Genomic DNA, 67952 nt, shown 5'->3' on the forward strand with positions numbered 1-67952 from the left:
ATCCCACCTCCCTTCTGCTTGGAGAGGAGCCGCTGCCCTCGTGGCTGCGGCTACAGGAAAAAGAGCAGGGCTGGGCGGGGCGGGTTGGGGGGACGCTGGGCCCAGAGGGCATCCTGCTGCCCCCGAGGCTACTCCCCCCACCCCCTCCCCATGCTGCCCTGAGAGAGCCTGGGAGGCTGGGTCCTTCCCCCTGGCCACCATGGGAAGTCCCATCTCCCGTGGCCGGCTGGGAAGGTCCCCCAAGGTAGGGGATGTGGAGCCCTTTGGAAGGTGGGGCGGGGGAGGGAAAGCTCAGTGGGGACTGGGTCCCGCAGTCAAGGAGGCTGCAGTGGCCTCTCCCAGCCCCAGCCTCGCCCCGCCCATCAGACCGACGTGGGGAGCACAGCCCCCTGGGAACACTGCGGCGGGGTCTGCCTGGCTCCGTGGGTTTCGTTCCTCTCTGAACCCAGAGTCGAGGCGTGAGATATCGTAGCCTTGAGCAGGCGGCTGTCAGCCTGTGGGGAGCCACTGACAGCACAGGCCCTTCCACCTTCCGTGTGGCCTCTGTTCTGTGTGGCGTGTGTGAGCCACCTGCCCTGTGTCACAGCATCGCCACAAGCGAGTGGCCTGAAACAACACTCTTACGACCCCCGCCTCTGGGCCAGGAGCCCCAGCGCAGCGCAGTCAGCGAGGCCGCCATCAAGGCACTGGCCAGGCTGCCTCGTCTCCAGACTCAGCGGGGGAAGGAGCCACCTCCCACCCTCACAAGGCTGCTGGGTGCAAGTTGGGTGGCTGAGGGCCCTGTTTCTTGCTGGCTGGAGGCTGGAGGCTGCTCCTGGGGCCTTTCCACAGGACGGCTCACGGGCGTCTCCTTCATCACAGCAAGGGTCAGCCCCCGGCAAGATGCTGTTACCACCTCATGTCACATAACCACCTCTGCGCGTTCTACCTGTCGCAGGCGAGGCAGCCAGTGCCCTCCCTCGAGGGAGGGGTCACACAAGGGCCTGGGTTCCAGGGTCCCAGGAGGCAGGGTCTGTCTCCCACACCCCAGAAGGGGTCCCAGGGCCTCTCGCGCCTCATCCCCGGGCCTCCTGTGACGGGGGTCTGCCTTGGAGGCCTCTGAGGCTGCCGCTGAGGTGTGGCCACCAGACCCACCGTGTGTGAAGGGGGCTTGCGCTGGCTGTGGCCTTTCACCCTGTTGCCCCGCCACAGCCTGGCGCACAGAGCCCTCCTGGACCACGGCCCATCAGCCTAGAGAGCAGCGGGCCTGGGGTCTGCTGCTCCTGGGGCGCTGGCCTGCAGCACGCTTGCGGTGGGAGTGGCGTGCCGCCAGGGGAGCTCACGCACAGACCAGCACCCAGGGGCCCTGGGCGCGTCTCGGGCTGCGCGGAGCCATGGCGCTCTCTCCAGATCCCCGCGGGTCTGGGCAGGGAGACGGGCTGGGTTTGGGGATCTTCCTTGCAGACGAGGACCCAGTCAGGTCTCCCTGGGGCCGAGATGACGCGGGAACTGGGGAGCAGCGGCCCGGGGTGGGCCTGGGGTCCGCTCGCTCAGCTCCCTCAGCGGCCAGGGTCTCCTGGACATTGAGCCAGCCCCCAGCTCTAGCCTCGGGTGCCCTGGGGGCCTCTGCGAGGGCAGGTGGGCTCTGAAGCCGAGGTCAGAAACCAGAAGGTGGCGAGGCCAGGGCCGAGACAGGCTTCTGACCCAGCATTCCTAGCAGAAGGGCCAGAACCGAGTTGTCAGACCAGGATTCAGCTCCTGCCTCTGCAGGGCAGGTGCTGGGCGAGGCCCAAGAGAGGGTGAGCTCCAATGGGGCTGCACCCAAACCCCATCCTGGCTGGCGTCACCCTCCCCCCAGCTCAAACCCAGGTCCTCTCCACTCTACAACTCTACCGCCCGGTTCCTGGCCCCTTATACACCAGAACTGGGCGCCACGAGCAGCTTGGCCTCTACAGGCCTGGGCCCACCACCCCAGGCGCCAGCCCCACCCCCATCAGGCCTGGGCCCGCCTCAGGCGCCAGCCCCGCCCCCATCAGGCCTGGGCCCGCCCCAGGTGCCAGCCCCGCCCCCATCAGGCCTGGGCCCGCCCCAGGCGCCAGCCCCGCCCCCATCAGGCCTGGGCCCGCCCCAGGCGCCAGCCCCGCCCCCTGCTCTGTCCCTGTGGGGTTCCTGTGGGCGGGAGGCTGGACGCTGGGGAGAGTCAGGGGCTAGCACGGCGGAAGCCCAGCCCCGCCTCAATGTGGCCTCGTGGACACAGGCGCCTCCCAGGTGGGTAGAGGCTGAACTCCAGCCTGGGGCTGAGAAGGTGGGACGCAGCCTGACCCAGGACTCACAGAAGAAACAGGGAGGCACACAGTGTTGTAAAGGCTCCGTGTGTGGGCAGGAATTGCGGCTCTGTGGGAGCCAGGGAGGGCATCCTGGAGGGCTCCGTGGAGGAGGTGGGGGTTTAAGAGGGGCTAGATTTGGAGAGCAAACAGTTTGCGCCTGCCCTGCATTGGGCAGTCCTGCCCCTGACCAGGGCTTGTGCGGATGGAGCTGCTCGGGGTCCAGACTGGGGGCCAGGCAGGGAGGCCTGGTCGGGAACAGTGGGGCTCCGCAGCCAGGAAGAACTGGACGTCAGCCCTGCCAAACACAGTCCTGGCCCTGGGCCTGTCCGTCCAGGCCCACAGCGTAGCGGGAGCTCCAGTCTCGCTCAAACAGTTGCCGCATCTGCCCTTGCACGGTGGCCGCCCCTGGCTGGGCGCTGGAGGCCCTCTGGCTGACCACCAGGCCCACACCCGAGGTGCTGCTGAAGTAATCTTCGGACCAGTTGGAAGTGCCTGTGGGCGGAGACGCTGGGTTACTGGGCCGCACGGGGGGTCCTCTGCTGTCTGGCCCAGCCCGATGGCCCCAGCGGCCACCCTGCCGTGGTCCGACTCCAGCCCCGCAGCCTCTCAGTGCTCGGGGGGCTCGGTGCCAGGAGTCCCCACCTGCCTCCATGGGGGAGGGCCTGAGCCCTTTAGCACGTCCCCGCCCGGGGTCCACGCTGGACAGAAGAACAGCGCCCTCTTCAGCACCCGGCCTGGCCACCGCAGGCCTGTGTGCCCTCTGCTGGTGTCCGCTCGCTCGGCAGCCCACGAGGACTCAGGGGTCCTGAGCTGCTGCCCGCAGCCCTCCCCCCTGCTCACCTATGTAGGCCGCCTTCTCTGTGACCATGAACTTGCTGTGGTTCACCCTGCTGAAGGGGATGTTGGAGTGGTTCCTCACGGGCACAATGAAGACTTTCTTGGGGGAACAGAGAGGGTGTGTCAGCCAACAGGGAGGCTACTTCCCGGCCCGGCCAGGGGGTGGGTCCTCACCACGTCCACGAACACGTTGGCTGCGGGGTTGCTGAGGGCCTGCAGGGACCGCAGGTAGGGGAACATGCTGGGGTCCGTGTTGAGCCAGCAGCTGACCAGCAGGCGTACGCGCACACCCCTGCTGACGGCCGCCACCCGCAGCGCCGTGTCCAGCACCGGCCAGTACCTGGGGAGGGGTGAGGGGGAGGGTCAGGGTCCTCAGGTCAACCGGGCCCTGCGCACACACCCCGAGTGGGCAGGGGTCCTGGTGGGCGAGGAGACAGGCCAGGAGCTGCCCACGGGCAGAGGGGCCTCCCCTGTCCGGGGCCACCCGGCTCCCTCCTGGCCTACCTGGCAGGGTGGCTGAAGCGTGTCGTGGGGAAATACTCCATCACCGAGGCATAGATGAACTCCCGGGCGCCCCCTATCACCGCCAGCAGCGCGTCCAGGTCCCAGGTGCGGCCGCTGGGGCAGAGTGCGGGCGGCGATGCCTGTGTGGGCAGAGAGGTCCCTGAGGGCACTGCCCACCCGGTTCTGAGCCACTGGGTCCCTGGACCCGTGACGCCGCGGTGCACCCACCCTCCAGCACTGGGAACCAGGAGGAAGACAAGACGTCGGGTCTAAACAGGGGCCCCGGGCTGGCCTGACTCCGGAGGAAGCCCCCTGCGCGGCTCAGCCTGGGTCCCCACATCTGGGGAAGCGTCCCTGCCTCCGAGGCAGGGTCTCCACTGTAGCCCAGCGCTGGGGTAGCTGCCATGTACCCTGAGGGGGGCCGTGGCTGGTGGGCATGACCGCCCGCCCCTCAGTCCCCCTCTCCTCCCCCCAGAGTGACAATTGCCTGATGCACGGGTCCTCCCCCACCCTCCCTGGTCCTGAGTCAGACCCCATCCAACAGTGTGCTCTGAGGCCCCCAGGGCCACAGGACGACCCCCACAAGCACTCAGGTTGCCTGTCTCCCGTGGATGACGATGACCGCGTCCTCTCCTGGGGCCGGGCCTGCCCCTCCGCCATCCATGGCGCCAGGTCCTGGAGCCGTGGCCCCGAGGACCTAGCAGACTCTGGGCTGTCTGCAGGGCAGGCCCAGGGTGGGCGGGGCTCCCTGTGCCTCTGGCCAGCCAGGAGAGCAGGGGCTCCAGTCGGCCCCCCGACCACTCTTACCGAGAAGTAGGCAGTGGTGGGCACCCCGTCAAAGTAGTCCCGGAGGGGCTGGAAGCGGTTGATGTGGGAGGAGAAGTTCCGCGGCCAGGGTCTGGGGAGGACAGCCTTCGGCACCCCCAGCACCCAGTAGGTCCGGAAGGTCTTCTCCAGGTCCTGGGCCAGGCAGCTGCAGTTGTAGATGATGGCCCCGAGCTCCTTCACCTGCAGGCACCGGGGCAGCGCTGCGAGAGGGCCCTGGGGCCGTGTGGACCCCCTGGGCCGGGGGTGCCAGGCAGGTGCAGCCATCACCCGTGAGAACCCGTAGTAGGTGGTGCGCAGGAGGGGGCCGTGGGGTGGGGTGCGCGGGGGGGGCCATGGGGTGGGGTGCGCTGGGGGGGGCCATGGGGTGGGGTGCCCTGGGGGAGCCATGGGGTGGGGTGCGCGGGGGGGGGCCATGGGGTGGGGTGCGCTGGGGGAGCCGTGGGGTGGGGTGCGCGGGGGGGGCCGTGGGGTGGGGTGCGCTGGGGGGCCATGGGGTGGGGTGCCCTGCGGGTCCCTGTTCTCCTCAACATTGTATTCCAAGGGCAATACGTGTTTATTACCAACAGACAATAGAAAACGCATAAATGCACAAAGAAAGAAAAAAAAATCCCTCTCCACTGCTAAGCGGCAGCTGCTGTCCCCGTTTGGACTCACGGCCAGAGCACTGCTTTTCCTAGAAGGGGTCGCGCTTTGTCTGCATGGGTTCCCGGATAAGGTGCCGCGAGCATCTTTCCGGGCGGTTAAATGACCTCCCGCAGCAGGAGCTCAGTGCCGTTAGAATCCCGTAACCCGTCTGCGGGTGCTTCTACCACAGCGATGTCACAGACATGGCCACTTCCCCCAGGGGGGCTGCCCACATGGGAACATGGGGTCTCCCCTCTCGGGGCTCAGGGACTCACCTGTGTCAGCGACCGCCAGTCCATGTTGGCGCTGCCCACATAGACGTGCCGCCCATCCACGACCCAGAACTTGGAGTGCAAAACGCCACCGGTGAGCCTTCCCATGGGCACGTGTCGCACCTGGGCACCTGACGAGGGTGCAGGACGGTGCGGTGAACCCACTTCGTGCTGAGCCAGATTCTCAGCTCTTTCTTTGCAGTTGGGTGGATTCCTTTCTCCTCACAGCAGTCCTACTCAGTTGATGCTGTTATTCCCATTTTACATATGGGAAAACTGAGGCATTGACCAGCCTCGGTCCCTCCAGGCAGCCCGGCTCTGTGAGGATTGTCCCTGCTGCCTCTGGCTCCCGGCCAAGCCACCACCCACAGGTTGAAGCGGCTGGGCTCAGCAAGGCCCGGAGACCACCCTGTGCTCTGCCCCCTGGGAAATGACACGTCCGGCTCCCTGGAACCAGCCCCCGGGGAAGCCCACTTGAAGGCGCTTGCGGCGCTGGGCTCCCGGCCTCCCCCTACCGGGCGGCCCCACTGCTCTCGCCCGTCCCCAGGCCCAGGACGGCAGGAACCTACCTCGGGCCACCAGGACCTGCAGGTCGGTGGAGTTCTGGACCAGTGTCGGGGTGCTGGTGGCCACAGCCAGGGAAACGTTTCTGTCCAGCAGTTGCTGCAGCTTCTGCAGAAGGGCCTCTCCCTGAGAGAGCAGGCCAGCGGTGAGAGGCCACCCCCATCCCACCAGAAAGGGCCCAGACTTCCCCAGGAGGCCGCCTCTGACCGCCCACAGATGTGCTGCCCGCCGGGCTTGCTGTGTGCCTGGCCCCTGGACGGCCCGCAGCCTCCGAGTCAGGGGAGGGGTGGCGCACCAGCTGGGAAGAAGAGTCATTGACCCCAGTGTCGGGCCCCGTGAGGGACCAGTAGAAGGAGGCCACGTGGACACGCTCCCGGGCGGCGTCCAGCAGCTGCAGCCAGGCCTGGGCCAGGGGCTGGGCAGACGGGCTGCCTGGTGCAGGCGGCAGGTCCTGGGGGATGCTTTCCACGAGGACAAGCCTGCGGAGGGAGGTGGCAGGTGTGAGCGCAGGAGCCACCAGCCAGCCTCACATCACCTGTTCCGTCCTGTCCAGCCAAGCAGGAGGGCTGAGCCCAGGCTGAGGGTGCAGGGAGGGCGCTGCAGGCCAGACTGGGCAGGGCAGGCCTGACACCCAGGAGCACCCCAGGGAGGGGCCTGAGTGGGGGGCCTGAGAGCAGGGAAGTTGGGGCCCAGGCCCACCCCAAGCCCAGGTGCTGTCTGCTCAGGGCTGTCGCTTGCGGAGCCCGGCAGAGGTGTTGGGTCTGGGCTCCTGCAGCTGTGGAGGCCTTGGAGACGCCCGGGCTGACCCAGAAGGGAGGGCTGGGCCAGTGGGGGTATGCTGGGGGTGTGCTGGGATTCCAGGGCCCCCCAGGGGGCGGGAGGGGCGGGGGCTGCGACTCCACCCCAGGTAGGACCGGGGCTAGCGGCCTTGTCGGAGTCTCTGGGTGGCAGCCTGCGTTTGCTGCAAAGAGCGCCCCAAGTCGTCCCCGCCCCCGCCCCCACTCCAGCCCATACAGTTCGGGGCTTCTCCCCCTCCCCCGACCACTCCCCCTGCCTCACAGCCCACCCTCCCCGGAACCTGCCTCTTCCAACAGGAGGTGGCAGAGGGCGATGCTCGTCCCGCTGGGGAGCCCCAGGGGGAAGGCAGGCGGTGGCCACCCTGCAGACCTCACAGGCTCACTCACCGGCAGGAGTCGTTCTGCTGATGCCGCCGGGCCTCCCCTCCCAGGGGCGCCCAGGCCAGGCTGGAGCCAAGGCCCTGAGACGTGGTGGGCCCTTCCTCGGGGTGCACGTGGCCCCAGGTGGAGGGAGAGAGCGCTTGCCACAGCACGTAGGTGAGGGTCACCGCGCTCAGACACAGCAGGGCCAGAGCCCCCCGCACCTGCAACCGGAGGAGGGCGTCACCACGGGGTCCCTGGGGCGTGGCCGTGCTCTTCCGGGTGGGCCTGATGGCCTCTCCAGCGCTGAGACAGACCGTCTCTGCTGCCGCTGGGCGGGGCTGGCGAGGACGGGGCCACGCAGGCCCGAGCCCACCGCCGGGGCGCAGCCCGGGGCCGCATGGTCACTGGCCATCTTCCCAGGTCCCCCGAGACAGGGCACGTGGCAGGTGCCGGGCAGCCCTCCAGTCAGGGTGCCCGCTTCCCCCGTGGCTAGTTCTGTCCTTGCCACTCTGGCCCAGGGGTCCTGTGAGGCTGCTGAGCCCCCTCCCTCAGGCCCCCAAGTCCCACTGGGCGTGCCCCCCTGTCCCGTGGGCTGCGGGCTGGCGTGGATCGGGGCCACGCGGGGGCCACCAATGTGGTCTGCATAGGCATCCGCACCTGCTTGGGGCGACCTGGCATCACCCACAGCTCCAGGCCCGGCTGCAGTGGCTCCACAGGGTCTGGGCAGCTGGGCACAGGGGCCACCACCTCGTGGGGACCCTACAGCCACCCACTCCTGCCCACGGTCACGCCCTCAGCACAGCCTGGCCTGAAGCTGGCGAGTGCCGTGCCCATCACTAGTGCGTGTGCATGTCTGCGTGCGTGTGTGTGTGTGCGCCCCGGTCTGTTCCCGGGACGCACGTGACCCGCTGCTCTCCCTCTCGGACCCCCTCTCAGCGGGCATGTGTGTGTCTGAATCTCAGTTCCTTGTTTCAGTTACAACCTCAACGAGTCTGATGCCACTTCTGCTTTCCAGCTCGGCCCTCTCAAGGCTGGCCTGTAAACAGCTGCTTCCCTTCCCGGGCTGGGCGCCCCCGTCCTGGCCCCTTGCAGCCCCTCCTGGGCGCCAGGCAGCAGCCCTTGTCCTGGCTGGGGAGACCCGGCACAGAGAGAGTGTTGCTGTTCACGGGGCTGGGGGCTGAGTCGGGACGCCTTGATGCTGCCAGCAGGGCTCTCCCGGTGCAGCAGGACTCTGCAGCCCGCGGGGGACGGAGGACGCGTCTTGTCCCCTCAGAGTGGTCACTCCCACGAGGAGCTGGAAGCCAGGCCGGCTGGGCCCCGGCTGGGGTTGGGCCGCTCCCCAAAGCAGCCTCAAACGCCACCACGAGTGGGACGCTCCCGAGGTCAGCGCGGCCCCCCCGAAGGGCAGGGAGGGGCCCATGCGCAGCGACAGGGACCCCCCGCCCAGCCAAGCTCCGAGGCATCCGTGCGGGGTGGGTGCGGGGTGGGTGCAGCCCTCCCTCCTGGCCTTGGTGGGGAAGTGGTCCCTGCGGCCTGGGGCCTGGGCTGCGCTGTCTGCATGAGTGCAGCTTGGCCATGCGCTGGGGACCAGGGAGCAGGTGTCCTTCCACAGGACACGCTGGCCCGCCTCCATGTGGGGAAGGGGCGGCCATAGGAGCTGGGCCTGGGGGCTGCATCTGCCCTGAGCCAGGACCGTTACTGGGAGGCGGGGGCCCCAGAAAGCAGAGTGAGAGAGGGGGACTCAGGCAGAGTGCCCAAGGCCCGGCGCCCCTCCCTGCCAGGAGCCCCCATAGAGGGGAGTCAGGGTGCTTCCCCACCCGCACGCCGCAGAGGAGCGCTCGGGGGCCTGCCCCTCCCCTGCCTGCCTGGGGAGGGCTGGGGGCCGCATCAGGCCTTCACAGTGAACAGGCCCCAGGCCCCTTCACTGACCCTCAGGAGAGGCAATCGGGGTGTGGTCCTGGGCGGGGCCCCAGGGCCATCCTTGGACAGATGCTGCGTCTGCCGCACCGCCCGGGGCCCCAGGCGGACAGGAAGGTTGGGGCGCGGCAGCCCTGCCCCCACGGCCCCCGTCTGGGACTCGGAGCACGGCCGAGGCACCTGCCGGGCCACCCATCCCCTTGGGAACTACCGGGGCCTGGGGAGGTCAGCCGTCCAAGGAGGCTCTGGGCAGCTGCAGCCCTGGGGACCCTGCGTGTCCAGGGGTGGGGCTGGCTGTTGGGAGAGGATGACCCACTAGCGCTGGCATCTCAGGGCCGTGACGGGCTGGGAGACTCCCATGGGACAGCTCTGAGCTCCCCCCAGCCCTGTGCTGGGCAGCTGTGGGACCCTGCAGGCACGGGTGAAGGGGTGGGACTTCCTGCCGCGCAGGGCATGTGGCACAGCTGCCCAGCTCAGGCTGGGGCGGAGGGAGGGCCTGCTCTGAGCTCTCTAGGAGACGCCGAGGCCCTGGCGGTCCTGGCTGCACAGACTGGCAGAGGAATGGGTGCTCTGCAGGCCTAGCTGGACTTGATGACCCTTTGGGCCCAGGGCTGCTGGCAGCACGGGGCCAGGGGGCAGTGGACCAAAGTCCCCGTCTCAGGACCTTTGGCCTGACTCTCCCCTCTGGCCTCACCGGCACTTACCTCCAGGGGTCCTGCCTTGGCGTTCATCTTGGCTTTGCCACAGACGCAGGCCCTCAGCTAGCCAGCGAGTGCCCGATCAGGTCCCACCTGCCTCCTCTCTGCAGCCTGCTGCTTCCCCTTCTGGCCACTTGCTTTTCTTCCTGAGTACCTCCCTCCACGCCCTTGACAGACATCTGGAAGTGGGTGGGCCAGCCAGGGGGTGGGGCTGAAAACTTTCACATCCAGAGAAAATCCCTCCCCACCCCCAACCCCAAGTCACAGGCTTATGCATCTGAGTTAGTTTTGGTGCCGAGACACTTGACTTGAGGAGCCAGGGCTTGAACCTTGTTTTTCTCCATCACACTGAGCAGATTCTGGGGCTGGCAGCCTAGGGATGGTGTTGGCTCCACAGCCATCAGGAGCCAGCTCCCTCCAGCTCTCAGCTCCCAATCCCTAGGGTTGACTGGCAGCCTCATGGCCCCATAATTGCTGCTGGAGCTCAGCCATCACCTCATGTTCCTAGCAGAGCATAAGGGATATCCCAGAGGAACCATCCTGGAGGTCCCACAGGGCACTTCCATTTATGTCTCATGATTCAGAACTTAGTCACATGGCTGCATCTAGCTGCAAGGGAGGTTGGGAAATGGAGGCAGCTAGGACCCCCATCCGGGAGAACGCAGGTCGGTGGCTTACTGGGCTGCCTGCAAAGGCAGGCCTGGCTATAGTTCGCTGGTGCTCAGCCTGGGTCCCCAGCAAGGATTTCTGCCTCCGCCTGCCCCATCCCGCCACCACCCCGCCGACCAGGACTCTCTGAATACAGGACCCTTTCACCCCCCGCCCACCCCATGCCCCCTGCCCCCCCCCCCCGCCCCCGCAGACAGCGGCCTTTAGAATAGCCCTTCTCTTTGCTTTTTGTTTTTGGATTTGGTTTTCTTTTCCTCCCTTCGGCTGCTCTCTTCATTCCTTCCTTTTTTTTTTTTTTAAATAAATTTATTTATTTTTAAATTTCCGGCTGCGTTGTGCCTTTGTTGCTACACACGGGCTTTCCCTAGTTGTGGCAAGCAGGGGCCTACTCTTCATTGCGGAGCACAGCCTCTCGGCACACGGGCTTCAGTAGTTGTGGCGCGTGGGCTCAGCAGCTGTGGCTCGCGGACTCTAGAGCGCAGGCTCAGTAGTTGTGGCGCACGGGCTTAGTTGCTCCGCGGCATGTGGGATCTTCCTGGACCAGGGCTCGAACCCGTGTCCCCTGCATCGGCAGGCGGACTCTCAACCACTGCGCCTCCAGGGAAGCCCTCTGGATTGTTCTTCTTATTCCATTTTCTCCTATTCCCTTCATTCTAGGCTTTGGGGGGTGATGCTTTGTGATGGAAACACACAGAGGCAGGGGAGGATTCTTTGCCCTGGCCACCCTGTGGTCCGGCAGGTCACCAAACAGGTCCTGACCAGTGCATTGTGAGTGAAAGGGCGTTATGTCAGTTCTCTTCTGAAGCCTTTAATCCCGGGTGTAGGAAGTACCGCTCTTCCCTCCTGTCTGTTCGGGGCTCTGACCGTGCAGCCCCGATGGGAGAGCTCCTCGGGCTCGATCGGCAGCAGACTTCGCATCAGCAGTAACTGTGCTTTGGTTGTGCGGATCCACCGGTGTTAGGAGATGGTGTGTTTCCACACGACTCAGCTTAGCTTTACAATTTTGCCCCACAGACATGAGAAGATACATACATAAGAAACATCTTTCCCTCTTCCTGAACTATGTGAGGACGTCTGAATACTTCAGCTCCAGTGATCTCCTCCTTATATTCTGCTGTTGTCATTTTTTTTCTAAATTCCAGCTTGTAATACTATTATTATTATTATTTTAAAACCCCAAAGGGAGTTCCCTGGTGGCCTACTGGTTAGGATTCCGGGCCTTCACTGCCATGGCCCGGGTTCCATCCATGGTCAGGGAACTGAGATCCCACAAGCCGTGCGGCACAGCCAAAAAAAACAAAACAAAACAAAAAGAAACCCCCCCAGCAAATTTTGCACCTTATAATTATTTTATCCACTCAGGGTGTGTTTAAGAATTACTCACTTTTATGGGTTTATCTACTCATCATTCCTTCTTTTATTTCAGAGCTTCCCTCTGCGATCACCGTCCTTCTTCCTGAAATAATCTTTTAGAATGGACTTTATATAAAATTTATATTTTAAGGCAGGACAAGAAAAAATTAAACGTAAAGTTCTCTCTCTGTGCTTGTTTGGGCCTCCTCCCTCCCTAGTGTGCCAGGTGCGTCTGCGTCACACCGTAGCCAGAGGTCCTCAAAGGCGGGCCTGCCTGCCCCCCTGTAGAGATTGATTCTTCCTTTCTTCTGACGCTGGCAGTGCAACTTCGTAAGGAATAGCGTTCCTTCCCAGCTCTGTAGGGGTCACGGTGAACCGCTGCCCACTTTGTACGTGCTTCCCTGGGCTGTGCCTCCTTGGGGACCTTTATGTAAAATGCCGCATGTCATTCTGACGTACGATCCTTTGTCTCGAACATGTGCGTGGCTGTGCCTTCCACTCCGAGCGAGCAGGGCCGTCCTCAGAGCGTCTGAGGATCTGCTTCCCCAGTGAGAAGCCTCAGTTGGCTTGAATGGAGTTCGCTTTTTGCTTCTTAACTTGATAGTTCCTTGAATTTTCGTCAACAGACTTGACTAACCGTTCAGCTGGGGATAAAATTCTCAGTTGCCCATTATTTTCCATGAACTGGGAGCGTGCTGACAGATGCTCAGTTTTCAGTAACATGAAAATGTCTCTAATTCTCCTTCATTACCGACAGGACTTTTCTAGGTACAGAATTCTTAACTGACAGTCATTTTGTCTGGAACCCCAAAGTCTTTCGGGTTCCATCATCGTTGGGAGACCTGCTGTCACTCCTTTGCAGGGACTCCTTTGCTCTGCTTGTGTTTAGCGGATTCTCGTTGTCGATGTCTGTTACCATGATGTAACTACGTGTAGTTTCCTTTTCTTCCTTTTGTCCTGGCATACATTATGCTTCCTGTAGCCGTGGATACATGTTGTATTAGTTTGCTAGGGCTGTTGTAGCAAAGTATCACAGACTGGGCAGCTTAAACAGCAGAAATTCACTGTCTCCCAGTTCTGAAGTCTAGGAGACCCAAATCAATGTGTCGGCAGGGTTGGTTCCTTCTGAGGCCAGGAGGGAGAGTCTGGTCCAGGCTCTCCCCTAATTTCTGGTGGCCCCTGGGGTTCCCTGGCCTGTCTATGGCGTTCGCCCTGTGTCTTCACGTCGTCTTCCCTCTGTGCACATCTCTCTCTGTGTCCACATTTCCCTTTTTCTAAGGACACTGGTCATGTTGGCTTAGGGTCCCTCACAGTGACCTCATCTTAATTTGGTCATCTGTAAAGACCCCATTTCCAAATAAGGTCACATTCGCAGGTCCTGGGTGTTAGGACTTTAACATCGTTTTGGTGGACACAATTCAACCCACAGCACATGTCTTTCCCAGTTCTGGAAAATTCCTCTCTGTTCTCTCTGTGAATACGTCCTCTCCCCTGCTCTTCCCTTTCCCTTGTCAGGAACACCAAGTAGATATGTTCCACTTTGTCACTCAGTCCTCTCTGCCATCAACCCACCTCATAGCTTCTACTTCCACATTCCTGTGCATTGCATTTGGATAACTTCCTCTCGTCTTTCTCATCACTGACTTATTCTTTTCTTTTCTTATAAGTTTATTTATTTATATTTGGCTGTGTTGGGTCTTCGTTGATGCAGGCGGGCTTTTCTCTAGTTGCGGTGAGTGGGGGCTACCCTTCGTTGCGGTGCGCGGGCTTCTCATTGCGGTGGTTTCTCTTGTTGCGGAGCACGGGCTCTAGGCACACGGGCTTCAGTAGTTGTGGCACGTGAGCTCAGTAATTGTGGTGCACAGGCTTAGCTGTTCCGTGGCATGTGGGATCTTCCTGGACCAGGACTTGAACCCGTGTCCTCTGCATTGGCAGGTGGATTCTTAACCCCTGCGCCACCAGGGAAGTCCCCGCTGACTTATTCTTATTTTAGCTGCGTCTAACCCGTTATTGAATTCTCTTATTGAGCTTTTTGCAAAGCTTTCTTCTGAGTCATTATCTTTCTCAGTGTGATGCCTTTCCAGCTCTGGCTACAGTTTATATTCTTTTGCTCTTTTCTAATCTTTTTTTGGGTTTTTTTTGGCCAATCTGCACGGCATGTGGGATCTTAGTTCCCCTACCAGGGATCAGACCCATGACCCCTGCATTGGAAGCACGGAGTCTTAACCACTGGACTGCCAGGGAAGTTCCAATACAATTTTATTTGTTATTTCATTCTAGTGTCGCTCATGGTGTGTTTTATGACCTTTGACCAGGAATTCATCCTGGGCTAGCCGTACTGTGGGGCAGTGGAGGGTCCTGGGCTGAAGAGGCCTTTCTCCAGACATGATTTGCATTTGCTTTTGTGGGAACCCGGGATGGCGACCAACCCAGAACCACTCTGTGTACATCACTCATCCTGGAGGTTCTTTACCCATCTGGGGCTGTATACATAAATTTGAGCCCCAGGCCCACGTGACACAAAGGAAACTGAGAAGAGACACACGTGGGTGGCGTTCACGGCTCTTCTTTCTTCCTGTAGGTTTGGAAGATGCTGGCGCAACGGTTCCAAGTTGGATTAATGAAAGAACAAGCTGACATCGAGTCCTGGACCCAGAAACTCTTAATACGAGTCTTTACCCAGCCAGGAGGCCTTGCGGTGGGAGCTCCCAGATGGCATCTGCTCCGTCTCCCACTGACGGCATAGAGATCTTCAGGGATCTGGTCTGTCTCCCTGGGTTTTTTTTCCGCTGAGGTGTAGCTGACTTACAATGTTATATTAATTTTAGGTGTACAACACAGTGATTCCACATCTGTAGAGATTACACTCCATATAAAGTTATTATAATATAATTCCCTGTGCTGTACATCACATTTCTGTAACTTACTCACTTTATACCTGGTAGTTTGCACCTATGCTCCAGCTCCACGGGGAGAGGACAGCTGGCCCCACAGGGCACCCAGGGCAGTGCCGGGCCGGTCGCAAAGCAGGGGGCGAACCGGGAGGAAGCGCCTTCGTTGCGGTTTCTGCGGGAAGGGGGGTGAGGCAGGGCAGGCAGGCTGAGGATGGGCCGCTTATGTCTGAAGGGCATCCCACCCCAGAAGCTGCTGGGAGTGTGACGGGCGCATAGCTTGAGGCTGTGAGGACTCCAGGTACCCCAGGCGAGTCTTCATGTGCTTAGCGATGGCTAACAGGCCCTCAGGTGGGTGATAAAGCATCAACTTACAGATAGTAAAGTGTGGCTAACACCCTCCCTGACGCCTTTTCCTAGCGCAGCCGGCCCATCAGTACCCGCCGAGCTTGCCTCTGTGCAAGTCTGTGGGGCCCTACAGACGGGGTGCTGCGTTTCTCCTTCACTTACGTGTGTCTAACCCATGTCCCACTATCTTCCACGTATACCAGGCAGGGCCTAAGGCTTTCTGTTCGGTATCCTTTACACAAGAGAGTTTTGGGGGGTTTTTGTTGGGTTTTTTTTTTTTCATCCGAAGCTGGGGCAGAGACAGACAGGTTTCTTCAAGTTTGAAGGCAGGGACTTACTTCCCTGGTGGCGCAGTGGTTAAGAACCCGCCTGCCAATGCAGGGGACACAGGTTCGAGCCCTGGTCTGGGAAGATCCCATATGCTGCGGGGCAACTAAGCCCGTGCACCACAACTACTGAAGCCCGCGCTCCTAGAGCCCACAAGCCACAACTACTGAGCCCGCGTGCTGCAACTACTGAAGCCCACGTGCCTAGAGCCCGTGCTCTGCAACAAGAGAAGCCACCACAGTGAGAAGCCCGCGTGCCGCAATGGAGAGTAGCCCCCGCTCTCCGCAACTAGAAAAAGCCCATGCACGGCAACGAACACCCAATGCAGCCCAAAATAATAAATAAATTAAATCAATAATTTTTTTAAAAAAGTTCGAAGACAGGTGGATTTTTGCCTTTCTATCCTGACACAGAGAGTGTAGCCCCTACAGAGGTCCCAGATTTGCGTAGCACTCCCCGCTTCGGTGGGCCTGTGGCTGGGGCCAGAGGTCATCAAACTATAGCCCTGGGCCAAATCCAGCTGAGTATGATCCTTGGCGTTCATCTCATCACAGCAAACCTCCACTAAAAACAAACTCAGTGGAGGTCTTTCGGAAAATGATCAAGGAAGGAAACATGGAAATCCAGGAGGCAAAGTAGAATACCAAAGGTACATGCAGGGAAAGGCAAATGGACTTTAAAACTGACAGCCGAGGGCCTCCCTGGTGGCGCAGTGGTCGGGAGTCCGCCTGCCGGTGTAGGGGACGCGGGTTCGTGCCCTGGTCTGAGAAGATCCCACATGCCGCGGAGCGGCTGGGCCCGTGAGCCGTGGCCGCTAAGCCTGCGCGTCCGGAGCCTGTGCTCCGCAACGGGAGAGGCCACAGCAGTGAGAGGCCTGCGTACCGCAAAAAAAAAAAACAACAAGAACTGACAGCTGACTCTGGGGTTTACGATGTGTGCAAGGACAGGGCAGGCGAGGGGACAGAGCAGGTCCGGGTACAGAGCAGGTGTGGGACAGAGCAGGCGAGGGGACAGAGCAGGTCCGGGTACAGAGCAGGTGTGGGACAGAGCAGGCGTGGGGAGCTGCTTGGGTACAAGTGACCTGCGAGCGGCTCTGGGGTGGGCCGCTTGCTCCTGCCGCCTGTCCCTCTTGCTTCTGGGTCCTCCCTGTAGCAGGAGGTGGGGGACGTATCGCCCCTGGGCTGGAGGCACTGGGTGATGTGATGTCACCCCAGAGCGGGCGAGGCCTCAGACCCCTCTGAAGCCATAAAGAGGGAGAAGGAATTGGGAGCAGCTGGGCCCCGGCACACAGCGCCAGCGCCCCTCCTGCGCTACGCGCACACGAGATGGCCTATCTTATAGGGCGCTCTTGGACCCTGCATCACTGAACGGCTTGAATAAAATAACTTTTCTCTCTTTGAGGAGCAAACCTCCGGAAAGTTCCCTGCTTTGCTTTCTTGCCTAGGTCTCCCCCTGGTGGCAGCATGTCTGCATCGCACCGTGCCGGTCTTGGGGGTCAAATGGGATTTTCCAGCCCAGGAAGGGAGACCCCTGGGCTGAGCACCCGGGGGTGGCAGGGAGCCCCTCCCCGCACCAAACACCACCACTGGAGAAATGAGGCCAAGGCGACAAACGCCGGCATGTTGCCACGTGACAGAAGAATGATTTATTAGAACAAATTCCATGACAAATCATATAAAATAACCATTTTCTGAAAGACATCCATAGACCACCTGAGGACAAGGTGCACGGAGGCGCCTCCAAGAGCCTGACAAACGAGTCACCAATCCCAGGGCGGAGGCTGGAGGGCGGAGCGTGAATTTGTGAAGAAAACAACTGTGCGGCGACGACCGCGGGGGGTGCGGATGGGAGTGTGCTGGACGGACGGCCACTGCTCGTTTCCGGGGGACAGGCTGTGGGCAGCTGCGCGGAGCGCGCGGGGCGGGGTACCAGGACCAGCACCCCCTCCGCGTGCACACAGCAGGCTCGCAGACGGGGCCGGCCGCGGACCCCACTGCCACTCACACACGTACACACCGGGGAGGGGGCACAGGGCCGGGGCGTGGGCTCCACGTCAGCTAAATGTAAACACGGACACACGCGTCACCCACCGCGGCCCCAGAGCCGCGCCCGCTGTGACCCCGGCCCCCGCAGTCGGTCCTGCCCCGCGATCGATATCAGCGCAGGTGCCAGGCAGGGTGGGGGCGCCCCAGCCCCACCCGCCGCAGCCAGTGGGCTCTTTGGCTTCGAGGCTGCGGAAACATCAGCCCCCGGGAGGGGGCTGGGCTCTGCTCGCCTGGCACGTTCCCAGCTGAAAGAATCCTGAGAAATAAAACTGTTCCTGGGGGGCTGCCCCGACCCCCCCCCCCCCACAGGACCTGGAGCAGAGAGGCCCGGGAGGCACCCAATTAATGCCCACAGAGTCCGCAGGACAGCGGGGAGGGGAGCGGGGGGAGGGGACGTTGTCCAGGGAGCTTCTGAAGCCCGGTTTTTGGTCACTTTGGTTAATCGCTCCCCTCCCTCTGGCCCAGAACCACCGGAAGCGGGTGCCGGGCCCGCCTCCCTCCCTGGACGTGCGGCGTGGGGGGCTGAGCCTGGGCTGTGTGAGCGCAGACGTGCCTGACGAGTGCTCGCGCCTGTGTGCGCGGCGCCGGCCCGCGCGCTCGGTGAGTTTGGCAGTTGTGTTGGCACCAAAGGCTCGAAGCAGTGGGGTTCCTGCCACAAATGTTTCCACAGGCTGCGTGCCCGCCCCGGGCCACTGGACTCTGGGGCGCCTGGGAGCTGCCATCGCCCCGCCCTGCCCGCACTCTGCCGCCTCAAGTCCCGGGGCGTCACGAGGCGTCTCCCCACCACCCTGCTCTGTGTTTGGCACTGAAAGACCGCATCGCCCAGTCCTCTCCCCCAACCTGGTCCCAGCCAGCACAGAGGAACAGGGCGGGTACGCACGCGCCCCCAGCCCACGCGGCAGAGCGGGGCCCCCCGGGCCGGGGAGGCTGCTGCAGTGGCACAAACTACCCCTTCCTTGAAAGCTAACGACAAAGTAACAGCGATGGAGAGGAGGCTGGGCACACGCCCGGACACTGGCCCTTGGCATCGGCCGCAGCGGGAGCTGGGCCAGGAGGCCAGTGGGGCGGGGGGGCGCTGGGAGCTGAGGAGGGGGCCTGGGCACCCACGGGGTTATGGCACGTGTGGGGGTCTTTGTGGTGAACTGTCCAGGCCCAGGGTGTGGGGAGGCTGCCCAGCCCCAACACCTAGATCAGGAACTGCTCCGTGTCGGGGAGGAAGGAGGGGTCCGGGAGGCCGGGGGTCCCGCAGTTTGCCCGCTGCGGGAAGCTCCTCGCCAGCAGGGCCGACGGGGGTGAGGACGGACTCTGGGAGGCCGGCCGGCCTCTCCCGAGCTGGGCCGAGCCTGCAGAACCCCGGTTTCCGGTCAGCAGGTCCAGGTTCCCACTGGGGTCCACGATGGCGTTGATAACTGGGGGGGTGGGGAGGGTCAGGCCGGCCGGAGGGTCCTGCCCTGCCTCCCGTGCCCAGCCGGGGGCCTCCCGGCCGGTTAGCTGTGAGTGTGGGCCAGGCTCCCCAAGGCCCCCGACGGCCCTCCCAGCGCCCCGCACGGCCACACCCACCTTCCAGCTGCTTCTGCACTCGCCTCAGTTCCTTCAGGATGGAGGTGATTTCCTGGGGGCAGGCGGGAAAGAGGCCGCTGGAGCCGGACCCCAGCGCTCGCCTCTCCCTGGGGTCCCGGGCTCGGGCAGCTCCCCCCAGTCTCCCTGCAGCCAAGCGGGCCGGGGGCGCAGAGGGGCCCCTCACCTTGTTGGACGTCTTCAGGATGGGCACCTCGTTCTCCGCGTTGATCCTGGCCTCCAGGTCTTCCCAGGCTCGCCCTGTGTTCTGAAAGAGGATCCTGCACCCCAAGGGACGGGGGTGGGAACAGGCAGAGGACAGTGACCAAGAGACCCAGGCATGGCAGCCTCCCAAGCCACGCCACCAGCCACGGGGAGGTCCACGCCAGCCCCTCCTGGGCGCACGGGGAAACTGAGGCCTGGAGCAGGACCTGGGCAGGCCGGTCCCAGCGTCCTGTCTCTGGGCCTAATGTGCGGAAAGCTGGGAGGAAGGAGGGGGCAGGGAGGGAGGAGCGGGTCATCCTGGGGGCCCTGGCCCTCCCAGGCCCAGGGTCTGGTTGCCAAACCGCACGCGCGTGCATGCGTGCACGCACACGTGGCACAGCCCTGGCACACAGGCACACGTCTGTACCCGTGTCAGGGCCTCAGGCCGGGTGTCCGCTAGGCAGCGGTGGCTCCCCGGCCCGTCCCAGGGGCTCTCACTGGCCAGCGGCACGCGGGCCGACTCACTTCATCTTCTCAGCGAGGTGCTCCGTGTTCTCGCGGATGGCCTGGGATAGCTGCGACACGGGGTTCAGCATCAGGTTATCGAAGATCACCTGCGAGGACCTGGCATCAGCCCGGCGCCTGGACGCCCCAGGAAGCCCTGTGCCCTCCATGCCCTGACGCGGCCCAGAGCCCAGAGCGAGCTCTCCGAGGGGAGGGGCGCCTGCCTCCTCGCGGTTCCGAGGCCGCGTCTTGCCGGCCAGCGGGTCCTCGCAGCGGTCGTTCATGTTCTGGTCCAGGTCCTGAGAGCACGGGGTGCTGGGCGGCACCTTCTGGAAGTTGAGGCTGGCCTCGGGGATGCGCTGCACCAGCTGCAGAGGTGGGGGAGCAGGGGCGTGGCCCATGGGGCGGGCAGTGGACAGAGCAGACGCCGCCCGGCCGCTCAGGGTCCCTGGGCACCCCGCCCTCGTGGAGCAGGTACCCGGCCCGCACTCTCAGGGTGGCTGGTGGGGGGCGGTGCTGGGCACGGGGTGTGGCCCCGGGGAGGGCTCACAGCCACGGCCCCCCACCTGGGCGTGCAAGGGGCTGCCGAGGGCAGGCTCACCTCCTCGCGGGCGGAGATGGTGGAGGCGGGGGTGCCGGGCACACTGGCGCGAGAGGGGCTGTGGGCAGGCCCCGGGCAGCCCGGCGAGTCGCCGTCTCCGGCCACATCGTGGATCTCACGGGCCAGGGTGGCCACGTCCTTCACCAGCGTCTGGCTCAGCCTGCAGCGGCAGGAGGGAAGACAGGTCCTGCGGGGTCCTCCTGGGCCCGGCCTCAGTGCAGGGAAGTGTGGGGACAGGAGCCAGACGGGACACGACGTCACCCCCCCACAGGCAGAAACCCCCATCCCCCCCGCCCAGGTGGGGTGGGAGTCCCTCCCAGGAGGCAGCCACTGGGTCAGGAGCAGGGCCAGGGGTACACAGCCTCCAGCCTGGCCCAAACTACACCCAACCAGCCACCAGCAGCAGTGCCAGGGGGACTCCCACTGGGCGCCTCAGCGCCCGACCCCCTGAAGATGAGGGGGCTGGGGCGGGGCCCTGGGAGGAGGGATGGGCAGATACACCCACAGGCTCCTGGCCACCAGGGCCACATGAGCCCCGCTCCACAGGCAGGGAGACGGAGGCAGAGTCACTGACAAGGGTCAGAGCCAAGCAGGCCCAGAGGCCAGGGACTCTCCACAGGGCAGGGAAGCCAAGCCTGCAGCCCCAGAGACAGCGCAGACCTCCGTCCCCTCCGCCCTGCCGATGGTAACACACACTTCCCTGAGAGGCTCCCGGGCCACCCAGGAAAGGACACAGGCCAGCTGGGAGCAGCTCCCTGCCGCAGACTGCCCGTGAAGCCCCAGGGCTGGAGCCGAAAGCCTCCGTCGCCCGCCCTCGGAGCACCTCAGCCCCACGGCCGGCGCGCTCTGAGCTACTCCAGCCCTTGGCCAGGCTCGGGGCAGGGGGACGGGCTCCGGCCTCTGGCTCCCTCAGCCCTCGACGCCTGCTGTCACTCCAGGGACGGGACCCCAGGACCCACCAAGGACCAAGGACCAGGTCTCCGCACACAGCTGTCCCAGCTCTGCTCAGGGCGCCCCCCCAGCCAGCCCTCGTACCCGTCCACTCTTCGCGGCAGCTACAGCCCCTCCCGACAGGCGCTGGGCACAGCTGGAGAAATTTCCCCGGCTGGCCTCTGCCTCCCACCAAGGGCTGCCCCAGGCCCCATCAAGATAGGGGTCCCCGACTTGGTCCCACCCTTCCGACATCAAAAACACAGAAGGACCCCCTTTGAACTGCTGGTGACCTGTGCCCCTGCCCCCAGCCAGCCCCGCCCTCCGCTCCCTCTGTCCTCCGCAGCCTGCAGGCTGGTGTGTTCGAGCTCGCCCACTCGGGAAGCCCCCTGGGGCCCCCACTTCCCCTTCCTCTCTCCTTCCACCTCCGCCCCCTTCCCCTCAGCCAGGTGCGGCGCCCCCTCCAGAACCCCACACCCTGTCTCCTGGGCCGGCCCCTCGGCCCCCTCCCAAGCATCGCTCTGCACAGGGAACTTCCCTCCAACCACCCTCCAGGTGTCCCGAGAGCCCTGCCCCAGCCCTCTTCTCTTCATGCTCTCCACGCCCTCACACCGCCCACAGCCTTGGTCACCGTCTTCATGCTGGTGACGCCCACACCTCCATCCCCCACGTGGGCCACTGTCCTAGGAGCCACTGCCCCTGCTCACCTCCCTCCAGGTGCCTCACCAGCGCAAGCTCAGCATCCTTGGCACCAACACTCACCACTCACCAGCCCCAGCCGCTCCCCTCCTGCCCTCTCACAAGCCTGCAGTCAAGCCGTCACAGCACAGACCGCTACTCGGCGAAAGCCCACTCTCCTTCCCTGCCACCTCCGCACTCACCACTCACCAGCCCCGCTCCCCTCCTGCCCTCTCACAAGCCTGCAGAGCCAAGCCCTCACAGCACCGACCGCCACTCAGCGAAAGCCCACTCTCCTTCCCTGCCACCTCCGCACTCACCACTCACCAGCCCCGCTCCCCTCCTGCCCTCTCACAAGCCTGCAGAGCCAAGCCCTCACAGCACCGACCACCACTCAGCGAAAGCCCACTCTCCTTCCCTGCCACCTCTGCACCATCCTTTTCAACGCCTGACCTGGAGGTGATCCTTCCGCTGAATGACTGCATGAAGGAACTCATCTTTAATAAAAACCTTGGTGAAGACCTTCCTGTACCAGAGGTTCCCCCACCCTTCTGGGCAGATCTGCATCCATCCATCCAGCCACCCGCTACCCATGCAACTGCCCGCCCATCTATCCATTCATCACGCACCCAACCGTCCATCATCGATCTATCCACCCACTGCCCATCCAACTACCCATCCACCCAACCGTCCATCATCGATCCATCCACCCAACCGTCCATCATCGATCCACCCACCCGTCCATCATCGATCCATCCACCCACCCATCATCCGTCCATCCACCCACCTATCCATCCCCGACAAGCATTTCTCAAGCCCTTTAGGAACTGAACCCCCAGCCCAGTCCCAAGGGGAGGTGCCCTGTGGATCAGCAGCGTGTGCCGTCACCCGTCACCACTCACCTGGCAATCTCAGCGATCTCGGCTGTCTGCACAATGAAACCATAAGGGTCGGGCTCTTCCTCCTCGTCGTCTGTGTCCCGGAGGCCAGGGGCCCGGGGTCGGGCCCGGCCAGAGCTGCCAGCCCGTGGGGTCTGCGTGGCTGCTGAGGCGTGGGGGCGGGCGTGCCTGGGGGAGCCGTGGTGGGAGCCATACTCCTCCTCGGATGTGGATGTGCAATCCGAGCCCTGCTGCCGGCGACGCACGTCTCGGGTGAGTGAATTGGTTCCAAAAGGAAGAACAGGACAGGGCGGCCGTCAGCACCTGCGGCAGCCCCGAGGCCCCTCCAGGCAAGGGCCCGGCGCTGCAGGATGAGCTGTGCTGCGGCCGGCACCCCCGCACTCAGACGCCCTTTGACTGAAGAGCCAGCAGCTGCTGGGCTCCGGGGACTGCAAGGTCACTGCCAGCCCAGAAGCACGCATACAGACGGGCAGCCTGGCGTGTCCATGGGCCCTCGTGGAGCCGCTCAGGGTCGTGGCTGGTTGGCGGTGGCAGGGGCCACGTTCTGGGGGAGGGGTCTGTGCCCATCAGGCAGAACCAGCGCCCTTGGTTAGGGTTAGGGTGAGGGAACTGGGAATTGGTGTCTGCAGACACGCCGGGTGGGGGTAAACCACTGCCCGTGGATCAGCGACGGCCCTGGGCTGGACCGTACGTGTGGCTGCACAGCCCGTGATCAGAACCCAGCTCAGCCGCCGCAGCCCCTCCCTGCACCTGCCCGCCTCAGCCCCGACTGCTCGCCCACTGCTGCGCTGAGCCCCTGTGGCGGCCGCAAACATGCACAGTACAAGGAAGGGTGGGGCAGCAGGTTCCCACCAAGCAGGTGTGGCCCTCACCCCTTGGCCATGGGGCAGATGCCACCTTGGCCCCCTGAAGACCTGGCAGGCAGGGAGGGGCCCGAACTCCAAGGCCGTGGGTGCAGGAGGGGTCGGGGGTTGGGGCAGGTGTGGAAGCAGCAGCACGGGGCTGGACCAGCAGTGCTGACACCTTAAACCAACTCATTCAGAGGATGGGTCAGTCCCCACGCAGGGCGAGCCTGGCTGCAGGGATGCCCACATCCACCCCGGCAGGAGCCGGCTCCGGTGCCACGGCAGCCGTCCCTCCCTGCTGCACACACGGGGGCCGCAACTCCAGGGAGGGGCAGGCCCAGCCCCCTGTCTGCAGTCACCCAGGCCTGCTTGCGAGTCGGGGCAGTCCCTCCAGGCTGGAGATGGTCGGGGTTTTCGGCGTTCACACCAGGACCACCTGGGGGCTGCAGGAGGCCCGCCACCCGTGCACAGCCGGGTGCACGTGTATGTGTGTGTGTCAGAGGGAGAAACACCTGCCGACGGGAAAAGGGGCTCCTCCAGGGCCAGCACTGGGGGCCCCGTAGCTGGTGCAAGGCCGACGCACAGAGACCTGCAGACACACTGCGCGTGCCGACCGGACCCAGGGCCGCCCTCCCGCTCCCCACACTCACTGGGTGAGGAGTACCGGGCGCTGCCCGGGCGGGCCCTGCTGAAGGGCTGGCGGGGGGGCGTGGTGGCGTTGGCGGCCTTCCTGGCCGTGGCCCGAGCCTCGGCCACGGCGGGCTTGCGGCCGGCGCAGTACAACTCGACGCTGCGGCCGGAGAAGCCGGCGCGGGTGGGGGCCGCCTCCGAGTCGCTGGGCCCTGTGAAGGAGCCGGCCCGCTTCCGGGGCATCGCCAGGATGTCCAGGCGTGACAGCTTCTTGGCCTGCTCGGCAGCCGGCTGCCCCGCCGGCTCGGGATTGGCCGGGGGCCCCCGTTCGCCATCTGCGGCCTCCGTGTCCGAGGCATCCCCCAGCCGGGCCCGCCTCAGCCGGGAGGCCCGCGTGGGCCGTGGGGCGGACAAGCTGTTGGAGCGGGTCAGCGCCTGCTGCACCTTCTGGAGGCCGGCTGAGCCGCGGCTCTGCTCTTCCCGGGCAGCAGGGGACGGCGGTGGGGCCGTGGGTTTCCGGCGAGGCCCCCGCCGCCCTGCCCCCACGGCCCCGGAGGTCTCGTGGTCAGAAGTGACCGTGTCCACACCGGGCAGGTGGGCAAGGCTGGAGCCTCGTTCCTCGTCGGGCCAGTCCAGGGACCCTTGGGGCCCGTGGCCACGCCGTGCGGCCAGGCGCCTTGCCGGCTCCCCGCGGCCCGCGTCCGCTGGGCCCGGCGGGCGACGCTGCTTCTCTGAGAGACGCTCGCGGGCGCTGCTCAGGCCGACACCCCCCACATCCTGCACTGCCGGCGGGGACGGCGGCTTCTCCTTTTGCAGCCCCGAGGGCTGCGGGCTGGGCCCGTTCTTGCCGCTGAGAAGACTGACGGTGCTGGCCGTGTCCACGTCGGAGTCCCCGGACAGGGAGTCCTCTGGCGGCCCAGGGGCGCCGCCCAGCTCACCCTCCGGCTCCTCCACGGACTTGGAGAGCAGTCTGGCCTCCAGGGCGGCCAGCGCCGTCTCTGTCTCCTTCAGGATCAGGTGGGTGTCCTGAGGGTGCAGGTCCATGCGTGAGGCCCGGGCCGCGGCCAGGTCCTGCAGGAGGGGGTGGGTGCTAATGTGCGGCAGCTGGCCGGGGGCTGCGGGGCCGCTGGCCGGCTCCTTGGTGAAGCTCTCCTGCCGGACGAACGCCGGGGCCTCCTTGGTGGGGGCCGGGGCGGGGCCCTCAGGCTCCGGGGGCTGCCCTGTCCGCAGCTGGATGACCATCCTCCCACTGGTGCTGACGTACACGCTGTCCCGTGTCGGGGGGCTGGGCTGCGCTGCCCGCCCCGGGCCCTCCACCTGCCCTGGAGCCACAGTCGCTTTCCTGGGGAAGGCCACCTCCCCGTTCTGGTCCCCAGCGGAGAATGAGGTGGGGGCCGGCTCCCCAGGGGCCCTCGGTGAGCGCCGGCCCCTTGTCCACGCCGGTCCCTCCTGGGGGCTCCCGCGTCTTTCTTCCTGCAGGCCCCCGCCTGGCTCAGGGCCCCGGCCTCCGTCCGACCCACTGGCGTCACTGAGGCTGTCGGGCTCCAGGTCTTCCTGTCCCAAGAGGCCGGCCTGCTCGCTGCCCAGCTCTGGCGGCCCCGGCCCGCTCCTCCTGGTGGCCTCGGGGCCGGCGGGGCTGTCCGCCCTGTCGCTGGGCAGCTGTGGGAGCAGCCTTCGCTGGCGCACAGGCAGGGCCCCCTCCAGCTCTCTGGCTCTGCGCCCGGGGCCGTCGTCTGGAAGACAAGGGGGCTGGTTCGAGTGAGCGCTGCCCGCGGGCCCACACGAGGAGCCGGCCCTCCCCCGGGCACAGTGGCCTGCGCTCGCGTCTGCCTAGCTGGTGGCCTCGGGCTGCCCCCTCCCTGCTGCGGCACTGGGGCCACTTACCTGACAGGCCCGGGTCCGAGTAGCTGTCGGCCAGACTGGCCCAGCGGGACACCCACTTCTGACCCCCGGGGGAGCCCGGTACTGGGAGGCCCTACGGAGAGGAGGGCAGGAGCGTGTCCGTGGCAGGGAGAGACAGGAGCCCCACGGGGAGGTGCTGGGGGCAGGAGGGGGCGAGGCAGCCCGCCCCAACACCTGCCCCCCAACAGAGGCAGCCAGAGGACCCCCGTGGCCTCACCTGGCTTGCGTAACTACCCACGTCTCAGCCCGGCTCAGTGGCTTGGAGGTCAGCAGTCCCTGCCCCCCCAAGACTCAGCCGGGCCCCGCCCGTGGGCACATACACGCAGGCACCCCCGACCCTCTGCACAGGTGGGCGCCAGGACCTGGAGCCCACAGCTCGGGCAGGACCAGAGCCTTCGAGTGCATACAGGACGCAGTGACCGGGGCCCCGGCCCAGATGCTGTCCTCTCCCCGCCCAGTCTCTCCCCAGGGACGTGTCTGGGCTCAGTCCCACACACCTGGAGCTCCACCGGGGGGGTTCCAATCCCGCCCACTGGCCGGGAGGCAAACTCCTGCAGCAAGGCCATCCGCTGGGCCACTCCGTCACCGGACTCTTCTCTGTCCCCTCTGATAACTGGACGGAAGGCGGCCGAGGACGCCCTGGAGAGCTCAGGGGACTCCCGTACCCCAAAGACCTGCCGGGAGGGACAGCCGGGCAGCAGGTCAGAGCCCGCGCCCGAGGCCGGCCTCCCGGGCTCCGGCTGCAGCACACCCACCTGGTCGATCATCCGGCGGGCCTCCTCCACCTCCCGGTCCTGCGCCTCCGTGTCGATGGTGTAGGTCCCTGCGTCACTGAGGCTGTCGTCCTCCTCCTGCTTGCGTGCCTTTGTCACTTGGGGGTCAGCAGGGGGTGGCGGTGGCGGCGAGGGGGCCGCGGGGCTGGCCCCGCGGGGTAGCGGGGGGGCGGGCGGCGCCGGGGGCGTCTTCTCGGGGCCTGACCGGGCAGCCGGGGAGCCGTCCCGCAGGCACTGGGCCATGAAGTCCTGGGCCAGGCGGGAGCGGCGCCCCACGCTGCCGAAAGGGCGAGCCGAGGCCCGGGCGGCGGGCGAGGGGCCGCCCAGCCGCTCCTCCGCCTTCTCCCGCTTGAGAGAGCCGGCCCGCTGTGGCCCCGAGCTGCCGCCCGCCCCCCGGGTCGAGGCCGGGGCGGGGGCGGCCGGGCGGTCCCTGTCGGTCGGCCCGGGGCCGCGGCGCCTGTCGGGCCTGGGGTCCCCGGGCGGCGTGTGCGTGAAGGACTGGGAACGCTTCTTGCGGGGCGTGTCCTCGTCGAAGAATTCGATGACGAACGCCTGCTGGCCGTGCAGCAGCTCCTGGGGGTCCCGCCTGAGCTGCCTCTGTAGCCGCACCTGCTCCCCGCCAGCCTCCGAGGGGACCCCAGCTGCCCCGGCCGCCTGGGCCATGGGGTCCTCCGAGTCGCTCTGTGTGCCGTCCTCGTGCTTGTGGCCTGGAGGGGGCGGGGGCCCGACGCGTGAGGCCGAGGGAAAGGAGACGCCCGGGGGTCGACACACAACCACCGCCGTCGTGTGGTCGGGGACACACTGCCTCACCGTGGACCCAGCCCACATGGCCCAGAGAAGCAACAGGACCAGGCCGGACGGCCCCCGACAGGGCAGGCGGCTCTCGGGCAATGTAAACGGACCCGGGAGACGAGGCCACCGAGGCGAGGGCGGGCAGCCGTGCACTCACCCTTCAGGGTGCGCGTGTGCACCGGCAGGTCGCTTTTGGTGCTGTGCCGGTCATCGGCGGGGCCGGCCCGGTGCAGCAGGCTGGGGTCGCTCTGCACCAGCCAGTCGGCCACCTTGGTCTCCGCAGAGACCACCTCGATGGCTGTGGGCTCCTTGCCAGGGGGCCGGCGCTGGCGAAGGGAGAACTTGGTGACGTGGTCCTTGATCTTGACCTTGCCGGGGCTGCAGTCGTCAAACTCGATGGTGAAGCAGGCGTGGCTCTGCACCACGGGGGCCACCCCGCCCCCGCCCGCCTCCGCATCCCTGGTAGGCGCCTCGTGTGCCGGCACCTCTGGGGCCCGCGACGGGGGGACCTCCTTGGTGGGGATCTCGAAGTAGCTGGGCTCCCGCCGGAACGAGTAGCCCTGCGGCTCCGCGGGGGCCCGGAAGGCGGCCGTCGTCCCCACGAGGTCACTGTCCCGCTGAGCCAGCTCCTTGGGCCGCTCTGTGGGGGAACACGTGCTCAGGCCAGGCACGTGCTCACGGTGGCTCCCTCGCCCCACCCACCTCCGCGAGGACCATGGGCGCCATGTCTCCCTGCCCACGGCCCCGCCGAGGGCACCTCCAGAGCAGGCTGCCCTCCAGGACTTACCCGTGTCGGGCTCATCCTGGCGCCGCTCCTCGGGCGGGCTGCTACCATCGTCCTCACCCCACCAGGAGGGCTGCCCGTACAGGGGTGTGCGGTAGGCCGCCGCCTCTGCAGAGGAAGAGTTGGAGCCTGGGTCCCTGTGGCCCCAGCACAGACAGAGGCGGAGACCCGGAGCTGGGGAAGATGCTGGGGTCTGCAGGGGGCCCCGGCACCACCTCCCAGCTCGGGTCTGCAGCTGCCCAGAACCTTCGCCAGCCACCCTGAGCCCCATTTCTGCAACCCTGGTGGGTGACAACGGCAGTGACAACCTCCCCATGGGGCGGCTGTTCCAGGGAGGCTCGTCCCTGGGGTTGCACTGTCCTTAGCACTGCGGCCCTGGGGCGGGCAATCCCTTGAGCCCGGCCTGGGCCCTCTGCCCCTAGGGCCTGCCCGACAGAGGGGCGGGAGGACAGCAGCGAGCCCCACCCAGGGCTGGCCTCTCCCCCAGGGCCTGTAAACGGTTCGGGTCACTAATAGGTGACCTGGGGCTGAGAGCCACTGCGCTCTGACTGAACCACGTGGGGCAGGTGGCTGTTTCTACAGGGGTGCAGGGGTGCACGGTGAGTGTGGCTACAGGGGTGCAGGAGTGCAGGCACACATGCTGGGGGGCTGTGCGGGGAGGGGAACGTGTGTACGTCGGGGTGAAAGGTCAGCTCCTGGATGAGGTGGACCAAGGCCTGTGTGCACACCCCCGTCCCTCCCGCACCCCTCTGCACACCATCCTACCTGGCCCCGGTCTCCGGTCCCCCCTCTCTGGCCTGGGGTTCACGGCCTCGCAGTAAGGCGCCTGCTCCGGCACAGCCTCGCCCGTCTTGGGCGCCGGGCTCTTGACGCTCACCTGCAGCTGGCTGGTGTACTTCTCGTGCTGTGGGCAGCGGCTGGGGTGAGGCGCGTCCTCGGCAGGACGCCCCCGCCCAGGGCACCTGCGTGGCCTCTCCTCTGCCCCACAGTGGCATGAGGTCCCCCTCACAACCCCCGCGGAGCAGACAGCCTAAGGCCTGCCCGTGTCACGAGGCTTGAAGCTGGGGGGCCGCACCCAAGGCTGGGGGCATCCTCAGGGCCACAAGCTTCCAGGAGGGAGTGGACAGCAGCCGTCAGAGGGGAGACTGCCACCCACAGGCCCCTCCAGAGAGGGGGTGGGACAGCCCTCAGGAGCAGTGGGAGGTGGGGAGCAGCAGCCTGTCCGTGCGTGCGCATGTGCGTGTGCGTGCCGGGCCCCACCTGGCTGAGCTCGGCGGTCATCGGCCCTGCCCCTCACTGGCTGTGTGACTCTAGGCAGGCCACCCACGCTCCCTGTGCTGCCCATGGTTACTTTGGAAAATGGGACTAAGCCTCCCCCCCAACCCCCCGCCATGGGGCTCCTGGGTGCGGCTCTGGGCAGGGTCCCCTGAGTCTGCTCCATGAGGCCTGCACAACGGAGCAAGGGGAAAGGAGAGGCTCCACCTGCCATGACCGACCCTGGGACCTTCGAGCCCTAGCTGAAGGAAGGGTGCTCAAGGGTGCCCCTCACCCAGGACCTCCCACGAGGCTGTCCCCAAAGGCTGCCTCCCTGCTAGCCTCCAGACTGCTCCCGGCCACCTCCACCCATGGTAGCCCAATCAGGGTCCTCCCGGTACCCAAGATGCTGGGTGGGCCCGGGCCCTCCCTCCCACCCACCCCCTCCTGCTGGGCAAAGCAGCCTCCTCTGGGGCTCCAGCCACACCCGCCATCTGTGACTGCATCAGCCGGGGGTGCGGTGGGGCGGGTCGCCTGACTATCTTCCCCACCTGCCCGACTGGGCCATCCGGCAGGGCAGGCCAAACCAGGCTGACGCACAGCGGCCCAGAGGCCTGGGGGAGATGGGCAGTGGGAAGCGGAGGGCTGTAGGGACACAGGGATGCAGGGGCCCCAGGCCAAGCACCAGTACTGACCCTGAGCGCCTCCTCAGGGACGCGGTGCTGCACCCGCTCCAGCACGTACATGTTGGAATGTGACAGCGCGTTAAGGAGAACAGGATGCAGGAAGGGGGCGGGGCCCTCGGGCCCAGGCGTGGTGGATGAAGAGGGAAGGCGGGCTGGGCGGAGCGCTGGTGCAGATGCCTGCAAACTTCCCCCAACGTGTGTGCACTGGCCATGCGTCCACACTGCAGGGACAGCCCGCAGGCCGTGTTGTCCCCGGTGAGGGGACAGGACAGAGGCTGCTCCAGGCCACCGCACACAAGTACCTTAGGTCTGCGGGGATGCTCTCCACCCCACTTTCGGCCCAGGAGCCCAGCGGGGCCCCAGAGGCCATGCCGCCTGCATCCAGCTCCACTGCCCGTCCCAGACCACCCCTCAGCCCCCGGCCTCCTGAGGCTTCAGGGTGCGGAGGGCCTGAGCCAGCCGCTGGGTCCACACCCGCCAGCGGGTGTGCCCAGGGCGGAGGCATGGCCCCCACTCACCCACGTCCTGAGCACAGAAAGCCATGCCTGGTCGGCCCCCAGAAACACCAGGACTCCGGGTCCCGGGAAAGTTTTCCCATTCCTCGGGCTCCCTGTGAGCTCAGCCCCGAGCGTGGGCAGAAGGTGTCCGTGGCTGGGGCCTTGGCTGGGGGGCAGGCGGCGGCAGGGGCTGGAGTTCAGGGCGGAGCCTAGCCCGGGCTTCACCCTCCTGTCTCTAACCCCCTGAGGCCCCCACCCACTTCCAGCGTAACAGGGCGACTGAGGCCCTGGGGACAGAGGGGGAGGGGTGAGCGCCCCGGAAGGATATCGTAGCCGAATCGGATGACGTCGTTGAGCTTCAGCGTAACGTACTTCTGGTCCGGGATGCGCACGTCGTTCACGAATGTCTGCGGAGTAGGCAGGTGGCGGAGATGAGCCGGGGCAGGCGGGCCGGCGACTCTGGAGGCCCCAGAAGTGGACCACCAGGCCCTCCTGTGCTGCTCTGGGCCCGGCACCGTCCTCCCAGCACGGGTGCACCAGCCTCACACCCCAACGGGACCACAGGACAGACGGCCGCAGGAGGACCTGCCGAGGGGGCTGAGGCGCCAGACCCCACCCAGCACCCAGGGACCCTGACACAGCCCCACAAGCACAGAACCCACGGACACCCCTGTGAGACGGCCCCTTCTCTCATCCACACAGAGCCCCCCGGGAGCGGCGAGGCACAGCCACAGGGTGGCCCCGGGGCAAGGCCGGTCAGACGTGTGCCGAGGGAGGAGGGGCTGAGCGGGCAGAGACCCCAGCAGAGCCTGAGACCCTCGGCTGGGGGCACTCTGAGGGGGACCGGGGGGTGGCAGCCAGCACTTGCTGGTGTGCTCACAGGGCCGAGGCAGAGCCAGCCTGAGGCTGCTGTGGGACCCCAAGCTCAGGACGCAGGGCGTCAGACTTCACAGGCTGCGGGAGAGGGGGGAAGGGCCCTCCTCAGCTGGTATAAGGGGGTGGAGGCTGGTCGTTTGTTTTCTTACTGAAACAGCCTCCCAGGCCAGGAGACCAAACACAGAAAGAACAAGGCACCCAGACAGGTGTTGGACCCTGGAGAGAGCCCCGCCCTGTCCCTCCCGCCCTGCCTCCACCTGAACCCCTCTCTGCTCCTGCAGCCAGGAACTTCCTCTTGGTCACCTCCTTGTCCCTGCCGCCCCCAACTCACAGAAGAGCTCACATATATCCCTTAGGACAGGGGGTACCCCAGCACAGCCCCATCCGTCACAGGAGCCCCATTTCCCAGCCTGCAGGAGGTCCCATTGCCTCCCCTGCCCACCAGAGGGCTCACTTCCCTCCTCACCCAGCAGGCAGCCCCACCTCCCAGAGGCCCTACCCAGTGGGAGCCCTCCCAAGGAGGCCACCGGAGCAGGAGGTCCTGGTGGGAGCCAGGTGGGGACAAAGCAGAGGCGTGGGGCAGTGATGAGGGGGCAGACCCAGGGTGAGGATGGAGCTGGCGCAGCGCCAGCACTGAGGGAGGGGTCATGAACGGGGGTGGGGTCGTCACTAGGGGGAGGGCCATGGAGGGGATGGAGCCATGGGGGGCCCAGCCGGAGTGGGGAACCAACGCAGAGGGGTGTGGCCATGAGGGGGTGGTGCCAGCACCATGGGAGGGGTCATGGAGGGGTGGGGCCAGCACAGGGGGTGGGGCCAGCACAGGGGGCGGGCCCTGGAGAGGAGCAGGGGGTGGGACCACAATATGGGGTGGAGCCAGGGTGTGGGTGGAACTGGGCTGGGAAGAGGGGTGGGGCCAGCACAAAGGCCCTGCACTCACCCCATTGAGGCTGCCCAGGTCCTTGACCCAGTGCTCGTCCCTGTCTCGGTCATAGTTGATGACAGCGTGCTGCTTGTCCACACTGCGGGACTGGGGAGACACACAAAGCCTCGGGTGGCCGACCGGGCCAGGCGGCCCAGGAGGTGGAGGCACCCCGCAGGAGGCCCTGCTCCCCACTCTCCAACCCTCCCCCACCCCACCACAATACCACCACCAGGCCCCTGGCCACGCAGCCCAGGAGGTCCCACCCACGCCTCCACACCTCAAGCGTGTGTGCCCCAGAAGGCCCACCCAGGCCTGACCCGGCCAGCCGTCCTGGCCACGGAGCAGGCCGCGGGGTTCCCCCTGCCCCAGCCTGCCTCCCGGGCCCCTCCCGTTGTGACCAGCCCTCCACGGCACCAGGAGGCCAGTGCCCCCCCTGCCATCCCAGCCACTGCTCCTGGGTCAGCGTGGGAGGGGCTGGGAATGCTCGGAAGATCTGGGACACGCTGTTCACTCCCAAGGGCAGGCCGGGCTGGACGGGGGCGGCAGGATCAGAGGGCTGACCCCTCCCCCCACCAGCCTGGCCCACAGCGCACACCTCTCGGAGTGACGGACACGCGCACACACGCGTGACGTGCCTCAGACCCCACTGCCTTCTGCTCGCATGCACAGGGCTCACGTCCTGAGCACACCCTGCCACCCAGATGCCACACGCACGTGAACACATGCAGGTAGCTCTGCCCTGGCCACCAGCCGACCCAGGAGCCCTCCCCAAGGACAGTCACCCAGCTCCCTCACACAGTCCAGCTGGAGGCCACAGCCCCTCCACTCCAGGGACAGAGAAGCAGGGACAGGGCCACAGGGTCGCATTCTGCTGCACCAGGCACCGCCAGCACGAGCCGCCTTGCCCAGCCGGGGGCGGGCAGTCCTGACACAGAGCGCATCACCACCGCCCAGCCCACTGCCCACACCTCACTGCTGGAGGCCCCGTGGGTCTGGGTGGCAGCTGCGTCCCTCCCCCACCACCTGAGGAGCCCAGGCCTGGGGCAGCCCCAGGAAACAACAGCAGGACCGGCCAACCGTGGGGTGCTGGGGCCCAGCCCTGGGCCGATGACAGTACCTGCCCGGCAGGGCTCCCACGAGACACCCAGGACCCCCACTTCCAGAGCATGTCACGGGAACGACGGGACCCACACACTCGCTCCCCACCGCCTGGGACAGGATGGCCCGGCCCTTGGGAGGGTGAGCCAGCACCTGAGTCCCTGCGTCACCACCCGCCACCACCTTCTCAGTTCTCACAGGTGAGTGCCCAGACCCCTCCCCCAGCCAGAGGCCACCTCCACAGAGCCACTTTCTCTGATTCTCTCCACCTACCCAGCACCCCCGGCACCGTCCAGAAATGGCCAGTTTCCGGGGGGTGGGGCCCAATACCCTCCCCCGAGGACTGGAGCTCCCAGGCCTGGGCCTCCCTCACCCAGAGACAGGAGCGCACAGCAGGGTGGGGTGGGGTGGACATGGGCTCTGGCCGAGGTGCCAGGGCAGGGCCTGGCAAGGAGACTGCAGCAGGCAGGCCTGTGAGGGCTCCAGCCTCTCCTGGGCTCAGAGGCCTGAGGTGGCTGGCTTCATGCACAGTGATGCTGCAGCAGCAGGGGCCCAGCCCACTCCTCATGCTGCCACGGACCCTGGGTCCTCCAGAAGGGAGCAGGGGTGCAGGGGAGGCTTCAAGGCGAGCACAGAGTCTGCGGGGCCAGCCGGGGCCTCCTGGACACAGAGGCCAGCCCGGAGCCGCCTGCCCCAGCACCACCCCCGTGAGCCAGGGGAAGCACGGGCCTCCCTCCCCGGGAAGTCCCCAGGGCTGATCCTGGCGGGGCTCCAGCGCCAACTCACCTGCCTCCCAAAGCAACGGGTCTCTGGCGAGGTGAGTCTGACCTTGAGACCCCCTGCCCCACGCCCCTGGCCTCATCTCTTTCCCCGTCCCGAATTCCTCAAAGTCGGCACCCACAGCTAGACAGCTCCGGGCCACCCTGGCCGCAGCCTGTGCCCCGGACATGGGCACCACCTCCTCCACTGGACTCTCCCGCTGGGCCCCGAGCCAGCCCTTCCCACTGTCCTGGCCCAGGCAGGGTGGGGGCAGGGCACGCTGGGGGGGCCCACACGCCCTCCTCTGGGCCTCGGTCTCCCGGCTGCAGGTGCTGGCAGAGCTGCCCCCAGGCCCCGGGCCCCGGGCGGCCTAGACAAGGATCAGCAGGTGTCCCAGGGGCCTGCGTGCTCGGGCTCGCCCCACCGCAGGCCAGGGAGCTGCCCCTCTGGGTGGCCCCGTGGGTCAGGCATTCCTTAGAGTCCAGCCTGGCAGCTGGGAGGCCTGGGGCTCACTGAGGGGCTGCGCCCCCTCCGTGCCCAGCCACCTGCCCGCCTCAGCCCTGCCCAACACCTGGATGCCACTGGGGCCGGACTCTGACCTCCACGTGGCCGGGTATCGGGCTCCCGGGGACCGCAGGCCTGAGAGGGGCTGCTGGTGGCTGCACACCGGGACGTGGCGGGACGGGGGCTCTTCTCGGCCTGAGGCAGACGTGGTGGCCGACAGCAGGAGGGTGCTCTGTGCCTCAGGCTTGGCCACTACCTTTGCCAAGGTGTGGCCCCTAGAGGGGCTTCTGGGCTGACCTTTCCGGCCTGAACACCTTCTCTCCCTCTCCAAGTTTCAGACCTCCAACTCAAGCCCAGCCTGGCCAAACCCAATTCCTCCTCCCTGCCCGCCTGGCCCTTCAGCCTCCCTGGGGAAGGCCACCGACCAAGCCCCCAACAGCCCCGGCTGCTCTGGCCACACCCCCTCAGCCCCAGCAGCGGCACCCCTCAATCTGCCCCCCGCCTGCATCCCGCAGCCCTCCCCAGCCCTCCCTCTCGCCGCTCTGCCCCGGCCTGCCTGCTGGCCAGACACTTTGCCCCTGCAGGTGCCATGCCCTCTCCTGGGCCACGCTCTCCCAGTGCCCACCTTCCCTTTCCCGGCAAGACACCCCCCTACCTCGCCCCCCCCCCCCCCGCCTCGCTCAGCCCCAGGCTCCCCGACGCTTGTACCCAGAGCCTGGGCTGCCCCACCCCCTCCCCAGACTGCCGAGAGCCAGGAGCCCTGGGCACAGGCAGGAAGGGTCCCGCAGCCAGAGCCCGCCCGCCCTCCCTCCCTCTCGGCCCAAGCCCAGGTGCCCAGAGGCTGGAAGCCCACGCCAGAGGGGGAGGTGGCCCCTTGGCCCAGGCAGGACTCAAGACTTAGAAGGACACAAAGCAGGCCACGTGGCAAGTGGAGCGGATGGGGCGCAGACGCGTAAAATAGCTGTAAGAGGCTCCAAACACACGGACTTTTGGAAAAGGACCTAATTGTCTGTAGTCACTTTAAAGCGGAGTAAAGATGTGCTTCCAAAACTTGGGTCTGGCGCCCTCCAGGAGCGAAAGCCCCGCCCAGCATCTGCCCTCCAGGAGCGAAAGCCCCGCCTAGCATCGGGCAGCGGCCCAAACCCCAGGCTCGGGGCACACCCTCCTGCCAGCTCACACCCAGCGCCACCCCAGCGGGGCCACAGCGCCCACGACCTGCGTGTGTGCAGGGGGATTCCGAGCTGGGTCTCTGGGCCGTGGTTTCCGGGTAAGGATGTGTGCAGATGAATCCCAGCTGTCACCCCTCCCACGTGGCAAGCCAGGCGAAGGCAGAGAAGACACCTTGCCACAAACACGCACAGGCTCTCTCTCACACACACACAGACATGTACAACACCCACACACATGTGCACACATGCACCTGTGCGCATACGTGTTTGCGTGCGCACACGTGTGCACAGACGTGTGCCGACGCACAGGTACTCGCCCGCGCACATCCACACATGTACACACACACACGCCCTGCACCAGAGCCCAGGGACACAGGGGCAGGAGCCACAGCAGGCAGCCTGGGCTCGGGCGCCAGGCAGACCTGGGCCCATGTCCCCGCTCACGTCCTCACTGGCCCAGCTTGTGCCAGGCTCGCCCTGGGGGCCAGGACCCCTGGCGAGTGGGCGGCCCGGTGGGAGAGCGTGGCGGCACGAGGCCAGGCTGGCGACTCTGCCTCTGGGACACAGCGCCCCCCCCCGCCCCCCCCGCCGAGATCCACACGTGGGCGCTCCTGCCTGGGTTGTGGTGCAGCCTCCTGGACGGCCCCTGTTCCCCAGCCACGTCTCCTCGCGCCGCACTGCCTCACCCTCCCCGCCGGGCAGAGGGCCCCCCCCCCGCCAGCCCCCCTGCCAGCACCGCCCCTCCCACTCCCCAGCTCTCAGCACAACGTCGCCATGTCCAGTCGGCCCCAGAGCCCCCCCTACCCCGGTCCCAAACCCGGTGCCACCTTTGGGTTTGGCTCCTGGGGGGTCACCTGGCTCCTGCTTATGTGTTTGTGGGCGGCCCAGCCCTGGAATGGAGACCCCAGGCTCCAGCGTGGGGCCAGTGACCATCGAGTGACAAATGTGGGAATGGACACAAGGACACACAGGGCAGGCCAGGGTGCTCCGGGAGCACGTGGCAGGGAGAGGGTGGGGACGGGGCGGGCGTGGACGATCTCGGAAAGCCAGGCAGGTGGGGAGAGGCTGTGGCCCCCGGGAGGCCTAGTGGCCGGGGGTACCTATCCCTGCACCCGGGGATGCCCGAGGCATGCGGGAGGGAGAGGGAAGGTCGGGGTTCGCCCCTGAACACCTGGCGGCGTCGGAGAAGGGGGTTTGTTCGGCACCAGGCTCGGGCTGCCTCTGAGGTGCCCAGGAGCTGATGACGCGCGAGGCTAGGGACAGCACGGTGACAGACACCATTTGCATCACGTGAGCAGAGGTGGAAACCGAGGCTGTGCGTATGGACAGGACCTCCAGGGAGGGGTCACGTACACCCAGAGCCCAGGCCAAGTGGGAAAGCTGCAGGGGCCGCCAGGCACGCGCCAAGAGGCCCGGGAGCCTGGAGCTGCCATCCTAGGGAGAAGCTGTGGGGGGGCGGGGGGCACGGCGTGTGCAGTGGCCATCCGGGCGGTGGCGTGGGGACTGAGGCCGTGGCGTGCAGGTGAGGAACTCCCTAGCAGGGGCTCCACAGAAGAGTATGGGGTGAAGGGGGCTGGCAGGACAGCAAGGCAAGAGGATGGGCGTCCTGAGCAAGGGGCAGGTGGGCTGGAGGGGGGAGGTGTTGGGAGGGGGCGGCATTCCCACACCTACTCTACAGCTACGTGACCTCCCTGAGCCTCAGTTTCCCCGTGTGGTGGAGACATGGCCACGCTGCCCAGAACAGCCTGAGGCAGAAACGCAGGTGCACCCAGGCCAGGGCCAGCCCAGCATGGAGGGCTGAGGATCCCCCCTCCCTCCACCCTGCTCAGGGCTCCACACTGATCGTCCCAGAAACTAGGAATTGGACCCCAAACTCACACTGCGCACCCTGCCCACCCCCTGGGGAGAGAAGCGGGCAGGGTGAGGGCCTGGTGCAGGGCACAGAGCTGGCGGGCGGGGAAGGAGCAAGCACGCTGGGCCCCCAGCGCTCACAGGCTCCCGTCAAGTGCCGCCTCCTACGAGAGGCCCTCCCAGCCACCCCGGGAAGGGCAGGGCCATCGACAAGCCGCACAGTCACAGCAGGGCACACACAACTCCCCGCCAGGGCTCAGGGCCCGATGTGGTGACCCCTGTGGATCTCTCACCAATGGACAGACGACAGAGGTCATGTCACGTGACACCATCACGGAGCCACCGGCCACATCAAGACCCCCGCATCGGCCACCCCAGGAGGCCGAGGGGGGGGCGACCTGCGGCCTCTGCTTGCTTTATGTGGCCTGAGAACAGTCTTTACACTTTACGTGCTCAAAAAAAAAAAAAAAAAAAAAACCCTCCTTCACGACAGGTGAAAATGATATGAAATTGACATATCAACAGACACAAAGCTTGACTGGCGCGCCCGTTTGTCTCCCCAACAATAGCAAAGCTGAGTGGCTGTGATGGAGGCGTGTGGCCCGCAAGGCCTCAGATGTATACCCAGCCCTTTACAGGAAGCATTCACCCAGCCCTGCACAGACCCACCGACTTCCAAGGCAAGAAGCAAAGACAAAAAGGGAGACTGCCCTAGATCAAAGATACTGAAAAGACCGAACGAGCAAGGGCGGGTCCTGCTGCGTCTGGAGTCAGGCAAATTAGAGGACGTTTGGGGGAAGTCAGGGTGTCTGGACATGGACAGGCCTTCATTTGCTGCCCAAGTGGACATGCACATGGTTGGGACCCCCGGCTGCAGCCCAAACCCCATGCATCCCAGGGAGTGAGTGGGCGGCAGCAGCCAGGGCGGCGCATGGAACAGGGGAGGGGTCTCACCCTGCACCCAAGTGGGCCGCTTGGTTGGACCGGGCAGTGCAGCCCACCTAGGACACCCCCTGAGAGTCCCACAGTGGGAGCATGGAGCTTGGAGGGCTTGGGGACAGGGACGCAGGTGCTATGCTGAGGAGGGGTCAGGGCTGCCGGGAACCCAACTCAATCACCCCACGAGGGTGGGGAACCCCTGTGGGCCCTACAGGGTCAAGTCCCCCGCCCCCTCCCCTCCTCATTCCTAGGAGCCGGACCCATGCACCCCGTGGAAGCCAAGGTTGGCTCAACTCAAACTCAGGGCCAGAGAGAAATTGCCGAGTGCCTGGTGTCCCGGCTCTTAAGGCCCTGCCAGCTTCTCGAGCCTGAGAAAGGCCCCCAGCCCCCAGCCCAGGGCACCAGCCTTCCACTGGACAGCTCTGATGGTCAGAGCTGACCCTGTGGCCCCCTGATTCACGGCCCTGTTGGGGCCCCCGGACAAGGATGTGGACGGGTCTGCTTTCGGGCACCTTCCCAAGGTGGGCCCCGACACCTTCAGAATCCGGTAGCACCTTCCCATCAGAAACGGTCCAATACGCAGAGGCAGGGACCCTCACCCACGAGTGCCCCGCTGTGGGTCCAGGGCGGCCTCCTCCCCAGGGGCCCCGCCCCAGCCCAGGTGCCCACACTCACCTGCAGCATGAGCTCACACTCATCTCGCCCCACGAAGATGAGCTCTCGGGGGAGCCGGTGGCGAGTGCCGCTGCCGCTCACCAGGAACCAGGAGGTGGCGCTCATCTTGGCACCGGCGAGGCCTGTCCAGCCCTGGGGGGTGAGGGGTCATCAGAGCAGGGCTCCCCTGCCTGGGCCCCGGCCCCTGGACACCCCAAAGACCAGCACAGATCCTGCCCCGATGAGGTCCAAGCACCTTCACGGCACCACCGCAGTGGCCGCTTCCAGAAATGCTGGGCTCCAGGCCAGCCCCTCACCGAGTGTGCCTGCCCCCTGTGGACCCCTCCCAGGCTAAGGTCGCCCGGTCCTCCCTTACGCTCTAGGTCCACACGTAGCCTCTTCTCTCTCTCTCTGGGTGCCAGAGATTGGGTGCGTGGGGCGCTAGCCACACTGCCTGTGTGTGGACCCACGTGTGTCCCCGTGACCTGCAGGAGCTGCTCCCAGGTGGGACTCAGCGTGGCCCTTCAGGGTCCCCACAGGCTAGGCCCACACCCAGGACACAGACTCTGAACCAGAGCCTCTGCCTCCCCTGCTGGAGACTCTGGGGTGGGCCCAGGCAGGGGGCAAGGAGGAGATGGCTGGAGACCGGAGCCCTGAGCCATCAATACGCCTGCCACTGAGGGGGGGTTGAACGTTCCTTGGCAGTCACTGTGACTGCCCTGCAGACGCCCCCAGGCCAGGACAGTACCAGGTGGTCAGGGCAGCAGGCAGTCCCTCCAGTGCCCAGGAGGGAGGTGGTGCTTTGGTGCCTGAGATCCTGGGGGCTGATATGGTCAGGACGGACAGGGGAGTATCAGGGTGCCTGAGGGGCACAGTGGGGACAGCCTGAGTGACGACAAGGGCCGATGTCACCCGAGACCAGACCCTGGGGCAGCCTGAGGCCCCACGCAGCCAGTGTGCACGTGCTCTCACACAGATGCCAATTGCCCAGAGCCGTGTCTCAGGGGCACAGGTACCAGAATGTGCAGACACACCTGCGCCCCACACATGTGCACACAGCTTACACACACACCCGGAGCACCGCCTACAAGTGCCCTGGCCACTCTCCCGTGGAAGCTCACACACGCGTGCGCGCACACACACACACAGTGGGTAAAACGTGTCCTGAGCACTGCCATGCGCCAGGTGGTGTCCTGGGCTCTGAGAGACACACACTGTCCCTGCATCACGGGGCTTCCCTCCAGCCAGGGAGGTGGGCAGCAAGAAGGGAAACCGCTTGTGAGAAGGTGCGAGTGACACAGAGAGAAATAGGGGTGGGGACAGCAGCGCAGCCGCGAGGGGTCCATCTACGGAGGGTGGTCAGGGAAGGCTCAACTGGGAGCGGGCGGATGCAGGCATGTGAACATCTGGGGGCCGTGCTCCAGGCAGAGGGAACAGGCAGGGCCAAGACGCTGGGCCGCGTGCTCCCGGGAGTTCTGTGGCTTGTCCGGGAGCGAAGGGGGAGGCCCTGGAGGGCCCAGGACATGCTGCATCCCTAAGTGCAGAATGCAAATGCAGTAGGCCTGTTCCAAAATTATGAAGGATTTCAAAACAGCGAGAGCAGAATGCTAAACCCAGTGCAGGGTCTGAGTGCGGGGCCCATGCAAGAGCATGTGTCACACACCCGTGAGGCCAGCCCTGGAGGTCCTGGGTCCATGATCTGACTCACAGTGTGCAGAACAGATGGCAGGTCAAGCAGGAGGCTGGTTAAGCCATGAGACAATAACGAGGGAGAGAGAAGATGGTGCTGGCACCTGGCGGGAGCAGAGGACCTAGGGAGCATCCCCAGGCCCCGTCCCTGCGACACCCACACCCAGAGCCTAGCCTGAGGCTCCTACGAGCCAGGTCTCAAACCAGGCCCCACCCATCGGTGAAGGCCCAAGTGACCATGTAACCCACGGCAAACCCTCATGTCACCTCGGGCAAGCAAGTGGGAAGATGTCGAAAAATCCACCCAGAACACAGCCCCAGCCGGCCAGAGCCCCTCATCCCGGGACCCCTGCCCTTCCTCAGGGTCCAGCCAGAGGGGCAAAGCTCTGGAAGCCGAAGGGGCGGGGACTCCCGAGCCCCTGCAGCCTACGGAGGCCTCAGCAGCACAGCCGGAGGAGATGACAGAGCTCTCTCCAGGAGAGTCCCCACCCAGCCCCCAGCCCAGCCCAGCTCCCACACTCTGCCATCACCTGCCACCAGGTCGTGACGGGCAGTTGGCAAGGGAACCCCACCCAGAGGAGGCCACAGCCTCTGCTTATGGCAAAGGGAGGCCAAACCCCCAGAGCCGGGTTATGCGGCTGTGGCGGAGCCAGGCCGCCCCTGCTGCTGCCAGCCCATCTCGAAAAGGCCCAGGCCTGGAGTCGTGGACGCTCCCAAGCTGCCTGCGGCCGGTTCAGGGCTAGGCTGGCCATCGTTGCTGGGAGGGAGAATACTAAACACCCCAAACTTGTCCCCCCAGAAGGACCACCCGCCTGGAGGGGAGGGGAGGAGGTGGAGTCGCCCAGGGGCAGGGGCCGGGAGGGGCAGAGAGCGGCGGCGGGCGGCTGGAAAGCGCAGACTGAACGGAGGCCGGGACAGCGGAGAGGCGGCGGCGGCAAAGGGAAATGAGGAGAGAGGAAGGTGGAGGAAGACGGAGGGAGGGACCGCGGGAGGGGAGACCAGGCCGGGAGGAGGCCAGGCGGGAGCGCCGGGCCCGCAGGGGGAGGGAGCGACGCCTTCTCCTGAATCAGCGCTCGCCGGGGGCGGCCAGGGCCCAGCCGGTGCCTGGGCGGGGACCCCGGCGCCCGGGCCAGCGCCCCCCTCTCCAGGCCGCGTAGACGCGCGCCCGGCGGTCCCTCCCGGCCTGACGCAGACCTGAGCCGCCTCCGCGGGGGCGAAGACCGACCTGGCCAGGTGCGCCGGCAGCCCCCACCCCCGCGCCTTTGTCCGGCCCACCGGGCTCCGCTCGCCCGCCCCCTGCCCGCTGCCCGCGCGGCCCCGTCGGCGCGCAGGTGCGGGAGCAGGGAGGCCCGGCCGCCGCGGGCGCAGAGCGGCGCGTCTTACCTGCAGCTCGGTCCCGACTCGGCCCGGCTCGGCCCCGGCCCTCCCGCCCGGCCGGCCGAGCGCTGGGCGGGGCCGCCGCCTAGGACATGCCCGGCGCGGCCCGCACGCTCGCGGCAGCCCGGCGAGCCCACGGGCAGAGCGGCGGCCCGGCCTCGCGCGGCGGGTCCCTGACGTCTGCGGGCGCCCCGCCCCGCCCATGCCAGGCCCCGCCCCCGCCCCGCCCCCCGGAAATCCAGGTTAGGGCGGGCCCGGAGCGCCAGGTGAGCGCGGCTCCCGCCCCCGGCGGCTCAACGGGCCCCGCCCCCGCGCCCACCCCCCCGACCCCCTCCGACCGGGCCCAGCCCCCTCCCCCACTCGCCCCCACAAGTCTGTCCCCAGACCCCTCCCCTCACGGTCTTCGTACCGCCTCGGCTTGGGGACCCGCCCCTGCGTGCCGGGGGCAACCCGGTGGCCGCAGCAGCCCCGCGTCTTGGCTCTGAGCCCGCGGTTAACGCTTAACCAAGCTCCGGGAACCCGAAACTCGAACCGCACCGCTGGGCCCTAACCTTTGGCCCCGCCCGCCCAAATGAGGGGTGGAGGGCGAAGGAGGTGTGGTGAGCCCCAGAGGCCCGCGCCCGCCCTCTCGTGCTCCACGCGCCCCAACCCCGGGATTTCGGCCGGGCTGGGTGAGGTGGGTCGTGGGCGTCGACGCAGTCCTACCCTCTGCTGACTGCGGGCCGGGCCCTGCCCGAGGGCGGGGCGTGGGTCGCGGAGTGAGTTCTCACGCGCTGCTCGCTCCGCGCTGGGCGCTACAATAGAGGTATCCGGTGTCCCGAGAGCGAGAGGGGGAAAGGGCTTAACGCTGCGGGCAGGGGCGCTGTGGGAGACGCCTAGGTGGGGGTTTGCCCTGCAGGCATTCCTGCTTTACTGGTGGGGACTGGCCTTGACCGAGGGAGGAGGTGCGCAGCGAAGCCAGGGAAGTCCTGGGAGCTGGGGTTGAGGAGGCGTGTGCCGGGGAGTCTGGGCTTTGTGGCCTGGGCGGCTGGCGCTTCTGAGCGTTCACGGTGCCCTACACCGGGAGCACCAACCCATGGTCACCAGCCCCCGACAGAGCCAGGCCTGGGGGTTGGAGTGCGGAGGGGGTCCAGCACCCTCGAGTACAGAGGGGAGCCCCATACCCACTACATAGGTGGAAACCCACCTACAGAGGGAAGAGCTATGAGGGTGCAGGGAGTGTGCCGGACGGTGGGCGGCGCCACCTGTGCGGGACGCACCGGAAGAACCTGAGTTGGGAGCGCGGACTGCTAGGGGTTGGGGTAGTGGGGGGAGGGGCAGGCCAGGGGAGGGACCTGTAGCCAGGTGATCAAGGAGCTTGGACTTCGTCCCAAGGACAACGTGGCGCCCAAGGAGCGTTTGCTGCTGGCTGAGACCTGCTCACATGAGGCTTTCAGAGAGCTCCAGGTGCCAAAGGGCATGGAAGGAAAAAGAACAGGAGTGGGGGGTGGGGAATGGTCAGGTGTCCAATCCTAGTCCTGGAATGGAAGAGGTGGGGGCAGAGAAGTGGGCTGGGCCTTCCCGGTTTGCCCCCCAGACCCACCTTCCTCCGTCCCCATGGCCTGCGCTCTGGGCCGCATCGGTGGCCCCATCCCCCACTCTCCCCTGGCTTCCGGGTGAGTTTGGAAGCCAGCCCAGAGGTTGGGGAATTTCCCCAGCTCCCTCCCGGCTGGGCACAGACCTCGCCTCTCCCTGAGGTCCTCTCCCTGAGGCCCCAGTCCCTACCCTGAGGCCCTTTCTACCCTCTTAGGGCTCTGAGGCCAGCCCCTACCCGGGTCTTCACCACCCTGTTGGTTTCGCCTACCCCTTGCCTGCACCTTGGTAAATGGACCTTTTATAAAAGTCCTTTTCTCTCTTTGCACCTTTCTCCTGCCAGGACGCTGACTTCCTCCAAGTCAAGGAAGAGAGAGGAGGCAAAGACGGCACCCAGTGGTCACCTGGACCCCCTACTGTCACTGGGAAACAGGTGAACAGGCCAGGAGAGCAGGTGTGCAGGGGTCAGCTGTTGAGAGTTTGATGCGGAACGATGGAGAGACCTGGGGACACTCAGGTGAGCTGTTCGGGACAGAGCTAGGGGCAGCTGGAGGCCTCATCAGGTGTGGGTGATACTTGGAGCCAGAGGGAGGGTAGAAAGAACAAGGTAGACTAGCCAGGAATCCACAGTGAGGACTGGAAAGGAAACCCAAGGAGGGGTGAGGCCACAGTCTCCCCAAGGTTGCATTGAATGCAACCTGTAAGAGTAGCTACAGGATTTCTTTTTTTTTTATAACTATGTGAACCTATCCTGAAATCCATGAGGAAAATAAAGGTGCAAGAATAATTAGCCTGCAAGTACTTGAACAGACATGTCTCCAAAGAAGATAACCAAGTGGTCAACAAGCACGTGGAAAGATGCTCAACATCATTAGTCATTAAAGAGATGCCAGTCCAAACCACAGTGAGGCGCCACTTCACACCTGTTAGCATGACGACTATCAAAAAATAATAATAATAATCAGTGTTGGTGAGAATGTCGTGAAGAACTGAACCCGATGCATTGTTGGTGGGAATGTAAAATGGTGCAGCCTCCATGGCAAACAGTACGGCAGTTCCTCAAAAAATTAAAAATAGAACTACCATACAATCCAGCCATTCCACTTCCGAATATATGCCCAAAAGAATTGAAAGCAGGGACTCGAATAGATATTCGTACACCTGCGTTCATAGCAACGTTTTTTACAATAGCCAAAAGGCGGCTGCACCCCAAATGTCCTTCAGTGGATAAATGGATAAGCGAAATGTGGTCCATCCTTACAATGGAATATTATTCAGCCTTAAACAGGAAAGAACATGGATGAGCCTTCAGGACATTGTGCCAAGTGAATTAAGCCAGTCTCAAAAAGCAAATTCTTTATGATTCCACTTCTACGAGGTCCCTAGAGTAATGCAGTTCTTAGAGATAGAAAGGATGTTGGTTGCCAGGGGCTAGGGGATGGGGAGTGAGTGTTTAATGGAGACAGTTTCAGATTTAGGAAGATGAGAAAAAGTTCAGGGGACTTCCCTGGTGGCGCAGTGGTTAAGAATCCGCCCGCAAATGCAGGGGACACGGGTTCGAGCCCTGGTCTGGGAAGATCCCACATGCCACGGAGCAGCTAAGCCCGTGCACCACAACTACTGAGCCTGAGCTCTAGAGCCCGCGAGCCACAACCACTGAGCCTGCGTGCCACAGCTACTGAAGCCCACGCGCCTAGAGCCCATGCTCCACAACAAGAGAAGCCTCTGCAGTAGGAAGCCCGCGCATGACGACAAAAAGTAGCCCCTGCTCACCACAACTAGAGAAAGCCTGCGTGCAGCAACAAAGAGCCAACGCAGCCAAAAATAAATAAATAAGTAAAAAATAAATAAATTTATTTAAAAAAATAGTTCAGGAAGTGGGTGGTGATGATGGTTGTATGATGACATGAATGTACTTAGTGCCACTGAACTGTACCTTTAAAAATGTTTGCAATGGTAAATTTTAGGACTTCCGTGGTGGCGCAGTGGTTGAGAATCCGCCCGCCAATTCAGGGGACACAGGTTCAAGCCCTGGTCCAGGAAGATCCCACATGTGCGGAGCAACTAAGCCCGCGTGCCACAACTACTGAAGCCCGCGTGCCACAACTGAAGCCCACGCGCCTAGAGCCCATGCTCCACAACAAGAGAAGCCACCGCAATGAGAGAAGCCCACACACCACAACAAAGAGTAGCCCCCGCTCGCCACAACTAGAGAAAGCCTGCACGCAGCAACAAAGATCCAACGCAACCAAACATAAATAAATAAACATTAAAAAAAGAAAGCTCACATTTCTTGATAAAAGGTAAATTTTATGTTTTTTATGCGTTTTACCACAATTTTATAGATTATTTTTATTTATTTATTTTTGGCTGCACTGGGCTTTCGTTGCTGCACATGGGCTTCTCGTTGGCATGGCTTCTCTTGTTGCGGAGCACAGGCTCAGGACGCGCAGGCCTAGCAGCCATGGCTCATGGGCCCAGCTGCTCTGCGGCATGTGGGATCTTCCCGGACCAGGGATCGAACCCGTGTCCCCTGCATTGGCAGGCGGATCTTAACCACTGCACCACCAGGGAAGCCCCCACAATTTTAAAAAGTAAAGAAAAAAACCAAAAACAATAGCCTGGGCTTCCCTGGTGGCGCAGTGGTTGAGCGTCCACCTGCCGATGCAGGGGACACGGGTTCGTGCCCTGGTCCAGGAAGATCCCACATGCCGCGGAGCGGCTGGGCCCGTGAGCCATGGCCGCTGAGCCTGCGCGTCCGGAGCCTGTGCTCCGCAACAGGAGAGGCCACAACAGTGAGAAGCCCGCGTATCACAAAAAAAACAACAACAACAAAAAAACCCCAAAAACAATAGCCTGTATAATTCTAAAAAAGAAGGCGCCAGTCCTGCCAGAGGGTAGAATCTGTCACAGAGCCGACCAGAACATTCTGTTATAGGTGGTTGACTGAACACACAGATCAGAGGTCCGTGTGATCATTTAGCATACTATTATTTGGCATTTAAAATCTGCGAGGAAAAGGGCGTTCTTTAATAAAGGGTGTTGGGACAGCTGAGCAGCCATCGGAAGGAAACATGACATTGGACTCCTATCTCACTCCAAAGTAAATTCCACATGGACCAGAAATACAAATGCCAACAACAAACCCACAAAAGCGTTTGAAGAAAACACAGGAGACTGGAGACAGTTTAATAGTCTCATCATGAGGAAAGCTTTTCCCAGCACGATAGAAGCAGAGGTCATAAAAAATTTTTTGATAAATTTAAGTAAATTACAACTTGCAACATTTTGCATAGATATAACCTTTTAAGTCCTAGGATGTGCCGCAAACTGGGAAAAGCTTGTTGCTAACTCATACCTCAACGGAAGGGCCAACTCCCCAGCAGAGCGGGCCTGTGAATTAGTAAGGATGGGGGCCGAGCGTCTCACTGGAAGCTGGGCAAGCAGCCCAGACGCATGCAGAAGGAAACCCACATGGCTGTTAGCTGAAAGATGCTTAACTTCACCCATGAGCAGAGAAATGCAACTGCACGTGGCCTTCAAACTTTGGAGGTTTCGAAGAGGGGCAGGCGGGAGTGGTGGGGAGACGGGAGCTAGGGTGTGAGTCTGAGGTTGGAGGTGGGGCGACAGTGCCCATCGCCTTACAAAAGCCCTCGTCCAGCCAGCCTGTCTGCTTCCCAGGATCTGTCCTGCAGGAATACTCGCGCATGTGCATCAGGCCTAGTCGAGATTCTCATCGCTGCTTTGCACCTAAAGCAGAGCTAGAAACGGCTCGGCCTCGGTCCGTCCAAGGGCACCGCTGAGGGACGCCAGATGCCGTGCAGCCGTGGGCACCACTCGGTGGCTCCCTGGGGGGCACAGCACCAGCTCCTCAGTGTTCTCAGAGAACCCGCAGCCCCCTCTCCCTCCTCTGCACTGTCTGGTCGCGGGGTGGCCCCTGCACGCGGGAACTGGGGTTGGGGAGACCTCATTTCCACCCTTGGCCCGAATTTTTTAAACGAGGAAGCTGTGTTAACAATGACAAGATTTGCTGTTTTCTGTAGGGAATAGTCAGGAGGGGGCAGGGTCCCTGTGCAGAAAGAGGCGAGGGAGTGGAACGGCCAGCATATCCTGGGGACACGTGGCTCCAGGGCTGGGCGGGGCGGGGCACCGAGTTGGTGCCTGGGGCTTGAGGTAGAGCTGCAGACCCCCTGGGGGGTGGGAGTGGAGCCAGGGGATGCAGAGAAAAGATAAAAGCAGGCCTCCCATCCCCCTCCCATCCGGTCCCCAGCCCTAGGGCCTTGCTGCCCTTTGAAGCCACTGGACTCGGCGGCCTGGCCCACGTTCCTCTGGCCTCCTCCTCAACCCCGTACCCCGCTCGCCAGGACTTCGCCGAGGTTCTCTGGTTGAACTCACATAACCTGAGCATCTGCCAGCCTAGTGGCCCTGTCCTCTGTGGTCGAGAACCGTGGAACTCCGGCTGTCCCTTTGCCTTTGGATTTTTGCATTTAGTCCCTAGTTTCACGTGCATTTGCTGCTAGTGGGAGAAAGAAACCTCAGTGCTGACACAGAGGTGATGGGCCCAGCCCCTGCACCTTCCCAGAGTCAGGCGCAGGGCCCGTTCTTCCCATCCCGATTGTCTGTCCGGCCTTGCTGACCAGACACCAAGGTCAGCTGCAGCCAGGAGCTGGGCCTTCCTGAGGGGCCGGCTTCCCACTTGTGTGTCTGCTGCATGGCTGCCCAGGCCTGTTGGAGCTGCCCGGCCCAGGACACGACAGGGATCGCCTGCAGGCCTGGGCCCTGCCACACCGGGGAGAGTCCTGCGGGGCTGGTCTGGGCCAGGCAGCTGGGGCAGGGTCCCGCTCAGAGGGGGGAGGCAGGTGGCCCAGCGGAGGTGGGAGGACCCCTGGCCACTGTCCCTGTCCTCTGGGCTCAGCCTCAGGGCTGAGGTAATTATCCTAATTATCCGCGAATGGCAGGGGGGCAGTCCTAAAGCCTGGGCCGCACTTGTCCATGTTTCATTATTCGGCCCAGCTGAGCCCCGCAGCTGAAGGGTCAGGCTCCAGGCCAGGGGATGGGGGGCACAAGTCCTGCTGGGGCCTGGCATGGGAGCAGCGGGTGCTGGACTGTGGCAGGACAGTCGTTGGCCCCTGCACCCCTAAACCTGAGGGCAGGTGGGAGGGGCTGCCAGGCTATATCCCCATAACCCCTGAGCCTCCCTCTTGAAGGACACAGTGTCGGCCTGCACCCCACGCAGAAGTCACCCCTCAAAGGGAACCCAAGGGTGGGCAGGGCAGTGGCCACGCCCCACACACCCCGCCGGCTTCATGCCCCCATTCTCTCCCTCCTCCATTCATGCCCCCTCCCCTAGGTATGCCCCCTCCCCCATTTGCTCCCCTCCCCCCATTCGTGCCCCCCTTGCCCCCCTCCCCCATTCACATCCTGGCCACGTGCTGTGAGCATTGTGCTCCTCTGCTGTGGGTGTCCTCTCTCGCGCCCTCAGGCTGGAGGGCAGAGTCCATCTCTGCTCCGGGTCCAGGCTCTTATACTCCCCCCGCACACACACACCCCCATAACCCTGCAGCTCCCGTGACGGACAAGGCGGGTGAAGAAGGGCTGCAGGAGTCACCTCCTCCCGACTCGGGGTGACCCTTTCTCAGGGATCCCCCAGGGAACAAGGAGTAGCTTTGCTCACATCTGCAGCACCGCCTCAGCCCTCCTTCCACCACGGCAATCCTGAGGGCACCCACTCCAAAGCCTCCCGCCCTGTTCCTTCCAACAGAACCAGGTGCTTTCAGCCATCAGTGCAGAGCTCTTGATCTCAGGGAAGATGCGCCAGACGCAAAGCTGGGTGTGGGCACAGGCCCAGTTTTTGCCCAAGTGGGGTGACTTCTGCTGTCGGCCAGGGAGTGGAGAAGGGTGCTTCTGGGAATGCTGTTCCTCCCATTGAAGAGATGAGGTGAGGTAAGACACTGTGAGACACAGTGAGCCATCTGCTCACCGCCTTTGCTGGCTGAGGTGTGATGCTCGGAGCTGCAGCAGCCATGATACGAGCAAGAGGAGAAGACCAGGACCTGGGCAGCAAAGCCGGTCCAGATCCCGGCCTTTGCTGCTGAACCGGACCCAGAATAAACACCTCATGCTTATTAAGTCAGACAGACAAGAAGCCCTCATTGTCTCTTAAGCTACTTTGGGTTGAATGCTGTGTTCATTGCAGCCCAGCCATCTGTGTAGCATAACATGTTCAGGTCGGCTTTCTCCAAACTGTTCTTGGAATATTAGTAATCACTACATCTATGAAAGAAAAGGCCATTTTGGTGATATTTTTTTTTTTTTAATAAAAATGTGGTACCCATCCCCCCACCAAGCATGACCACCTGGAAACCACCGATGAGGTCCCTTCTCTCTAGGGATGGTGACATTGGACATAGGCTCCATTAGCCCTCCTCCAGGATGAAGCATGTGCCAGACACCTGGAGAACCCCGCTGGGGCTGAGCTTTTGAGAATCTGGGTGTCGTCCATTCCATCAGCCCACACACCTCAGGCCATGCTGAGGAGCACATGCTAGGACGGAAGGCAAAGAGCACATCGACATCTGCAAGACGTGCTGTTCCTCCAGAGCCTTTGACCTCGAACTAGGAGCATCACTGTTAGATGTTAGACGTGAGTTAGATGTGAGTGGAGGCACCGTGAACATGTTGGAGGAACGGGGCGCGGCATCCCTTCCCCTCCCTTCCTATTGCGACAGACTCGTTTGGCAATTTTCTGTCAGATGTTAATTCTTGCAAATGCCCTGTGCCACCCACCGCTGGTGAGCGGTGGCACTGGTGACAATGGTGACCACTGCCAGTGTAGTAGCAGAGGTGACCCTCTCGAAGCTCTTCTCCCAACGGGGTGGTGGTGCTGCCATCGTATCGGCCATCCTTCCCAGGGCTGAGACCTGCCTGTGGATCTCCGAGTGTTACCTCAGGAAGCAGCAGAAGAAATCAGGCTCCCGACAGGTCAGGATGCTCGAGAGGGCGGCACTCGGACAGCCTGGTGGCCGTCCTCGTGGCCACTGGGCTTCTCCTCCCGCATCTGAAGTGGGGCAGTGAAAACTGCCACTAGAACTCCAGGCCACTGAGGGTCACTGGAGGAAGACAGTGGCTGGAGGTGAGGTCTCCCCGTTGGAAGGTGAATGGTAACATCCACGGGTGATCTGTTGAACGGCTAATAAGAATGGATTCGGTGTACAACCCTCCAACGTGGGGCCACGTGCCCATGCGTGTGGCAGCCTGCGGGGCTGCCGAGGTAACGCCATGGTGCCTCTGTCGTCAGTGAGACTGCATCTTCTGTGACAGCCCTAACCGAGGACTTCTTAATATGTTGAAATGCCCCTTCTTATTAAGCAAATGCCTTTTTATTTTGATGCACAGAATGGAATTTTTTGCTTCATGTCTCAGATTTATATTATTTTTTTAACTCTCGACATTTACTTCCTTTGTGTATTGTAAGTCACGTACATGTGCTTTTTGTACAGTTGTAAAATTTTAATAAAAATCAACATATTTTTTGAACTGCATTACATCAGCATTTATAGACGTCGTTACGCACAACCTACCTTGGAGTCCCATGTGCGCACTGGCCGGCGCCTGGCATCTGCTCTGTCCCCTGGCAGCGCCCACGGCCCTGTCCGCTTGTTGCTCCAAGCCAGGTACCTTGCTTTACAATTTCAGCCCATATCATGATGCCCATCAATGTTTGTTGCACCCCAAACACATAACGCTGTGCAGACTCGTTTCTCCTAGTTCCAGGGCTCAAACAGAAAGTATTAAAACGCAGCAAGATCTTATGGTCTCAAACCGGACCCAGATCAAATAAGCAGAAACCAGAATTCTTCCAAGTAAAGATAAGTGGTTGCAGCCTCCCTGAGGCAGGAAAGGCCAGACGAACGAACTCCCAGGTATCAGAACAAGACTCTGCATGTGGCTAGCACGCTGCTTCCCTTTGTGGTACAAAAGCGGCTTTCAGACTGTTCTGGAATGGGACTCGGGCTGAGTTAGGTGTAAGATTCCCATGCAGAAACCACTCGCCTGGGGAATCACACGGGCTTAAGATTCTTGTGCTCTCTCAGGTGAAGTTTCATGAGCAGGAAAAGAAAAGATAAATAAATACTCTATCTTGATATGTTTCCTTTCTTAATATAGTTCTTACTAAAATAAATGCAACTTGATTTCTCTTATTACTGTTATAAAATTTAAAACACACAGGGACTTCCCTGGTGGTCCAGTGGTTAAGACTCCGTGCTCCCAATGTTGGGGGCGGGGCATGGTTCGATCCCTGGTCGGGGAACTAAGATCCTGCATGCCACATGGCGCGGCCACACACACGCACACACACACACACACACACACACACACGCAATTTTGATAATTTCTTACGTCAAGTAAATCAAGTAGATTATTTTCACCACGTACCAAGCAAGTCCATAGCACTCATTATAGTTTATAAGACCACTTAATGTTTAATCGTGCTTCCAGATATGACAGATAGCAAACATCAGACAAAACCTTGTACCAAAAGCAACTCTAAAAGCCATATTTAAAAATACATTGCTGGGGGGACTTCCCTGGTGACGCAGTGGTTAAGAATCAGCCTGCCAATTCAGGGGACACGGGTTCGAGCCCCGGTCCGGGAAGATCCCACATGCCGCGGAGCAACTAAGCCCGTGCGCCACAACTACTGAGCCCGTGCACCTAGAGCCCGTGCTCCGCAACAAAGAGAAGCCACCGCGATGAGAAGCCCGCGCACCGCATCGAAGAGCAGCCCCCACTCGCCACAACTAGAGAAAGCCCGCGCGCAGCAGAGAAGAGCCAACGCAGCCAAAAACAGATAAATTAATTAATTGATTTTAAAAAATACACAGATGGGGACTTCCCTGGTGGCCCGGGGGTTAAGACTCCATGCTCCCAATGCAGGGGGACAGGGTTCGACCCTGGTCAGGGAACTAGATCCCGCGTGCTGCAACTAAGACCTGGCGCAGCCAAATAAATACATAAACATTAAAAACCAAACAGCTGTTTGAAGGCATCGGCGAGCAACCGAGGCAGCCGGGACTTGAGGGGCTGGAGACCCTGACCGAGGGAATCACCTTGAGACGAGCTGTCGTTCTCGGCCGCTTTCCTCCGTGGGGAAGCTTGCTGATTTGTGGGTGATGCTGAGACTGGAGGCCAAGGAGAATGTGGCAGCGCAGCCACGGCCCGGGGCAAGGGCCTGGAACCACTGAGCGTCGAGGGGAGCTGGGAGGCCCCGTTCCAGGGGCAAGGTGTGGGAGCCTGGCCAGGAAGTGGAGACAGATGCGAAGGTTTTATTTATTTATTTATTTTTGGCTGCGTTGGGTCTTCGTTGCGGTGCGTGGGCTTTCTCTAGTTGTGGCGAGCGGGGGCTACTCTTCGTTGCGGTGCGTGGGCTTCTCATTGTCGTGGCTTCTCTTGTTGCGGAGCACGGGCTCTAGGTGCATGGGCTTCAGTATTTGCAGCATGTGGGCTCAGTAGTTGTGGCTCGCGGGCTCTAGAGCGCAAGCTCAGTAGTTGTGGCGCACGGGCTTATTTGCTCCGCGTTATGTGGGATCTTCCTGGACCGGGGCTTGAACCCATGTCCCCTGAATCGGCAGGCAGATTCTTAACCACTGCGCCACCAGGGAAGCCCAAGAAGGTTTTAAACGTGTGCTCTTTTCCAAGTTGGGAGAAGGTGGCAGAACCGGACTTTGAGACACCTCCGCACGCAGTGGAGGGACCTGGGGAGATGGTCCCTCTGTCTCTTCCGAGTGACCAGATCCCCAACCAAGACCCTAGTCTCAAAGCCAACCCACTTCTCCTTTTCAGTAGCAGGTGCTCGTGGAGAAGGGGCTCTGCTTTGCAGGGGCAGGCCCTGGACTAGCCTGCGGGGAGGGGGCAGGGGGCCGGCACGCGGACAGGTAGTGTCCTGCCACCCCGAGAGGCCCTGGGGTCACCGCGGGCAGGAGAGGGCAGGGGAGTCACGAGGCGGCCGGGAAGCTCTCTGCTAAGCTGGTGGCTGCTGTGTTCCTGCAGAACTCCTCGGGGCCGGAGGACCTGAGCCCAGGACCCTGAAACCGGTCCAAGCTCAGCTGCGCCTGCCAGGGTGTCAAGTACATGAGACCCCTCCCCCCCAATCCCCAATCTGCTACCTGCCCCTCGCCACACCTGGGGAAGAGCACGGGCCAGAGGAAGCGGGAAGGTGTTGGTCCACAGGGAGCGGGGGAGGAGAGGATGGAGGCCGCTGGGACGAGGTGGCAGGGTTGCGCTCAGCCCCATTTCCTTTTCGGGGATGGGAAGGGCAGCGAAGGGCGTCCCGTGCAGAGAGTGCAGGTGTCGGAAGAGGGAGCCCAGACTCGGTAGGAGGGGCCCTGGGGCCTGGGGTGGAGAGAGTCAGCACTGGCCCCAGGCGGGAGGGAGGGACCCCTCAAGGACTGAGCACTACCCTGTGCCGGTCCCTGGAGGCCTGGCCTTGCCTTGTCCCTGAGAGCAGCGCACACCACCTCCACTTACAGGTGGGCCAGCCAGGAAGTCTCTGTGACCCTGACGGGTGACAGCATGGGTGACACGCCCAGCAGAGGGGCTGGCCTGTCTCCTCCATGCCCCGCCCCGGGGTGGGGGGCAGGCTCTGGGCTCCCCCTCCTCGGCCCCCAGACCTACAAGTTGGGGTCTCACAGTTACACCCCAGGCTGAGAGGAGCCATCAGCTAAAAGACCCCTGGCTCCAGGTGGGCAGGAACCGGCCATCAAGGCCTCCTGTGATGAGCGGGGAGGGCCGCCCGGGAGCTGGTGGGGGCAGCTGGTTTGTCCTGCAGGAACCCAGGCCGGGCGGTGACAGCTGGGGGCTGAGCGGGGCTGCAGGAAGAGCAGACCTCTGCTCGCTCGCCTTCAGAGAACAGACAGCCTGAGCGCTGACTCTATTCCATTCCACAGGGAAAGGCGGGACCCCTCCCCCGCAGCTGAGGACAGATGGTACAAAAAGATAGCCCCCCCACTTCTGAATATAGATGGAGGTGGAGGATTAGCATAAGCAATGAAAAAGAAGGGTGAAGAGCCCCCTCTTGTTGAGGAGGATATGCCTGAACACCAGACAATCTAAGAGGCTCTAGTAAAAACTACTGGAGTGAATAAAATAATCTGGTGAACAGTCAGGAAGAGAAGAATACAGAATAATCCATCACTTTTTCTATTCCGATAATGAGCCTCTAGAAATGAGGAATGTATTCCATTCCCTACAGTGACAAAACAAACAAACGCACAACCTTACGAAGTCCACTAAGGAGGGCACAGTGTCTATATGAAGAAAGCTATGAAATCTTACGACATAAAGCAAGACCTGAACAAAAGGAAGGAGTACATGCAGAGCCCAAGAAGGTCCTTTCAATGGCTAAAATAATCTTAAAATTTGTATGTAAGAATAAATGCCCAATAACAGGCAAGAAAAGACTGAAAAAGAGCAAGGGAGGGTCTGCCATCCCAAATATGAGGCCAACCTCTAAAGCTACTAATCCGATTAAATGCGGTATTGATCTAGGAATAAATAAATAGACCCATGCACCAGAACAGAAATGCTAGGAATAGTCACTATTTTCCAGCAGAATGTCATTCATGACAGAAGAGGAAGGTAAATTCAGTGGGAAAGGATGGGTTATCTACTAACCATGCGCTGGCACAACAGATAACCATCGGTAAGAAAAACTTACGTAGTGTGTCAACGTTAGAGCCAGATTGATCAAGTAATAAATGCAGAGGCCAAAAGAGCTGGAAAACCACACATGTGATCAGCACACATGCAATCTAGTGTCAAGAAGAACATCTTACCTCAATCCAGGTACCCGAAAGCTATATGAGAAAGGTAGATATATTTGACTTTGTAGGAATATTAAATTTTGTGTGGAAAAAGAAGTCATAAACAAACAATATAAAAATGATAAATTTGGAAAAATACATATTTATAAAGCAGACGACGGACAAATGATGAATACCTATAATAGACTGAAGGCTGTTGGAAATTGACAAGAAAAAGATTTTTAGGAACCAGTAGAAAGATGGACAAAGGATATAAATAAGCAATTCACAGAAGAGCAACTCATTGACAATCTGTTGAGAAACAGGAGGAGACGTTCAAAGTCACGAGCCATCAGGGAAATGCCAATTAAAGCACCAGTGACACAGAGCTCCACCCTCAGGCTGCCAGACACTGAAAACGGGCCTAGTGGTCCTGGGAGTGTAAGGGATCAGGGACCCTTGTATGCTGATGGCAGAAATGAGAATCATTACAGCACCTTGGAAAGCAGTCTGAAAACTGCAGATACGATTAAAAAGACAAGTGGACATCAATCCCCTGATGGAGAATTTCTGCCATAAAAATAAAACCTCCATTGCAGGAAACATACGTTCACAGCTATCCAGTGCAGCACTCTTTGTCGTGGCACAAGAAAAAAGCTACGGTAAAGGAAGTGAATGCCGATATAGGTAAATGGTTGTCATTATTAATGCTCTCAACAGTTACGTACTGAGCTATGTGCCTGACACTGTTAAGATAGCATGGCAACAAACAAGTCCAAACTCTAGCCTCTATGGAAGTTTATTCTTGTAAAGGAGACAGAAGACAAGCAAATATATATACTTAAAATGTTAGGTAGCGGAAAGTACCTAAGACCACAGATAATTCCGGAGATAAAAGGAAGTTAAGAAACAGTTCCATCTAAGATAACATCTAAAAGAATTAAATACTTAGGAATAAACCTAACCTACTTGGTGAAAGCCATGTATGCTGAAAACGACAAAGCACTGCTGAAAGAAATTAAAGAAGAACAAAATAAATGGGAAGACATCCCGTGTTCATGGACAGGAAGACTCAACATTGTTAAGATGTCAACACTGCCCAAAGGGATCTACAGATTCAGCACAACCTCTGTGAAAAGTCCAACGGCCTTCTCCCGTAGAAGTAGAAAAGCCAATTCTCAAATTTATATGGAATTGCAAGGGGCCTCAAATAGCCAAAACAGTCTTGAAAAAGAATAAAGTTGGAGGACCCACACTTCCTGATTTTGAAACTTACCACAAAGCTACAGTAATTAAAACAGTATGGTACTGGCATAGGACAGATATATACACCAATGGAAGAGTACAGAGAGCCGAGAAACAAACCCTCACATATATGGTCAAGTGATTGTTCGCAAAGGTGTCCAGACCCTTTAACTGGGGGAAAGGACAGTCTTTTCAACAAATGGTGCTGGGAAGTTTGGATATCTACATGCAAATGAATGAGGTTGGACCCTTACCGTACACCGTACACAAATATTAGCTCAGAATGCATCAAAGACCTACATGTAAGAGCTAGAGCTATAAATCTCTAAGAAGAAAACATAGAGACGAACATCCACGACCTTAGATTATTAGCCAGAGTTTTCTTAAATAGGGCACCAAAAGCACAAGCCACAAAAGAAAAAATAGATAAATTTAATTTTTCAAACAATTTAAAACTTCTGTGCTTCAAAGGACGCTATCAAGAAAGTTAAAAGACAACCCAAAAAATGAGAGAAAATATCTGCAAATCTTATATCTGGTAGTCTGATAACCAGAATATATAAAGAACTCTTACAACTCGGCAATAATAAAATGACAAGAAACCTAATTAAAACATGAGCGGAGGATCTGAATAGACATTTTTCCAGTGAAGACACACAAATGGCCAATGAGCAATGCTTCATAGGCGCAGAGGGGGAATGTTCTGGAATTAGGTCTTGGTGGTGGGTGATGCTCGCACAACTCTGAATGTACTGAAAACCACTGAATTATGTACACTTTAAATGGGTGAATTTTATGGTCTGTGAATTATATCTCAGTTCAAAGTTCTTAAAAAGAAAAGAGACTGAAAAGAGGCATCACAGACATTGTGTTATAGCCAACATTCTACAGGCGTTTTTCAAGAGATCTGCGCCTGTCATTGTAAATTATACTGAATTATATGTCAACAAAAAATAAAGGAATAAGACATAAGAACAGCAAAAGGATGCTCCCAATGCAGGGGACCCGGGTTCGATCCCTGGTCAGGGAACTATATCCCGCATGCTGCAACTAAAGATCCCGCATGCTTCAAGGAAGATCCCGCGTGACGAAACTAAGACCTGGTGCAGCCAAATAAATAAACAAATATTAAAAACAAAGAGTAACCTACGAAAGGGAAAATTTTCAAATCGAACCTATGGTCCGTCAACAGGAAATTAGAACTATTGGGTTGGCCAAAACGTTCGTTCGGTGTTTTTCCGTAACATGTCATGGAAAAACCCGAACGAACGTTTTGGCCAACGCATACAACAAAATAAAGATGTGGTAAGAAGAAGAGTTAGGGTAGAGTTACCTTTTAAAACACAGAAAGCTTGGAAATTACTTTAGCACCTTATTGGAACCCGTATCCGGATAAAGATCACATCTCAAAGGGAAAAGAGACGAAGACTAAGCAGCAAAGTGAGTCGACATCTGAGGAAAGATGCCTCCATTTACGGGGGGCTCTTAAAATGGGGGGCTAGAGAAATACACCGACGTGGCAGGTAAGGTAGAAGCATAAGGGACTCCAGCTGTGAGAGTCGCAAGCTCACGGAAGAATAAGTGACAGAGTGGCTGTGGTTAAGAAGTGTGAAGGAAGCATCCACTGGAAATGGTGTTTCAATGCAAACATGAGATCCTACATTGAACTGTGATCAAAGCACAGGAAAGCCTCCATCTAACTGACAAATCAGTTTTAAGCAAGCGGAAGGCCTGCAAGTTTTTTCCAAAACGTGTGAGGAAGGTTGATAAGGAAATTATGGAGTTTAAGGAAAACAGATATAATTTGGTTTCAAATACGAGGAGCTCATCGAAATGACTCAGACGATCAGGAATACACTGTCTCAAGCTGTGTGCGCCTCGCGTTGCATACCTAGAATATTGGAGGGTGCGCTGTTTGAAAGTCTATTTCCCAAACCTTATGAGAACCAGACTGCATTTTTAAGTGGAATACTGTTTGCATTTCCAATCCCTGGGAGGTCAGGACACCTGTTTCTCTCCAGTCTGTTTTGCCTATTAGGCTGTGAGCTTCTGGAGACCCAGGATTTTGTGTTATGACCTCCTCTTTCCATGGTCATATTAGTGAAACTTGCATTGTAAACTTTCTCAAGAAAATGTTCATGAGTGAATGAATAAAAATGGAGAGATTTGCAGTAAAAATGAGTGAGTTAAGTTAAAAAAAAAAAAAAGCACAATAAGCACATGTTTGTATCCACCAAAAGAATGTGCCAGAACCATCAGAGTGGCTTTATTCCTAATAACCCCAAACTGGAGAAATCCAAATGTCAGTACATGGGCCATCAGCTGCTGAACCATGAAAAACCAACTACCGTTCCTCGTACATCGTGGATGAATCTCATGGACATGTTATTGAGTGAAAAAAAAAAAAAGTTGGATGCAGAAGAGGATGTACCCTGAGTCCACTTAGAGGAAGTTCAAAAAAAGGCAAAGCTGGTGTGGTGTGAAGGCCAGAGAAGTGGTCCCCTTGGGCCGCGCTGAGTGGGCACAGGGGTGTCCAGTGGGGGCACGGAGAACGCGGTTGTTTACAGGGATGTCTACACAAGTAAAAATTATATAACTGTCCACTTAAGATTTGGGCGGGTACTGCGTGTACAGGATACCGCGATAAAAATGCGTTACATGAAGAAAGAAACAGCATGCTTTTTAGCACGTTGCTACTCATGTAAGTTTGAAAATCACACAGGAGACAAGATTAAACTTTCTTTTTAACCAGCATGAACACTTTATCCTGGGAGCGGCCGAGGCCGGGAGGGACTCCGGGAGAGGCCAAGCAAAACGATGGAGGAGGCGGCGGCGTTGGGCACCCGGGGTCGCTGCCCTAGTCCTGCGGCCCCCGGGGCCGGGTCACCCTCTCTGCCTCCCCTGACCCCGCTCATCTACCCGGCCATCCCTCTTTCTCTCCGAACTCACCGGGGCCCTGGGTCCCTGAACTCTCCTCCGGCCTCCCCGAGTCCCCAGCCCGCTCGCTCCTGCGCAGGTAGGGGGCAGTGATCCGCGCGGTCCCCGCCCCCGCCGTCCAGGCCACCGCGCCACGCCCCCCTCCCCCCGCCCCCTCTCGGAGGACCCGACCCCGCGAGAAGCTGCGGGCAGTTCCCCCCCACGAGGGATTCCCACCGCACCTGGGACCACCCGAGACAGGGCCTGGGGCACGCGGAGGCGCAGGCGGGTCCAGAGACCCCAGAGGGAGAGGCTTTGGTGATGGCTTCGGAGAGAATCGAGCAGATGGGGGAGCCCGGGGCGCTGGTGTGTCCCCACACCACCAGGCCTCAGCCCCGGGCTGCCCGGGCTCCCGGCGGGCAGAAGAGGAGGAAGGGGCACAGGGCAGGCTGGGTGTGGGCACCGGAGCTGCCTTGAGGACATCACCCCGCCCCCTCCCCCGGCACACGAGACCGTTGCCGGGTCCCCACCCGCACCTGGCCCAGGGCTAGCTCTCCGGGTGCCCCCTGGCGCTCCTCCAGCCCTGCGTCCACCCACCGGCGGGCTGGGGTGGGCGGCCGGCCCGAGGATTCACCACAGGCCCGTGCTGGCCGCTCCCAAACCCTGGTCACCACCACCCAGGCCTCTCTCTGCCCCTCGGGTTCCATCGAAGCGCCAGAGCTGAGGTGCCCCCGGTGCCTCTATCCTTCTCCGTCCAGCTGCTACCCAGCCCCGGGCACCCTCCCTTCCTCCCTCCCTCCACCGGCCGCCTCGTGGGGGCGTCCAGGACAGCCCCCGCCTCAACTCTCCCAACCATTCTCCGCTGAGTGCACAGAGCAGCCCTCCCGCGCGCAAACCCGACCGGGTCGCGCCTGCTTAAATCCCCCGTGCTCCCCCATTTCTCCTAGGACCCCCCCCGACACAGTTTAGCCCCCGTTCACCCCGCTCCTCTCTGGTCACCTGCAGCCCCAGGACTGCTGCTGCGCCCGGGTCAGGCGGGACCGAGCGTCCGGGCTGCCGGCGTCTTGGCAGGTGCGGCCCCCGCCCCCGCGACGCCCCGCCCCTTCCCGGAGAACTGGGCGCAGGCTTCCAGCTCCCCCCGCGTGAGCGCCCCCCGCCCCCGCGGACCCTCGCCGCCCTCTCCCACCCCTCTGGCCCAGCGCGGGTGGACGACGGGCGCTCCGGGTCTCCACCCCCGGATCCTGCGACCCTCCCCTCCCCGCGGGGCGGGAACCCAGATTCCACCGGCGTCAGCTGTGTTCAAAGGGCTGCGTTTGCTCACAGTTCTGCGCTCCGAAGGCCGCGGGTTAGGGGTTTCCGCGGAGAAGCGCGTTAGCGGCAGGGAAAGAGGGGAGGCCCGCGCGGGGTGCTATGGCGGAGCGACGCCGCCAGGTGGCGCGCTGGCTGCGGGAACTAGGCGGCTCTGCCTCTAGAAGCGCCGCGGATGCTGACAGCGCCCCCCGATGCTGAGAGCCCTCCGTCCGGGATGCTTGAGGGCGCCTGAGCGCCGCAGGAAAGGGGCCTCTCCATGCAGACACCTGGTTCCAGGCTGGCGCTCCTCTGCGCAGAGCAAGAGCGCAGGGTTGGCCACCGTGTGGCCTGAGGATGACTTGGGACGCCCAACTTTCTCAGTCCTCACAACTTCCCAAATAGACCAAATCTTTCGCTCAGGAGCCCTCATTTGGAAACTTTAAAGCCCTCAGTTTACCCTGCAGGGCTTGGCTGAGTGAGCCCTCGGGGCGGTGCCCGCCGTGGCCTGAGCGTAAGAACCGAGATCCTCCAGCCTCGCCGCTGACCCCCGCGCCCAGCCCTCCCTCCAGCATCCCCCCTGTACTGCTGTCCTGCTCTATCGGAGCGGCCCCCTCGCTGTCCCCTGCTCCTTCCGTCTTTGCCCTGTGTGCTGTCCACACAGCAGTTGATGCAGTCAGAATCCAGTGGATTGAACCCTCCAGAGCTCCCACTCAAAGTAAAAATCGAAATCCCTACAATGGCGGCGAGGCCTCTGTGCCCTTCCCTGTCCCCCCTCCTCTCCCCGCCTCAGCTCCAGACACACTGGCCTCCTTGCTGCACCCGCAACACACCAACAATCTCTGCCTGTATCTTTCCCGCCTCTGCTCAAACGTCCCGGGTCAGCCAGCCAGCCCTGCACCTCCCACCAATATGCCAAGCTGGCACCCCAAATATTTACTTTTCTATCTGCTTATTGGGCCACGGGATCCTGCGACCTGCCTTCGTGACTCCTACCCAGAAGGGCCCTGGGGGCATTCTAGAGTCCCCTGGAGTCCCCAGGTGAGCTTCCCCAGGAGAGCCCCGACCATGCCCCAGAGTATACCTGCACCTCTTTCTTATCTGTGCCTCACCTCTGCCCCCAACCTGGCCCAGGAGAAAGCTGCCCCCCTCCTGCCTTCTCAGCCCATCGACAGGTCACTGAGTCAGGCATGAGCAGAGGGTAGCGGGGAGCAGACAGGGTAGCAAAGTAATCCACTGGAGGACGTGATCCAGGTTTCTGAACCTCCCAGAGCTCCCAGGCAACATCCCTGGTGATCCTGCCTCCACCCAGTCACCTTCCTGTCCATCCATCCATCCCAAACATCCACCTGCCTCCACCCAGTCCTCTTCCTGTCCATCCATCCATCCCAAACATCCACCTGTGTCAGTTCTTCTGAGGCATCCCAGTCATTAGGGTGTAATGAGCTGTCTCTGGCAGTCCCTGTGCTCTGTCCAATCCCCCCGTTCCCTCCCATAATCACATCTCAGGCTCAGGCAGGGTCCACAACATTCAGGCATCAGAACATCCCGGTTAGTTTAAAATACCCATCTCATACCCAGTTTCAGCCCCGCTTCCCTCCCTAATCCCTCACTGCTGGCCACACCCGTGACTCACCCGACCTGAGTTGGGCGGGGGGTGGTCAGCTCACCTGCTCTAGAACCCGGGCCGAGGAGAAGCGCGATGGATCTGCCTCCGGAGCAGGCCTTTCCCTCCCTCTCCTGGCTTCTGGCCCGTCTTGTTTGGGGGCGAGGAGGTGTGGCGGGCAGCAAGGGCCGTCGCAGCGGGGACACATCTCTGCTCTTGCCCCTGCCCGGCCTTTATTATCCCTACAGCTTGATGTCTCCGCAGTAGTGGCGGATCATTTGTGGTTGTCCTGGGGCAGTAGTCAGCTTCAGCCGGACCCCCCCGTTGCTGAGCCCCCAGAGGGCAGCTGTGTGTCCCATGGGCCCCAGCAGCAGTCCCTGGCTCCAGGCCCTTCTCCAAGGTGGCAGCCCCCAGCCAGCTGACCGCCTGGGTGTCTCATGTCCTGGCCTCCCTTTCACCCCTCACTGGAGCCTCTACCCTGCTCTGTGCCCTGGGAGGCTGGCCCCTGTGGACTGCACCAATGCGGGCTCCCACACCAGCTGGCTTCTGGCGGGTTCAGCCCGAGGGGACACGAGCAAGTGACCTGGGAGGGAATTCTTTGGTAGTTTAGGTAATCTCTCTGAGCTTCTGCCCAGCGTTAGTGCCAGGTCTCCGGCAGCAGCCACGCCCCTCCATGACAACAGCCCCTGGGCAGCCCTCCTCCATGGGCCCAGCTCCTTGTGGGCTCTGGAAACGTTAGCTGCTACCCTTATCCTTTCGGCTCGAAAGGTGGTGACGGTTTCCTGACTTTGAGAGGCTCCAGTGCCTCTCACCACCTCCCCTTTGCTTCCCAAGGTGCGCCCACAACTCCATAGGTAGCACCTTTTGTAACGTTTCTGCATTCAAACGGTCTGGGATGAAGAGAGCTTCCTGACTGATCCTGGAACCAGTGCTGGTTACAGGAGTGTCCCCAGGAAAGAGACCTTCCAAATGGATCTCGGGACTGGTGAAAGCGCGGGCTCCCATGAAGGGGCCACGGGGCGCCGAGACTCCATGCCTGCAGTGACCTCAGTTACGCAGGTCATTGCCAGAGGTGGGTAAGATGCAGCTGCCTTTCTGGAGAAACGGGCCTGGCCTCCTGACCATCCCTCAATAACGTCCCTGGGGTGGACAGTCACCTACTTCCCTGCCTCACCACTGTCACTGCCGTCCCAGCACACCCCAGGGGACCACTGCAGATGTGGTCCAGGAGGAGCTAACGGGACACCAAGTGAGTTACCAGAGGTCCCCAATTCACATCGGCAGGCACTCCGGAATCATTCTGTCCATGAAAGGATGAGACCAAAGGGGTGAGGCCAGGGAGGGTGGAATGCGAGACTGGGTGGGGCCCTGTGGGTGCTCACGTGGGAGGCCTGTCCCAGAGGACCGTGGGCACCAACCACGTGAGCTGGGGAAGGAGAACAGCCACATCCTCTGGGAGTGGCCACATACTGGCTCTGAACTAGTCCCTTGGGCCTCCAAGTGCCACCACGTCAGAGGGGAGGCTTAGGAAGGTCAAGTGATAGAAAAAGTTTGACCCAAGTCCATCTCATAGTGAGGCCAGTGGGCCGTGGACCGTCCCGGTCATTTCCCCGCTCCTGGATGTATTGGACTTAGACAGACGTGGCACGGGAGTCATTTCCATATTGGCTCCCTGACCTATGGGATAAGAGCTAAGAAACTAGTTTAAGGGAAACTCATTTCTTCTCACAACACTCTGGACCCCAGGTGTGGGGTTTTCCCGCACCAAGCACCCTTCCAGTTCTCAGCGGACACCCACTGGGTGTCCTACAGTTCAACTCAATTCTGAAACTATCTGCCTGGAAATAGCACAGATCCCACAGGTTGAGGGCTCAGTCCCACAGGGATGCCCCTTACCGTACCAGTCGCAAGTCCACGCTGTCACCTGTGCTTCTGACTCAAAGGCTGTAAGTCGGGGGTCCCACGATGCCCTCCTCAGGTTCAATAATTTGTAGAACGGCTCACAAACCTCAGGGAAATGCTTGCGTACCTTTACCAGTTTATTGTAAAGGATACAGGAGAAAAGCCAGATGCAGAGGTCCAAAGGCTGCGGTCCAGGAGCGTCTTGGGCACAGGAGTTCCCATCCCCATGGAACTGGGGTGCGCCACCTTCCCGGCACCTGGATGTGTTCCCAACCCAGAAGTCCATCGCATCTTGTTGTTGGAGAGTTTTCATAGAGCTTAATCTGAAGCGCCCCTCCCCCTTCCCAGGAGGTCAGTGGGTGGGGCTGAGCATTCCAACCCTCTGCCACTGGCTGGGCCTTTCTGGTGACCAGCCCCATCCTGAAGCCATCTAGGGGCCTCAACCCAAATCATCTCATTAGCATTAATCCAGGTATTATCAAAAATGGCTCCTTGTGAAGAATAAAAGACACTCTATCACTCAGAAAATTCCAAGGGCTTTAGGAGCTCTGGGCCTGGAACGGAGACAAAGACCAAATACATTTTTATTATTCCGCGGGTAGAAAGGGCCAAGCAGAACAAGGCTGCACTCCAACCTCGCCAAAACTGTGACGCAAACCCACGGTATATCCCGGAGGGTAATGAAAGGAGTGTCACTGTGAAAGTCTTGAAAAACACAGGGGCGGTGATTCTTTGAATAATGGTCCCCCAGAGGGGTCCGTGTCCCAACCTCTGAAACCCTGGAACCTGAGGATATGGGACCTTACGTGGTAAAAGGGACTCTGCGGCAGTGATTAGTGCAAGGATCTTAAAATGGGGAGATGCTTCTGGGTTACCCAGGTGATCCATAGCGATCACAAGGGTCCTTACAACAGGGAGGACAGGGCTTCCCCGGCGGCGCAGTGGTCGGGAGTCCGCCTGCCGATGCGGGGGACGCGGGTTCGTGCCCCGGTCCGGGAAGATCCCACATGCCGCGGAGCGGCTGGGCCCGTGAGCCATGGCCGCTGAGCCTGCGCGTCCGGAGCCTGTGCTCCGCAACGGGAGAGGCCACAGCAGTGAGAGGCCCGCGTACCGCAAAAAAAGAAAGAAAAAAAAGGGAGGAGGGGGGATCAGAGTTAAAGGGACCAGGGGTTAGGCGGTACCTTGAGGGTGGAAAAAAAGCCTTGAGCCAGAGGACGCAGGTGCCTCGAGAAGCTGGAAAAGGCAAGGGGACGGATCTTTCCCTCAGAGGCTGCGGAAGGAATACAGCCCTGCCGACGCCTTGATGTTAGACGTCTGCCCACCAGAACCGTGAGAGAATAAACGTGGGCTATTTGAAGCCCCTGATCACCACAAACTAACACACGTCCCATTCGGTGCGTTTATTCCCCCTCTGCATCTGCAGGTTGGGCGGGAAGAACCACGGGATATTGTGATCATTTTAATCAGGTGGCGACATCTGCAGCTTTTCCAGATGTTGTGTCTTCACGGAGCAAACCACTGCACCCTTTGCACCCAGCACGCGGCTAGTGACCTGTCTGGTGTTCTGTTTTGGTTTCCCCTCAATCCCGACTAGCCTAGAAAATCAGAAGCCGTTTGCTTTCACTTGGCAGGGGTATCAGTGAACGCTGCCGGTCTCCTCATGGCACCGTCCCCCCCACCCCCAGCACCTGTCCCGGCGTGGCTCCCGGGGAACTGGGTCACACTGACGTGCCACAATTGATACATTGCCCTGTGCCCCTGCACTGACTGTATAACCCTAACTGGATCCAGTATTAGGAAGCGGTAAGGACACCAGATGCCTTGGGAAGATGTGTGTCAGAGGGTGGGAGGTGAGCCTCGTGGAAGTACAGGTGGTGATGTTTCCAGGGTCTGGTGATCTGGAGCGTGGTGGCCAGCCCTCCCTGCAAAGTGAAAGATGAGTAGCTATCATTTGTGCCGCTCACCTCGAAAAACGGGGCGCCGTGCTTGGCCAGCCGCGCCTGGCGGCTTCAGGATCTGAGTTCCCCGACCAGGGATGGAACCCGTGCCCCTGCAGAGGAAGCGCGGAGCCCTGACCGCTGGGCGGCCCGGCAAGTCCCGGGGTGAGTCATTTCGGATTTGGGAGGCAGCATGTACCCTGATTGGATATGTTTCCCCAGCGTATTTACTGAGTGACACGTGGGCTTCCAGGTTTGGTGGGGCTCAGAGCGGGAAAGAGAGCTCTCGCGTGGGGCCAGGCATGGTCCAGGCTGTCCTGCCATCTGAGGCTTATGACTCCTTCGGGGTTCGCGCTGCTGAGGGGCCCACAGAAGGTGGAGCTCTGTGGGGAACCTCTGGCGGCTCTAACAGGAGAATCACAGGGAAGACCCCGAGATGTCTGGAGCGAGGTCGTGCTCCCTTCAGCTCATAGCTCTCCGTGGGAGAGGCTCCTGGTGAGCTGCTGGGCCCGGGAGATGAGACCGCGGGCCCTGGGGTGACTGCCGCGCTGCCCTCGCTGACCGTCCCTCCACACAAATGGAAAATCGAGCATGCCTCGCAGCGTGCCCATCCTTAACTGAAGACAGTGGACGTGAGCCCAGGCCCCCCAGATCCAGAAGGCGAGAGTGTTTGCCTGAGACGGCTGCGCCTCCTGAGACGCTGCACCTCCCGAGACGCTGCGCCTCCCGAGACGCTACGCCTCCCGAGACGGCTGCGCCTCCCGAGACGCTGCGCCTCCCGAGACGGCTGCGCCTCCCGAGACGCTGCGCCTCCCGAGACGGCTGCGCCTCCCGAGACGCTGCGCCTCCCGAGACGGCTGCGCCTCCCGAGACGCTGCGCCTCCCGAGACGGCTGCGCCTCCCGAGACGCTGCGCCTCCCGAGACGGCTGCGCCTCCCGAGACGCTGCGCCTCCCGAGACGGCTGCGCC

General features: G+C 62.0%; 2 protein-coding genes and 1 long non-coding RNA gene across 9 annotated transcripts; 1 reads left to right on the forward strand and 2 right to left on the reverse strand.

Annotated features, from left to right (window-relative positions):
• Window positions 1-2335: 2335 nt before the first annotated feature.
• On the reverse strand, window positions 2336-9850 carry PLD4 (phospholipase D family member 4). The gene is made up of 10 exons (XM_033850529.2): window positions 9717-9850; window positions 7120-7316; window positions 6231-6414; window positions 5941-6061; window positions 5375-5502; window positions 4455-4655; window positions 3648-3787; window positions 3318-3483; window positions 3147-3243; window positions 2336-2798 (listed from the first exon to the last, which is right to left on the reverse strand). The coding sequence occupies exons 1-10, from the start codon at window positions 9741-9743 to the stop codon at window positions 2596-2598; spliced, it is 1464 nt and encodes a 487-aa protein (XP_033706420.1). The 5' UTR covers window positions 9744-9850; the 3' UTR covers window positions 2336-2595.
• Window positions 9851-16916: 7066 nt separating this feature from the next.
• CEP170B (centrosomal protein 170B) lies at window positions 16917-43262 on the reverse strand. Of its 5 annotated transcripts, none has more exons than XM_073799980.1 (19): window positions 43127-43262; window positions 39673-39804; window positions 32693-32782; window positions 31206-31286; window positions 30392-30448; window positions 29208-29346; window positions 28446-28550; window positions 27816-28298; window positions 26849-27573; window positions 26591-26767; window positions 26076-26166; window positions 24212-25924; window positions 22720-22963; window positions 20210-20369; window positions 19833-19976; window positions 19630-19718; window positions 19088-19181; window positions 18904-18955; window positions 16917-18752 (listed from the first exon to the last, which is right to left on the reverse strand). In XM_073799980.1, the coding sequence occupies exons 2-19, from the start codon at window positions 39775-39777 to the stop codon at window positions 18529-18531; spliced, it is 4773 nt and encodes a 1590-aa protein (XP_073656081.1). In that variant the 5' UTR covers window positions 39778-39804; window positions 43127-43262; the 3' UTR covers window positions 16917-18528. The 5 variants fall into 5 exon arrangements, with proteins under 5 accessions (XP_073656081.1, XP_073656080.1, XP_073656083.1 ...); XM_073799979.1 differs by lacking the exon at window positions 43127-43262 and adding an exon at window positions 42724-42879; XM_073799982.1 differs by lacking the exons at window positions 19833-19976; window positions 43127-43262 and adding an exon at window positions 42724-42881.
• On the forward strand, window positions 42383-51830 carry LOC109549731 (uncharacterized). 3 transcript variants are annotated; one of them, XR_002176128.3, is made up of 4 exons: window positions 43410-43522; window positions 44092-44163; window positions 44633-44806; window positions 46257-51830. It is a non-coding gene; the product is annotated as an uncharacterized lncRNA (long non-coding RNA). The 3 variants fall into 3 exon arrangements; XR_012329805.1 differs by lacking the exons at window positions 43410-43522; window positions 44092-44163 and adding an exon at window positions 42383-42573; XR_012329804.1 differs by lacking the exon at window positions 44092-44163 and having other exon boundaries at window positions 43386-43522.
• Window positions 51831-67952: the final 16122 nt, after the last annotated feature.

This window comes from Tursiops truncatus, chromosome 2 (genome assembly GCF_011762595.2).
Source record: "Tursiops truncatus isolate mTurTru1 chromosome 2, mTurTru1.mat.Y, whole genome shotgun sequence".
NCBI lineage: Eukaryota > Metazoa > Chordata > Mammalia > Artiodactyla > Delphinidae > Tursiops > Tursiops truncatus.

Excerpts from the sequence above, each read along its gene's own strand:
- CEP170B (XM_073799980.1), bottom strand. The coding sequence starts at position 39,777 with ATGAGCGCCACCTCCTGGTTCCTGGTGAGCGGCAGCGGCACTCGCCAC. Across the intron at positions 20,370-22,719 it reads GAGATCGCTGAGATTGCCAG|GCTGAGCCAGACGCTGGTGA; the intron begins GTGAGTGGTGAC and ends CTGCCGCTGCAG. Across the intron at positions 18,753-18,903 it reads AGTGCAGAAGCAGCTGGAAG|TTATCAACGCCATCGTGGAC; the intron begins GTGGGTGTGGCC and ends CCACCCCCCCAG.
- PLD4 (XM_033850529.2), bottom strand. The coding sequence starts at position 9,743 with ATGAACGCCAAGGCAGGACCCCTGGAG. Across the intron at positions 6,062-6,230 it reads ATGACTCTTCTTCCCAGCTG|GGAGAGGCCCTTCTGCAGAA; the intron begins GTGCGCCACCCC and ends CTGCTCTCTCAG. Across the intron at positions 3,484-3,647 it reads CGCTTCAGCCACCCTGCCAG|GTACTGGCCGGTGCTGGACA; the intron begins GTAGGCCAGGAG and ends ACCCCTCCCCAG.